The sequence below is a fragment of the Triticum aestivum genome, chromosome 7D (assembly GCF_018294505.1).
Source record: "Triticum aestivum cultivar Chinese Spring chromosome 7D, IWGSC CS RefSeq v2.1, whole genome shotgun sequence".
In the NCBI taxonomy this organism is placed as follows: domain Eukaryota; kingdom Viridiplantae; phylum Streptophyta; class Magnoliopsida; order Poales; family Poaceae; genus Triticum; species Triticum aestivum.
In genome coordinates this window covers 26,554,560-26,626,009 of record NC_057814.1, presented here as the reverse complement: position 1 = coordinate 26,626,009, position 71,450 = coordinate 26,554,560, and the positions used below count along the sequence as shown (strand labels likewise).

The 71,450-nt window shown below is 45.0% G+C and overlaps 3 protein-coding genes and 1 long non-coding RNA gene across 6 annotated transcripts; 3 read left to right on the top strand and 1 right to left on the bottom strand.

The window, feature by feature from the left end:
- Positions 1–23,439: 23,439 nt before the first annotated feature.
- Positions 23,440–31,661, top strand: LOC123164980 (probable transcriptional regulator SLK2). The gene is made up of 10 exons (XM_044582607.1): positions 23,440–23,779; positions 26,021–26,840; positions 26,919–27,047; positions 27,520–27,568; positions 28,151–28,365; positions 28,492–28,560; positions 29,195–29,295; positions 29,402–29,495; positions 29,632–29,701; positions 30,225–31,661. Exons 1-10 carry the CDS (start codon positions 23,463–23,465, stop codon positions 31,340–31,342), a joined length of 2,982 nt encoding a protein of 993 aa, XP_044438542.1. The 5' UTR covers positions 23,440–23,462; the 3' UTR covers positions 31,343–31,661.
- Positions 31,662–32,738: 1,077 nt separating this feature from the next.
- On the top strand, positions 32,739–34,637 carry LOC123164979 (uncharacterized). 2 transcript variants are annotated; one of them, XM_044582606.1, is made up of 4 exons: positions 32,739–33,072; positions 33,783–33,898; positions 34,000–34,121; positions 34,224–34,637. In XM_044582606.1, the coding sequence occupies exons 1-4, from the start codon at positions 32,988–32,990 to the stop codon at positions 34,480–34,482; spliced, it is 582 nt and encodes a 193-aa protein (XP_044438541.1). In that variant the 5' UTR covers positions 32,739–32,987; the 3' UTR covers positions 34,483–34,637. The 2 variants fall into 2 exon arrangements, with proteins under 2 accessions (XP_044438541.1, XP_044438540.1); XM_044582605.1 differs by having other exon boundaries at positions 34,221–34,637.
- Positions 34,638–35,937: 1,300 nt separating this feature from the next.
- On the bottom strand, positions 35,938–38,234 carry LOC123164977 (E3 ubiquitin-protein ligase BIG BROTHER). The gene is made up of 8 exons (XM_044582603.1): positions 38,105–38,234; positions 37,632–37,794; positions 37,326–37,533; positions 37,169–37,233; positions 37,000–37,071; positions 36,703–36,833; positions 36,442–36,553; positions 35,938–36,330 (listed from the first exon to the last, which is right to left on the bottom strand). The coding sequence occupies exons 2-8, from the start codon at positions 37,755–37,757 to the stop codon at positions 36,289–36,291; spliced, it is 756 nt and encodes a 251-aa protein (XP_044438538.1). The 5' UTR covers positions 37,758–37,794; positions 38,105–38,234; the 3' UTR covers positions 35,938–36,288.
- Positions 36,174–43,719, top strand: LOC123164978 (uncharacterized). Of its 2 annotated transcripts, none has more exons than XR_006482729.1 (3): positions 36,174–36,411; positions 36,497–37,785; positions 41,877–43,719. It is a non-coding gene; the product is annotated as an uncharacterized lncRNA (long non-coding RNA). The 2 variants fall into 2 exon arrangements; XR_006482730.1 differs by lacking the exon at positions 41,877–43,719 and adding an exon at positions 37,990–40,718.
- Positions 43,720–71,450: the final 27,731 nt, after the last annotated feature.

The window sequence follows — 71,450 nt, the reverse complement described above, 5'->3', positions numbered from 1 at the left end:
GTCATCCGTAAATGGGTGGCTATTACGGCGGCTTACGGGTTCATGGAAAAGTGTGTCAAGTAACTTGATAGCTCAAGATTGGGATTTGCTCCTCCGACGATGGAGAGATATTCTCGGGCCCTCTCGGTATTACGGAATCCATCATCGTCTGGCCAGACACAGTGTGATTTGATCACTTGGATGCTGGAACACGGAAACGAGAAAAGAGAACAAAACCGGTAACGAGGTAACTAGCATAGTGGACAAGTTGTTGATCCACGAGAATGCCAACATGTCTCACCTCGGGTATTTGTAACATATCGCGAAGCAACAGGAATAGCACACGGCAACTGGAGGTTCACTCGAATATTCATTCGTGTGGGTATAGGGGTCAATATGGGTGTCCACGGCTCCGATGTTGATCATTGATCGGAAGGGGTTCTAGGTCATGTCTATACTTCACCGAACCTATAGGGTCACACGCTTAAGGGTCATCTATCTGCTGAATACTAGACAGGGAGTCTGAGAGAAAATCACCGAAAAAGTTTCGGACAGCGGAATCGTACCGCAGAGAGAGGTCACCGGATGAGTTTCGGTGAAACCGAAAAAGTTGTTTCGGGGTATGCCATTAAGTCAAAATGGTTTTGGCACATGCCTGATAATTCTTGGAGGGTTCCAGAATCATTCTGGAAACTTTTTGGAATTTTCAGAAATAAAAACCGAAAATGTTTCGGAGCTGCCGGTACCGCTTTGGCTGTTTTTCACAGATGAAATTCACTAATCTGAAATTGTTTCAGAACGAATCCAAAATCATTTTAGTGGGTACTAGAATTATTCTAAGACCCACAGAAATATTTTCGGATTTAGTGGACGCGAAAAATTGTCTTCATGAATAGTGAAAACGCATTCTTGTTTGCTTTTCGCAGATGAAAATCACTAAACCGAAATTGTTTCGGAACGCGTTGAAAATTATTTTAGTGGGTACTGGAAATGTTCTGAGCCCACATAAATATTTTCAGTTCGAACGGACGCTGAAAAATGTCGTCATGAATAGTGAAAGTGGTTTTTTGCTTGGCTTCTTGGAGAAGCCACCTTGAGGGCCTTTTTGGTATTTCCCCCCTTGGCTTCTTGGAGAAGCCACCCTTGGGCTTGGCCTATAAATAGGGGTGGAGGGTGCTGCCTAAAGGATCATCCCTTCTCACATACAAGTGCCATGCAATGATCTGGCTTCTCTATCCCTCCCCGCGAAATAGTTTCGTAGAGCCGAAAGGCTGTCTGGGTTCCGGCAGGAACTAGTTCTGGACGGCGAAGCCCTGCCGGATAGATGACACCGTATGTGTGCAACTCTGTAGAGAGATCGTAGTTTTGATCTTAGTTCGTGAGTGCCTCCCGAAGGGCTGTCCATGTGACCGTCCGAGTTTCGAAGGTCCTCCCGAAGGGCTGTCCGAGTGACCGTTCGAGTTTCGAAGGTCCTCCCGAAGGGCTGTCCGCGACACCGTCCGGGGGGCTGTTCGACCGCCTCCCGGAGGGCTGTTTGAGGAGCAGATGAGGGTATACATCCTCGCGGTTGGGAGGTTGTAAATCCTAGCTGCGGGGATCTGCACCGCCGATCGTCATCGACTCTACTTCCCGCTGCGCTACGAGTCGGTAACGAAAAAGATCAAACCATGTATGCAGTCTCCATAGTGGTCCTGGGCTGGTGCGTAGGTCGGAAATTTTTTGTTTTCTGCTGCGTTACCCAACAGTGGCATCAAGAGCCGTGCTATGCGTAGATGCAGGTTCCGATCTAGAATACATGGAGATGTATGGGTATTGCATAATATAATTAGGTAGTAGATGAGATCTATTGCTGAAAATTATTTATGCGGGTGACAGATGAAATCTGTTACCCGACGTTCTTGTTGCTTCCCTAGAATTTGCATTTGCTCAATCTCGAGACAGCATGGTGGAATTTGACAAAGTTCTGGCAATCCGTGATCCTGATTGATCATGGAAGTGCTATCAGTTCTTTGGGTTCTGCCATAGTCAAAAGAAAGATGAAATTCGCAGATGAAAGGGCATTGCAGATATGATCTGCACGGGGGTCATGCGTATGACGAAGTTTAGTATGGGGCTCGAGATTTAATTATCTCGTGTTTCATACACCCTGAGATGTTAATCTAGCAACTTGAATAATCATACTTGATGATAAAACGTTGGTAGCTGCGGTTTAAGTCAAAACCTTAGAAGCCACGTAAAATAAAATTTTGCACAAACCGATTAGAGGCGTCTAACTTGGTTTTCAGGATGTGCATGTGATGTGGTATAGCAGTGCTCATACTAATTCGATTATGTATGAGATGACTATATGATGTAATTTGATTAACATGACCTGCGTGTCATGATTCGGCATGATGGCTGGAGCCATATGATTGCACTTTAATGACCTGCGTGTCAACCTTGTTGTAATGCATTATTTTGTTAGCTATAGAGATAGCAATATTATCTGGTGCATCAACAAGGTGGTGGCAATCTTCGCGAAGGTGAACACCGACGCGAATGCCGAAGATGAAGAAATGAAATACTTCTCCGTCAGAAAGGGCTATACCATATCATGCTATTATGAATTGCCTGAGATGTTTATCCCTTATGATGCACCCTTCTTGATTGCGCGGTAGTCGCTTTTTATTAGGGTGATCTCTCACTTAAAATATCAAAGTAGTTAGTGTTCACCCAAGTGTAGCACCGTCTGAAATTCGTATATTTTCGGGGTGCGCCATGTACACATGAGCACGAACGAATCGAGAGGAATGAGGCGGGTGAGGTCAGACCTCGCAGCAAGATCACTTGCTTGTCTTTGACGTTCAGGCAGGAGAGTCCTGAGCTCGGAACACGCCCATCGAAAGATGAACAAGAATCACATAGAGATGTGATCGGCAAGTTGGCCTACCGATTGAAATTTGTGTCATCAGTGATGAACCCGTCAATGGCATCGAATAGAAATATGGATCTTGAATCACTCTAAATCAATTATGAGAGATATTGATTTGAGTGGGAGCGCACTGTTGAATTAACATGTTTAATTCTCAGTGCAATTAATTATGAACACTGTCTAAGTGTTTCTTGCATAATAGTTGTAGAATAATGGCTCGCATTTTCACCTTCCCTATTAAAATTGAATAGCTGTTAAATATCTGGTTAAAACTTTACGATTGGTAACGTAATATGAGGATTGTCCTCAAAAGTGCCGAGAAGGACTTTGTCCTATCACATGCTTTCCGTATCCTCCCGCTAATGCTATGGATCATGTGACTCTCGTCCTTCGATCGAAAAGCTAGAATTCTGTTACGGTCAAGTGGAATATGTTTGCTTCCATGAAACCCAAACTTCGAAAGTTGGGATAGTTATATGATATTCATGGAACTGAAAATTATTTTCAGATACAAACAAAGCAATGTTTGTTTGCAAGTATTAGTAAAAGTGTTTACTATGCATTTGACTGTTGGGAAAGGGATCCAGAAGAACGCCTGTCATATAATGAAAGGTGAATAAAACAACAACTTAAAGAGAAAGGAAGTGTCCAAAGGGTGTTAGTATGACTTACACGCCTAGGAAGTCCTGGGCTAATGCCACTCTTAAGTTGGGTGCTTCTTCTGAGAGTAGGAGAAATACTAAAAGTTAAACTGCTAGAAGTATAAAGGCAAAAGGAAAGAAGACTGGAATATCCAGCTCATGTATGAATGTCATACAAGTTTTTGATGTATAGAAGGCTGGTCAAAGATATAGTTCTTGCGAATTATGGTTAAACATGTTAATCACTAATTCTTGGGTATTGTGAGTTCATCACAAAATGCCCGCTCGATTGCATTCTGTTGCAACTCGATGTAAGAACTATTATGGCCTGAAAGACTAGCTAGAAATGAGGTTAAGGTATACACAGGGAACATAGTAAATGTTACTATACCTTCCATTGGTGTATTGCCGTCTGTATTTATTTTCATAATTCATTTAGAGTTTTACAAACTCTATCCCATTGCATAAGGTATCTTGCAAGAAGGTTGTTCATAAGAGAACTTTTTATGTTCGATGTTATGAATAACACAAGGGCCATACTTTCATTATGAATGAGATGTATGTTATGAATATTGATAATAATACAATACCTCTGGGTTTACTTTCATAATTCATTTTAGAGTTTCATACACTCTGGCCCATTGCACAATGTTTGTTGCAAAAGAGTTGTTCATAAAAACAACAATTGTTGTTAAGTATTATGAATAACATGAAGGGCCATACTTCCATCATCGATGGGACGTATGTTATGAATATTGATGGTAATATGATACATCCATAACACTGACGCTAAATGTCGCAAGACTAAAAGAATACCACACAAGTGTGGCACTACATTTGGTCACATTGGAGAAACCCGCATGGAAAATTCCATTATGATGGATTTTGAAGTCTTTTTGATTTTGAATCATCTGGCACTTGCAACTTTCCTCCGAAAAGTGAACTGACTAAAATACCGTTCACAGGCCATAAGGAACGAACAACAAACTTATTAGTGATCATACATTTGATGTGTGTAGTCCGATAAGTGTTGTTAGTGGTGGATTTATTTATCTTCAGAAATGACTCAAGTAGATATATGGAGATTTACTTGATGAGACGTAAGTCTGGATCTTTTGAAATCATTCGAAAGGTTCTCAAAAATGAAGTAGAAGTTATTGTAACAAGAAAATTATGTTTCTGCAATTTGATTGCACAAAGGAATATTTGAGTTACATGTTTAGCGAATGTCTGATGAGTTGTGAAAGGGGTTTCATAAACTTGCACCTCCCGGAACACCACTGCAAGTGGAAAGTCCGTGGAGATGTAATCAAACCATTTATGACATGGTAAGGTCAAAGATGACATAAATAAATTTGCCATTATCCCTTTTAAAGTGATGCTTTAGAGACTCCGGCTTTTACACTGAAAAGAGCTACATCGGGTCTGTTGAAATGAAGCCATGGTATGGTACGGCCAACCATGTTATATCTTTTCTTAACATTTGGAATATGGGGCTTGTGTAAAAGGTTACAAACCTATTCCAAATCAGACAAGTGCTACTTTGTAGGTTATACCAAAATGTTGGGTATTCCTCCCTCACTATACCGAGGCAAATAGTTTTGCCGCGAAACGGTGTGCTTTTAAAGAGAATGGTTCTTTCAAAAAGGTGAGTGGGAGAATAGTGCAACTCGACGAGATAAACAGTATCTACATCATCAGATCAAAGGAAAGAGACCTTGGAAGTAATTCCAGAGTTTCCTACTGCGTCTGATACGGAAGTCTCTACAATAAAATGTATGAACTTCGGTCGAACTTGCAGCTGAACCACGTAGGCAAGGCTCGTGCAAACCTCTCAGGTGCGCAAACGAGATATTGTTGTTAGACAACATTATACCTACGATACACAAGGAAGCGTTGATGGACCCTGACTCCGGAATTGGCTAAATGCCAATACAACCCGAGTTAGTTTCCATATAAGTGATTCAAGATTAAAACCTTGATACACCTTTCGGAAGACTTAGAGTCTAACGAATATTTATGGAACTTAAAACTAATACGGATAAAATGTTTTATCCATAAAGCTCGACTTGTTGAAATAACAAGTTCAAGAGTTGACTACGATGAGGTTGTTTTCATCGTAGTGATGCTTAAAGTCGGTTCGGGTTGAACTAGCAATTAATACATATTTCAATCATGAGATATGAAACATGGATGATAAAAGGATTTCCATCTGATGGAAATGAAAACTAGGACTTGTATATGATACAGTCCAAAGTAATTTGTCGATCCAGAGGATGCTAGTAGGTATGCAAACTTCAGAGTTCCAGCAATAGGACAGAAGAGAGCAAAATGGAGTTGGAATCTTCGTGTTTTCATGAAATGGTCAAAGGGGTTTTGACTTCATCAATGGGTAACGAAGATGCTTGTAATTCAAGAAAGTAAGTGGGAGCGTAATAATATTTCTAAAAACCTTATGTGCTTGGCACATAGGTAATTGGAAATAAATTTCTTGACACAAATTAGGACTTCATTTGAAAATAGTTTTTCGATGAAGTGCTTAGGCTAAATAGCCTCAATATTAGGCATGATGATCTATGGAGATAGATTTACCTAATGGGGCTAAGCAATGAATACATATTGACAAGATGCTAAAACCTTTTAGCATTTAAAACGCCAAGGAGTGATTCTTGCCAAAGTCACATGGAAAGAGTTTTTGCAAGACTCGGTGTCCCAAAACACTGATGAGTAAAATACATGATGCAGATTCCACACACTTTTGTGTTTGGATTAATCATGTATTCCATGGTATGTAAAACAACCAGATATGTCCGATACTCCCAAGGTGTTGCGAGTATGGATACCAAAGTGATCAAATTACTGATCATGGGACAACAGTGAAAGATGTCACAGAGTACTACAGTAAGTACTGATTGTAGGGTAACGTAGCGGAAATTCAAAATTTTCTACGCATCACCAAGATCAATCTATGGAGTAATCTAGCAACGAGGGGAAGGGGAGTGCATCTACATACCCTTGTAGATCGCGATGCGGAAGCGTTGCAAGAACGCGGATGAAGGAGTCGTACTCGTAGCGATTCAGATCGCGGTTGATTCCGATCTAAGCGCCGAACCACGGCGCCTCCGCGTTCAACACACGTGCAGCCCGGTGACGTCTCCCACGCCTTGATCCAGCAAGGAGAGAGGGAGAGGTTGGGGAAGACTCCGTCCAGCAGCAGCACGACGGCGTGGTGGTGGTGGAGGAGCGCGGTACTCCAGCAGGGCTTCGCCAAGCACTACGAGAGACGAGGAGGGAGGGAGGTAGGGCTGCGCCAAGAGGGAGAGCAAATCATGTGTTGGGCAGCCCCCATACCTCAAATATATATAGGGGAAGAGGAGGGGCTGCGCCCCCACCTAGGGTTCCCTCCCCAGGGGTGGCGGCAGCCCCAGATCCCATCTGGGTGGCGGCCAAGGGGGAAGAGAGGGGGGCGCACCTAGGGTGGGCCTTAGGGCCCATCTGCTCCTAGGGTTTGCCCCCTCTCCTCTTGAGGGCGCCTTGGGCCTTGGTGGGAGGCGCCCCAGCCCACCTAGGGGCTGGTCCCTTCCCACTATTGGCCCACGTAGGCCTCTGGGGCTGGTGGCCCCACCTGGTGGACCCCCGGGACCCTCCCGGTGGTCCCGGTACGTTACCGATAGCACCCGAAACTTTTCCGGTGACCAAAACAGGACTTCCCATATATAAATCTTTACCTCCGGACCATTCCGGAACTCCTCGTGACGTCCGGGATCTCATCCGGGAATCCAAACAACATTCGGTAACCACGTATATCTATTCCCTATAACCCTAGCGTCATCGAACCTTAAGTGTGTAGACCCTACGGGTTCGGGAACCATGCAGACATGACCGAGACGTTCTCCGACCAATAACCAACAGCGGGATCTGGATACCCATGTTGGCTCCCACATGTTCCACGATGATCTCATCGGATGAACCACGATGTCGGGGATTCAATCAATCCCGTATACAATTCCCTTTGTCAATCGGTATGTTACTTGCCCGAGATTCGATCGTCGGTATCCCGATACCTTGTTCAATCTCGTTACCGGCAAGTTTCTTTACTCGTTCTGTAACACATCATCCCGTGATCAACTCCTTGGTCACATTGTGCACATTATGATGATTTCCTACCGAGTGGGCCCAGAGATCCTCTCCGTTTACACGGAGTGACAAATCCCAGTCTCGATTCGTGCCAGCCCAACAGACACTTTCGGAGATACGTGTAGTGCACCTTTATAGCCACCCAGTTACGTTGTGACGTTTGGTACACCCAAAGCATTCCTACGGTATCCGGGAGTTGCACAATCTCATGGTCTAAGGAAATGATACTTGACATTAGAAAAGCTCTTAGCAAACGAACTACACGATCTTGTGCTAGGCTTAGGATTGGGTCTTGTCCATCACATCATTCTCCTAATGATGTGATCCCATTATCAACGACATCCAATGTCCATGGTCAGGAAACCGTAACCATCTATTGATCAACGAGCTAGTCAACTAGAGGCTTACTAGGGACATGGTGTTGTCTATGTATCCACACATGTATCTGAGTTTCCTATCAATACAATTCTAGCATGGATAATAAACGATTATCATGAACAAGGAAATATAATAATAACCAATTTATTATTGCCTCTAGGGCATATTTCCAACAGTCTCCCACTTGCACTAGAGTCAATAATCTAGTTCACATCACCATGTGATTAACACTCACAGGTCACATCACCATGTGACCAACATCCAAAGAGTTTACTAGAGTCAACAATCTAGTTCACATCACTATGTGATTAACACTCAATGAGTTCTGGTTTGATCATGTTATGCTTGTGAGAGAGGTTATTAGTCAACGGGTCTGAACCTTTCAGATCCGTGTGTGCTTTACGAATATCTATGTCATCTTGTGGATGCTACCACGCGCTACTTGGAGCCATTTCAAATAACCGCTCTACTATACGAATCCGGTTTACTACTCAGAGTCATCCGGATTAGTGTCAAAGTTCGCATCGACGTAACCCTTTATGATGAACTCCTTTTCACCTCCATAATCGAGAAAATTCCTTAGTCCACTAGATACTAAGGATAAGTTCGACCGCTGTCATGTGATCCATTCCCGGATCACTATTGTACCCCTTGACCAACTCATGGCAAGGCACACTTCATGTACGGTACACAGCATAGCATACTGTAGAGCCTACGTCTAAAGCATAGGGGACGACCTTCGTCCTTTCTCTCTCTTCTATTATGGTCAGGTCTTGAGTCTTACTCAATACTCACACCTTGTAACACAGCCAAGAACTCCTTCTTTGCTGATCTATTTTGAACTCTTTCAAAATGATGTCAAGGTGTGCGTTCTTTGAAAGTATCATCAGGCGTCTTGATCTATCTCTATAGATCTTGATGCCCAATATGTAAGCAGCTTTATCTAGGTCTTCCTTTGAAAAACTCCTTTCAAACAACCCTTTATGCTTTCCAGAAATTTTACATCATTTCGGATCAACAATATGTCATTCACATATACTTATCAGAAATGTTGTAGCGCTCCCACTCACTTTATTGTAAATACAAGTTTCTAACAAACTTTGTATAAACCCAAAAACTTTGACCACTCCATCAAAGTGTATATTCTGACTCCGAGATGCTTGCTCTAATCCATGGAAGGATCGCTGGAGCTAGCATACCTTTTAGCATCCTTAGGATCGACAAAACCTTTCTGATCGTATCACATACAACCTTTCCTTACGAAAACTAGTAAGGAAAATTGTTTTGACATCCATCTGCTAGATTTCATAAATGCTAACATGATTTCGACGGATTTAAGCATCGCTACGGATGAGAAAATCTCATCGTAGTCAACTCCTTGAACTTGTGGAAATACTCTTAGCCACAAGCCGAGCTTCATAGACGGTAACATTACCGTCCACGTCCGTCTTCTTCTTAAAGATCCATTTATCTCGGATTTAATGGCTTCTAACCATTTGTCGGAATATGGGCCCACCATCGCTTCTCCACAGCTCGTAGGTTCAGTATTGTCCAACAACATGATATCTCAGACAGGATCACGTACCACTCTGAAGTAGCACGCATCCTCGTCGTCCTACGAGGTTTGGTAGTGACTTGATCCGAAGTTTCATGATCACTATCATAAGCTTCCACTTCAATTGGTGTAGGTGCCACAGGAACAACTTCCTGTGCCCTGCTACACACTAGTCGAAGTGACGGTTCAATAACCTTATCAAGTCTCCACCATCCTCCCACTCAATTTTCGAGAGAAATTTTTCCTCGAGAAAAGACCCTGTTACTAGAAGCAATTACTTTTGCTTCCAGATCTGAAATAGGAGGTATACCCAACTGTTTTTGGGTATTCTACGAAGATGCATTTATCCTCTTTGGGTTCGAGCTTATCAGCCTGAAACTTTTCCACATAAGCTTCGCAGCCCCAAACTTTTAAGAAACGACAACTTAGGTTTCTCTAAACGGTGTCGTCTCAACGGAATTGCGTGGTGCCCCTTTTAAAGTGAATGCGGTTGTCTCTAATGCCTAACCCATAAACGATAGTGGTAATTCGATAAGAGACATCATGGTATGCACCATATCCTATAGGGTGCAGTTATGATGTTCGGACACACCATCACACTGTGATGTTCCAGGCGGTATTAATTGTGAAACACTTTCCAAAATGTCTTAATTGTGTGCCAAACTTGTAACTCAGATACTCATCTCTATGATCATATCACAGACATTTTATCCTCTTGTCACGACGATCTTCAACTTCACTCTGAAATTACTTGAACCTTTCAATAATTCAGACTTGTGTTTCATCAAGTAAATACACTCAGCATCTACTCAAACCATCTGTGAAGTAAGAACATAACGATATCCACTGCATGCCTCAGCACTCATTGGACTGCATACGTCAAAATGTATTACTTCCAACAAGTTGCTCTCTTGTTCCATTTTACTGAAAACGAGGCCTTTCAGTCATCTTGCCCATGTGGTATGATTTGCATGTCTCAAGTGATTCAAAATCAAGTGAGTCCAAACGATCCATCTGCATGGAGTTTCCTCATGCATATATACCAATAGACATGGTTCGCATGTCTCAATCTTTTCAAAAACGAGTGAGTCCAAAGATCCATCTACATGGAGCTTCTTCATGCGTTTTATACCAACATGACTCAAGTGGCAGTGCCACAAGTATGTGGTACTATCATTACTATCTTATATCTTTTGGCATGAACATGTGTATCACTACGATCGAGATTCATTTTAGGTGCAAGACCATTGAAGGTATTATTCAAATAAACAGAGTAACCATTATTCTCCTTAAATGAATAACCGTATTGCGATAAACATAATCCAATCATGCTCAACGCAAACACCAAATCTCGATGGTAGAGGGAGCATGCGATGCTTGATCACATCAACCTTGGAAACACTTCCAACACATATCGTCATCTCACCTTTAGCTAGTCTCCGTTTATTCCGCAGCTTTTATTTCGAGTTACTAACACTTAGCAACCGAACCGGTATCTAATACCCTGGTGCTGCTGGGAGTACTAGTAAAGTACACATTCATATAACGTATATCCAATATACTTCTGTCGACCTTGCCTGCCTTCTCATCTACCAAGTATCTAGGGTAGTTCCGCTTCAGTGACCGTTCCCCTCATTACAGAAGCACTTAGTCTCGGGTTTGGGTTCAACCTTGGGATTCTTCACTAGAGCAGCAAATGATTTGCTGTTTCATGAAGTATCCCTTTTGCCCTTGCCCTTCTTAAACTAGTGGTTTTACTAACCATCAACAATTGATGCTCCTTCTTGATTTCTACTCTCGCGGTGTCAAACATCGCGAATAGCTCAAGGATCATCATAACTATCCCTGATATGTTATAGTTCATCACGAAGCTCTACTAGCTTGGTGGCAGTGACTATGGAGAACTATCACTATCTCATCTGGGAGATTAACTCCCACTCGATTCAAGCGATTGTGGCACTCAGACAATCTGAGCACATGCTCAACGATTGAGCTTTTCTCCCTTAGTTTGCAGGCTTAAGAAACTTGTCAGAGGTCTCATACCTCTTGACGTGGGCACTAGTCTGAAATCCCAATTTCAGTCTTCGGAACATCTCATATGTTCTGCGACGTTTCAAAACCGTCTTTGGTGCCACAATTCTAAACCATTAGCATTACGCACTGAACTATCACGTAGTCATCAAAACGTGTATGTCAGATGTTCCGCAACATCTACAGACGACACTGAGGTTCAGCACACCGAGCGATGCATTAAGGACATAAGCCTTCTGTGCAGCAATGAGGACAATCCTCAGTTTACGGACCCAGTCCGCATAATTGCTACTACCAACTTTCAACTAAATTTTCTCTAGGAACATATCTTAAACAGTAGAACTAAAGCGTATGACATAATTTGCAAAGACCTTTTGACTATGTTCATGATAATGAAGTTCATCTGATTATTTAATGAACTCCCACTCAGATAGACATCCCTCTAGTCATCTAAGTGACACATGATCCGAGTCAAACTAGGCCGTGTCCGATCATCACGTGAGAGGGACTAGTCATCATCGGTGAACATCTCCATGTTGATCGTATCTTCTATACGACTCATGCTCGACCTTTCGGTCTCTTGTGTTCCGAGGCCATGTCTGTACATGCTAGGCTCGTCAAGTCAACCTAAGTGTTTTGCATGTGTTCCGAGGCCATGTCTGTACATGCTAGGCTCGTCAACACCCGTTGTATTTGAACGTTAGAATCTATCACACCCGATCATCACGTGGTGCTTCGAAACAACGAACCTTCGCAACGGTGCACAGTTAGGGGGAACACGTCTCTTGAAATTTTAGTGAGGGATCATCTTACTTACTACCGTCGTTCTAAGCAAATAAGATGCATAACATGATAAACATCACATGCAATCAAATAGTGACATGATATGGCCAATATCATTTTGCTCCTTTGATCTCCATCTTCGGGGCACCATGATCATCTTTGTCACCGGCATGACACCATGATCTCCATCATCATGATCTCCATCATTGTGTCTTCATGAAGTTGTCACGCCAACGATTACTTCTACTTCTATGGCTGACGCGCTTAGCAATAAAGTAAAGTAATTTACATGGCGTTATTCAATGACACGCGGGTCATACAAAAAATAAAGACAACTCCTATGGCTCCTGTCGGTTGTCATACTCATCGACATGCAAGTCGTGATTCCTATTACAAGAATATGATCAATCTCATACATCACATATATCATTCATCACATCTTCTGGCCATATCACATCACATAGCACATGCTGCAAAAACAAGTTAGACGTCCTCTAATTGTTGTTGCAAGTTTTTACGTGGCTTGTATAGGTTTCTAGCAAGAATGTTTCTTACCTACGTAAAACCACAACGTGATATGCCAATTTCTATTTACCCTTCATAAGGACCCTTTTCATCGAATCCGTTCCGACTAAAGTGGGAGAGACAGACACCCGCTAGCCACCTTATGCAACTAGTGCATGTCAGTCGGTGGAACCTGTCTCACGTAAGCATACGTGTAAGGTCGGTCCGGGCCGCTTCATCCCACAATGCCGCCGAAACAAGATAAGACTAGTAGCGTTAAGAAGAATTGGCAACATCTACGCCCACAACTACTTTGTGTTCTACTCGTGCATAGAAACTACGCATAGACCTAGCTCATGATGCCACTGTAGGGTAACGTAGCGGAAATTCAAAATTTTCTACGCATCACCAAGATCAATCTATGGAGTAATCTAGCAACGAGGGGAAGGGGAGTGCATCTACATGCCCTTGTAGATCGCGATGCGGAAGCGTTGCAAGAACGCGGATGAAGGAGTCGTACTCGTAGCGATTCAGATCGCGGTTGATTCCGATCTAAGCGCCGAACCACGGCGCCTCCGCGTTCAACACACGTGCAACCCGGTGACGTCTCCCACGCCTTGATCTAGCAAGGAGAGAGGGAGAGGTTGGGGAAGACTCCGTCCAGCAGCAGCACGACGGCGTGGTGGTGGTGGAGGAGCGCGGTACTCCAGCAGGGCTTCGCCAAGCACTACGAGAGACGAGGAGGGAGGGAGGTAGGGCTGCGCCAAGAGGGAGAGCAAATCATGTGTTGGGCAGCCCCCATACCTCAAATATATATGGGGGAAGAGGAGGGGCTGCGCCCCCACCTAGGGTTCCCTCCCCAGGGGTGGCGGCAGCCCCAGATCCCATCTGGGTGGCGGCCAAGGGGGAAGAGAGGGGGGCGCACCTAGGGTGGGCCTTAGGGCCCATCTGCTCCTAGGGTTTGCCCCCTCTCCTCTTGAGGGCGCCTTGGGCCTTGGTGGGAGGCGCCCCAGCCCACCTAGGGGCTGGTCCCTTCCCACTATTGGCCCACGTAGGCCTCTGGGGCTGGTGGCCCCACCTGGTGGACCCCCGGGACCCTCCCGGTGGTCCCGGTACGTTACCGATAGCACCCGAAACTTTTCCGGTGACCAAAACAGGACTTCCCATATATAAATCTTTACCTCCGGACCATTCCGGAACTCCTCGTGACGTCCGGGATCTCATCCGGGACTCCAAACAACATTCGGTAACCATGTATATCTATTCCCTATAACCCTAGCGTCATCGAACCTTAAGTGTGTAGACCCTACGGGTTCGGGAACCATGCAGACATGACCGAGACGTTCTCCGACCAATAACCAACAGCGGGATCTGGATACCCATGTTGGCTCCCACATGTTCCACGATGATCTCATCGGATGAACCACGATGTCGGGGATTCAATCAATCCCGTATACAATTCCCTTTGTCAATCGGTATGTTACTTGCCCGAGATTCGATCGTCGGTATCCCGATACCTTGTTCAATCTCGTTACCGGCAAGTCTCTTTACTCGTTCTGTAACACATCATCCCGTGATCAACTCCTTGGTCACATTGTGCACATTATGATGATTTCCTATCGAGTGGGCCCAGAGATACCTCTCCGTTTACACGGAGTGACAAATCCCAGTCTCGATTCGTGCCAGCCCAACAGACACTTTCGGAGATACCTGTAGTGCACCTTTATAGCCACCCAGTTACGTTGTGACGTTTGGTACACCCAAAGCATTCCTACGGTATCCGGGAGTTGCACAATCTCATGGTCTAAGGAAATGATACTTGACATTAGAAAAGCTCTTAGCAAACGAACTACACGATCTTGTGCTAGGCTTAGGATTGGGTCTTGTCCATCACATCATTCTCCTAATGATGTGATCCCATTATCAACGACATCCAATGTCCATGGTCAGGAAACCGTAACCATCTATTGATCAACGAGCTAGTCAACTAGAGGCTTACTAGGGACATGGTGTTGTCTATGTATCCACACATGTATCTGAGTTTCCTATCAATACAATTCTAGCATGGATAATAAACGATTATCATGAACAAGGAAATATAATAATAACCAATTTATTATTGCCTCTAGGGCATATTTCCAACACTGATTGACATGGTTTTCTCCAAGCTAGAGGACTATGATGAAGAGTTCGTCTGTGAAAATGTTAATCACTGCGATAAACAGTGTTCATCTTTCTCCATGTCGATTTTATTAAATTAAGGTTTGTGTAAACCAATGTGTTGGCACAGTTAATTGGAATTTCGTTTCAAACTATTTACGTTGTTGGCGGAATTCTATAATACCAAGGCTAAGTATAGGTTACGCTTAGAGCGACACAAGATAGATTTGAAATCTATAGTAGAACCCAATCATGATTCTTAGTAATAAGTTTCCAAGATGGCTGTGTGAAATGTTGAGCACTACTTATTTTTGTATCTGCCTAATCTCAAGTCATGAGGAATCCAGGTTTTCGAAAGTGTCTGTATTCACATGTAAACATAAAGATCCATTAGTCAACATCTATATGTAATGATAATGAACTTCTTTTTTTTTTTTTTTTTTTTTTTTTAGTTTTTTGTTGTGAATAATGTTGTTGTGGGGAGGACATGACAAACGAAGTACAACATGCGAACGTGGAGAGTCGTCAGATCCGTTTGGACATCAGGCTATACCACAAGCGAAGCATATTTACACCGGTGTGCCACAGGTGTGAAGTGCATTAGCATAAGCTAGATTATTGACTCTAGTGCAAGTGGGAGTCTGTAGGAGATATGCCCTAGAGGCAATAATAAATGATATTATTTATCTCCGAGTTCATAATTATGTTTATGTTCCATGCTATAACTGCAATGATTCTCGAGTCTGCAATATCCACGAGGCTCGGAGGAAGACTCATATGCACGTGTGGAATAATAAACGGTAAGAAGTATTCCTAGTCTGGCCTCTAAGACTAGCTCAAGTGTTGCATGATGGTTCTGTTTTCCTGATCATGGGCATGTCTATGCCAGCAATTTTGAGGGCACAATGTTAAGAGAACATTTGTGTTGAATCGACCCGGATTGATGTTATGCTAAGAGATTCATTCGTCACAAGTTAATGGTGCATAACACAGAGATGGTTAACGTTTGCATGATTCCTTAGACCATGAGAGTATCGAGTTTCTTCATGCTTGCTTCATGAACTTTGGGGTTTGTTAAACGTCATCCGTAAATGGGTGGCTATTACGGCGGCTTACGGGTTCATGGAAAAGTGTGTCAAGTAACTTGATAGCTCAAGATTGGGATTTGCTCCTCCGACGATGGAGAGATATTCTCGGGCCCTCTCGGTATTACGGTATCCATCATCGTCTGGCCAGACCCAGTGTGATTTGATCACTTGGATGCCGGAACACGGAAATGAGAAAAGAGAACAAAACCGGTAACGAGGTAACTAGCATAGTGGACAAGTTGTTGATCCACGAGAATGCCAACATGTCTCACCTCGGGTATTTGTAACATATCGCGAAGCAACAGGAATAGCACACGGCAACTGGAGGTTCACTCGAATATTCATTCGTGTGGGTATAGGGGTCAATATGGGTGTCCACGGCTCCGATGTTGATCATTGATCGGAAGGGGTTCTAGGTCATGTCTATACTTCACCGAACCTATAGGGTCACACGCTTAAGGGTCATCTATCTGCTGAATACTAGACAGGGAGTCTGAGAGAAAATCACCGAAAAAGTTTCGGACACCGAAAAGTTTCGGACAGCGGAATCGTACCGCAGAGAGAGGTCACCGGATGAGTTTCGGTGAAACCAAAAAATTTGTTTCGGGGTATGCCATTAAGTCAAAATGGTTTCGGCACATGCCTGATAATTCTTGGAGGGTGCCAGAATCATTCTGGAAACTTTTTGGAATTTTCAGAAATAAAAACCGAAAATGTTTCGGAGCTGCCGGTACCGCTTTGGCTGTTTTTCGCAGATGAAATTCACTAATCTGAAATTGTTTCAGAACGAATCCAAAATCATTTTAGTGGGTACTAGAATTATTCTAAGACCCACAGAAATATTTTCGGATTTAGTGGACGCGAAAAATTGTCTTCATGAATAGTGAAAACGCATTCTTGTTTGCTTTTCGCAGATGAAAATCACTAAACCGAAATTGTTTCGGAACGCGTTGAAAATTATTTTAGTGGGTACTGGAAATGTTCTGAGCCCACATAAATATTTTCAGCTCGAACGGACGCTGAAAAATGTCGTCATGAATAGTGAAAGTGGTTTTTTGCTTGGCTTCTTGGAGAAGCCACCTTGAGGGCCTTTTTGGTATTTCCCCCCTTGGCTTCTTGGAGAAGCCACCCTTGGGCTTGGCCTATAAATAGGGGTGGAGGGGGCTGCCTAAAGGATCATCCCTTCTCACATACAAGTGCCATGCAATGATCTGGCTTCTCTCTCCCTCCCCGCGAAATAGTTTCGTAGAGCCGAAAGGCTGTCTGGGTTCCGGCAGGAACTAGTTCTGGACGGCGAAGCCCTGCCGGATAGATGACACCGTATGTGTGCAACTCTGTAGAGAGATCGTAGTTTCGGTCTTAGTTCGTGAGTGCCTCCCGAAGGGCTGTCCATGTGACCGTCCGAGTTTCGAAGGTCCTCCCGAAGGGCTGTCCGAGTGACCGTTCGAGTTTTGAAGGTCCTCCCGAAGGGCTGTCTGCGACACCGTCCGGGGAGCTGTTCGACCGCCTCCCGGAGGGCTGTCTGAGGAGCAGATGAGGGTATACATCCTCGCGGTTGGGAGGTTGTAAATCCTAGCTGCGGGGATCTGCACCGCCGATCGTCATCGACTCTACTTCCCGCTGCGCTACGAGTCGGTAACGAAAAAGATCAAACCATGTATGCAGTCTCCATAGTGGTCCTGGGCTGGTGCGTAGGTCGGAAATTTTTTGTTTTCTGCTGCGTTACCCAACATATCCCCATTTTGTGGACTGTGTCCTGATGTATCAGATTAACGCTACTGCCGCCGTCCATGAGGACTTGGGTGAGATGGTATCCGTCGATTATTCGGTCTAGCACCAGGGCAGCCAATCCTCCGTGTCGGATACTAGTCGGGTGATCCCTGCGATCAAAAGTGATCGGGCAGGCCGACCAAGGGTTGAACTTAGGGGTGACGGTCTCTACGGCGCATATGTCTCGGAGTGCGTGTTTGCTCCTCCTTTTTGTTACCTGAATCATGTTCACTGTTTTGACCACTGGTGGGAATTTTTTCTGCCCCCAGTGTTTTGCTGGCGAGGCTCATCCTCGTCTTCACTTGGTGTCTCCCTCCTCTTGTGTTCGGCGTTTCGCTTGCCGGCCTGCTTGAAGACCCAGCATTCTCTGTGGGTGTGATTTGCAGGTTTATCGGAGGTGCCATGAATCTGACATAATTTGTCTAGAATCTTGTTTAGGCTGGACGGTCCATCTCTGTTGCCTTTGAAAGGCTTTTTCCGTTGACCGGGTCGAGAGCCCCTAAATCCGGCGTTTACAGCCGTGTTGTCTGGGTTGTCTTCGTTATTTCGACGCTTGCTTTTACTGCGTCGTGGTTTTCCATTGCCATCCCTGACTTCAGATGTGCCTGGGTCGCTGGTGCTACTACGGGCCAGCCAGCTATCTTCGCTCGCGCAAAAGCGGGTCATGAGGCTTGTTAGGGCTGCCATTGTCCTCAGTTTTTTCTTGGCCGAGGTGTCTGGCGAGCCATTCGTCTCGGACGCTGTGTTTGAAAGCTGCCAAGGCTTCGGCGTCCGGGCAGTCGACGATTTGATTCTTCTTAGTGAGAAATCTATTCCAAAGCTTTCGGGCTGACTCTCTGGGCTGTTGAATTATATGACTTAAATCGTCTGCATCCAGAGGTCGGACATAGGTCCCTTGAAAGTTAGCCCTAAAAGCATCCTCAAGCTCCTTCCAACTTCCAATTGAATTTTCGGGGAGGCTCTTCAGCCAGTGCCGAGCTGGTCCTTTCAACTTGAGGGGCAAGTATTTGATGGCGTGGAGATCGTCTCCGCGAGCCATATGGATATGGAGGATGAAGTCCTCAATCCAGACCCCAGGGTCTGTCGTTCCGTCGTACGCCTCTATGTTCATGGGTTTGAATCCCTCTGGAAATTCGTGATCCAGCACCTCATCAGTGAAGCATAGGGGGTGCGCGACACCCCTATATTTGGATGTGTTATGGCGTTCTGACGGTTGTAGTGTTCGATTTTGATTCTGCGCTGGAGCGTGCTTCCTAGATCCGTAGATGGATCTGGTCATGTCGGCTTTTTGATGCAAGTCCTCACGTGAATCGTGTGCTGACTTATGTGCGGCCTCGTTAGCCGCCCTATCGCGGCCACGAGGTGGTTGATCCGACCGGTCGGCCGTTTTATTTTTCGTCTAGGTAGGCTCTAAGGCCTCATCATCGAATTCAGGCAACAGCTTGCGCTTTGGATAGCTATTTGTGTGGCGACTGCCACCATACTTTTCTTCAGTGTCGAGCACTTTGTTCCATCTACTGTTGAGCGTATTCTGCGCGGCCTTAAGCCTTTGCTTCTGCTTCTTCAGACTCCTCGCGGTGGCAATAAGCCTTCTATGGAGGTTCTCTTGTTCCAAGTGCTTTTCCGGGATGATGTGTGCATCGTCGTCCGGACTGTTTTCCTCGCCGGAGAGAGGTTGATGAGCTTTATCCTCGGCGTCGCCGTGATCGGACAGCAGCTCCGTACTATGTTCGCTGTCCGCTGGTTCATCCTGCTCTGTCGCTGGGTCCGTGTGGTCGTTGTTTCCTCTGGAGTCGACCGGGGTATTATTTTTTCTTGCGCTGTTATCGCTGTTTTTGCCGAGGCGGGATTTGGAGCGGCGCCTACGCCGTCGCTTTGGTTGCTTCTCGAGGGAACTATCCCTCGCTGCATCCTTCCGTTCCTCGTCATTGTTTTCTTTGGGTGTATCCACCATATATATATCGTGTGATGAAGTGGCTGTCCAGCGCCCTGTGGGCGGTGGTTCCCGTTCTTCTCCTGCATCGTCGTCCATACCGTCGATGTCTTCGGAGTCGAAATCGAGCATGTTGGTTAAGTCATCGACAGTGGCTATTAAGTGGGTGGTGGGTGGGGAACGAATTTTTTCGTCGTCCGCCTCCCACTCGAGCCAGACATAGTTCGGCCAAGGGCCTCCTGACAAGGAGAGAGACTTTAATGAATTTAGCACATCGCCAAAGGGCGAGTGCTGAAAGATATCCGCGGAGGTAAACTCCATGATCGGCGCCCAATCAGATTCGATAGGCATGGACACAGGCGGTTCGGGGCCTGTGGCCGGGGACGAATCCGAGGATCCGGCGACACAGGTCTCATAGGAGGTGAAGTCAGTATTCGGCTCTATCGCCACTGAGTGTGTGGCCTCCGAGGCAGGGTCCATCCACCCGTCCTCGGACGGCGCAATCGACTCCGGATCTAGGGCCGGAGTAGCCACAGGTGTGATCTCCCGAACACCGTCCAACAGCAGAGCTAAGTCGTGCTCGTCATGACTGTGCGGCGCACCTGACATGGGCTCGAATCCGTGAAAGATCAAGTCTCCGCGGATGTCGGCAGTGTAGTTTAAATTTCCAAACGTGACCTGACGGCCAGGGGCGTAGCTCTCGATCTGCTCCAGATGGCCAAGCGAGTTGGCTCGCAGTACGAAGCCACCGAATACGAAGATCTGTCCAGGGAGGAAAACCTCACCCTGGATCGCATCGTTGCCGATGATCGAAGGAGCCATCAAGCCTTTATCGCGACAGCACAGTGGAACTCTCAATGAAAGCACCAATGTCGGCGTCAAAACCGACGGATCTCGGGTAGGGGGTCCCGAACTGTGCGTCTAAGGCGGATGGTAACAGGAGGCGGGGGACACGATGTTTACCCATGTTAGGGCCCTCTCGATGGAGGTAATACCCTACTTCCTGCTTGATTGATCTTGATGATATGAGTATTACAAGAGTTGATCTACCACGAGATCGTAGAGGCTAAACCCTAGAAGCTAGCCTATGGTATGATTGTTGTTGTCCTACGGACTAAACCCTCCGGTTTATATAGACACCGGAGGGGGCTAGGGTTACACAGAGTCGGTTACAAGGGAGGAGATCTACATATCCGTATTGCCAAGCTTGCCTTCCACGCCAAGGAGAGTCCCATCCGGACACGGGACGAAGTCTTCAATCTTGTATCTTCATAGTCCAACAGTCCGGCTAAAGTATATAGTCCGGCTGTCCGAGGACCCCCTAATCCAGGACTCCCTCAAACACCCACCAGGTTGGCGATGTATTCCATGGGGACTACATTCGTAAAATACACAACAACTGGTGATGGGGTGGATTATAAAAGGAAAGGAAAATCTGTAATGCTTAGCCACCCATGCCAAATCAACGAGTCATCTTGATCCCTACTCGGTCAGGAGACAGATGGAAGACCGTGATGGCTAGGGCTAGGGTTAGGGTTAGGATGGCCTCGTAGCGTTTTGAAAGCGATTGAAGCGATGATGAAAAAAAATGAAGTGAAGGGGAATGTACTGATCTAGGTAAGACAACCTCGAAGAAAAATGTGTTGACAATGAATCATTCGGCCACAACTAGCTACACCATCATCTCAAAGCAGGAACATTTTACGCTAACCATGCGCCAATTTTTAGGCATTTTCCACGAAGTTGTCAGTGAGAGATTTTTGTTCCCCGCAACAGATAAACATGTACAACTGCCGTCAATCAATTGGGACATTGTTTTTTTGAAAACTAGAAAAATGTCGAAGTAGTCCTCCACCACAGATAAAAGCACTAGAATGTATGCAAAATAATAATAATACAATCTTCAGGTGGAGACACAACCAACAAATATGTAATACACATCAAAGGTCACCGAACCGTCTATGGATGAATGTGCCCACCCTAGAGCAAGAATGGGGCCCCACGTCGATCACCATGGGATATTCTTATCCCAACCATCCCACGGTGCCATTTAATCATGGGTAGCACACAATTTGAGAAATACTCTCAACGGCGGACCCTATTTTAGCAAACTTGTTGACACAGTACGTCCTTCCCTTTTAGGAATCCTCCTCCAAACTAAAAAGAAAGGCCAATCCTTCAAGCCCGCAATGAGTGCCACAGGGGGTGTGTTTGTAAAATACACAACTTAGCTGGTAATGGGGTGTATTGCAAAACGAAAGGCAAATCGGTAATGTTTGGTCAGTCAAGCCAAATCAACGAGTAATCTCGGTCGGTCTCAACCGCTCCATCATGAGATTAATGCAAGATCCATGACGGCCAGGGTTAGGGTTAGGACGATGTGTTAGCGTTTCGAAGGCGTTTGAAGCGACGATGACAATTAATGAAGTGAACGGGAATGTACCGGCCACGGCCAAGACGATATCGGAGACTCATGTGTTGGGACAAAACATTCGACCGCGAGGAGGACGCGGCGAGGGCCACCATTACAACTCGCTCTCCGAGCCCATGAGTTTCTTGACTAACCATGCACAAATTCGCAGGCATTTCCGTGAAGTCGTGGGTGAAATATTTCTGTTCCGCGCAACATATAAGCATGTTCAATGCCCATCAATCAACCAAGACATTTTTCTATAACCAAGGCATTGTTTTTCTAATAGAGAAAACTAATGCAATTTTTTTGAATTGAACTAAGCCATTGTTTTGGTTTGATAAGACCTCGCCGTGGTGTTCTTTGTTGTTGTTGTTGGTACCAAAGCACCTACCAATCCTATGATTACGTCTCCTCCCTCCCCAAACATGTGAGCCACAATAATCAGCCAAAGCGAGCCCTACGATGGTCGGCCCAGCCTAACCTAGCACACGATAATTATCACGTTATTAAGCACCCAAAAATAATAATAAATCGTACGATACTAGTCCAAACTCAAACAGCCTGCTCCTCCCCCCCGCCGGCCCCACCCTCCCCCTCCCCCCTCGCAAAGCAACCGCTCCAGAAAAGCAAGCGCCCCGACCCGCGTGCGCGTAGCGAATTCGCTCCCGGGCAAATGATGTGCGGCAGTCGGCCCGAGAAGGAAAAAGGGCAGAAAGCTACACGCACCCGTCACGTTTCACCCACGCGCACGCTGACACGCGGGCCCGAGAAGCTTCCCGGCCCGCAGGTCAGTTAACCGAGCCAGCGTGCACGTAGCCCTGCTCCCAGCCGAAAAGAAACACCCCGTTTATTTCGCGCACCAGCTCGCAGCCAGCCGTAAAGCGACCCACGCCGCTGACGCGTGGGCCTGCGGGTTCTCACGGGCCCACGGCGCGCGACCCGCGTGCGCTCGCGCTCGCGGCTTTCCGCTCGGAGCACACGGTCGCGTCGCACCCACCCACCGCCCACGCCGCTGACGGCGCGGCCCCGCCTGGCCCGCGTGCCGCGCGGTGTGCGCCGGCCCGCGTGCGCGCAGCGCGGGCCGACCTCCGCGCTCCCGGTCGCGCGTCCCCACCACCCGGCCAATCGCGGGCGTCCACGTGGGGGATTCCACCGTTGGATCCGGATCGGAGGGCTGGGATGGCGCGGGTGGGCCCCGCGCGAACCGTCGATGGCGGTCACCACGGCCCGGCCCCGGTCGCCCCCTCCGGGAATCTATTTAACCCGGCCGCCCTCGCCCGCCCGCCGGCGACGCCGCCGCCCGCACGCTGCCACCAGAAGCGGAGGAGAAGAAATAAGAACCACTGTAGAATAAAAAGGGGAGGACAAACGCCAGAAAGAATAATATCGCGAGCACGAGGCCAACGAGGAGGGAGGGAGGAGAGCGGCGGCAGCGTCGCCGAGGAGGAAGAACAGCGACCGGCCACGACCGCGCCGCCGGCGAGCGAGCTCCCGAGGTGAGGATTTCTCCGCACCGCACTCCGTTGGTGGTATCTGCGCTGCTGGTAGTAGTAGTAGATTGGTTCCACTCATGGCCCGGCCGCTTCGAGGGGATTTGCCTCCGCGTTCTTGATGCGGGGGCGATTCTCCGCCGTGGAGACGGCCCCGGCCACCCCAATGCGGCGGCGCCGGGAATTTGGGGGCGGAAAAATCCCCTTCTTGCGCTAGGAAAGGTGTAGAGCCCACCAAAAGCGAGAGCTGAAAAGAGCGTCGAATTTCTCCGAGCCCACAAATTCTCTGGATCTTGGAGGAGCACTGCCTCTGTTGTTGCTTGAGTTGTTGGGGAGGCCGTGAATGCCTGGAGCTCTCAAACAAAGTTTTGCCTTCTCTTCCTTTACCTGTTTTGGTCGGTAGTATCATCGGTTTGCCTGCAGCTTTTGTACTACGAGCTGGGGGTGGAGTTAGCTAGGGGTGAGCTCTGTCATGGCGCAATGCCGCTCCGTGCTAGTTAGGTTTATCTGCTTGTGATTTCTTGGGTTGAGTCTGCGCCTTGTGATTCGATTCTGCTGAGGATGAACCGGCCGATTTCGAGAAGGAAAGAAACCGGTTTTGGGGGAACCAACAGGGCTAAATAATCAATCACCTCTAAGAAAGCCGCGGCAGAAGTTAACGCGCAGTATCCAAATTGTGTTATTGCAGAACACTTGCTCCCCCCTTCTACGAGTCTTCGAATTCCCCTGTGACTGATGACCACCTTAAAAAAGGGCACACTCTTGCCTGTATTGAAGTATATAATTCGTCTCCTTTTTGTACTAGTTTTCCTTTTTTATTTCTTGGTGAGGTAGTTCTTATTCCCATTACTTTGACCTTGTCTCCAGTTTCTTAGGTTAGGCGGTCTATCTGCTGTGCCCTGTTTCAGTTAGGTTTTAAAGCAGTTTTTGTTTATTCAGGGTTTCTTGTAATTAAATAGTCCAAACGAAGTGGCGGGTGATGATGCAAGGTTGTATTTTTTCTTCTAACTGAATTAGGTGGGTTTGTGTACCTGTGATTTTCTTTTACGTTAGATTAGAGGGAGCCATGCCACTGACACGTGGGCCCATGGGTTCTCCCTCGGTCGGTCCATGGTACGCGAGCTCCCATAGGTTCCTCCCCTCGGAGCACACGGTGGCTCCGGGCCCACCCACCCTTGGCACCTGGGCCCTGCCCGGTGCGGTGTGCGCCGTCCCACGTGCGGCGATTTTGAGAAAGAAATAAACCAATTTTGGGGAACCAACAGGGGAAAATAATCAATCACCTCTAAGAAAGCCGCGGCAGAAGTTAACACTCAGTATCCAAATTGTGTTGTCGCAGAACATTTGCCTCCCTTCAACAAATCTTCTAATCCCCCCGTGACTGATGACCACCTTAAAAACTGACACACACTCGTTTCTGCATTGAAGGATACAAGTTGTCTCCTTTTTGTATTTGTTTTTTTTCTTAGGGAGTTAAATCTTTTTATTCATTACATTGACCTTCTCTTCCAGTTTCTGAGGTTAGGCAGTCTATCTGCTGTGTCCTGTTTTAGTTAGGTTTTGAAGCAGTTTTTGTTTGTCATCAGGGTTTCTTGTTTTAGTCTGTAGTTAAATATCCAAACAAAGTGGCAGGTGATCATGCAAGATTGTATTTTCTTCTAATTGAACCAGGTGTGTTTGTGTTCTTGTGATTTTCTCTTACCTTAGCTTGTTTACTGTTTGGTTTGTGATATCTTGCAAGCTCGCATGAGACTGTACATCGCTGAACTTTTCTCACTACCAGCTCCCTTTGTCTTGTGTTTTCCTTTTGCCAGGGTGAATAGAAAGCAACTCTCTTTGCTGTTAGGAACTTGATCATGGGAGCGTGTAGTTGCAATTTGCATTGATTGTATTATGTGCTAGTTAGTAATTCAAATGAAATATCCTGTCTCAGTCAACTTCTCTTGCTCTGTTTCCTCTCTACTTGTGTTATTTATGGCTTCTTTTATGTCGGCCATATAACCTGTATTCCTTTTGGAAGTTAAAGTCAATGTATTTCATCTCTTAGATCGGATTAACACTTGCCTTTTGATGATGGCTATTTTTATCATTGATGTCCTCCTAATTTTGAGACTTAGAAGTTAGTAACTTAGAATTATGCATCCTGGACTGTTGGTTCATAAGCTCATTGGCTGAGAAATTTCTTGGTGACTGTTTTCTTGATTTGCTTGCATTGCTTCAAAATATACTGATAATTACATTTTGCAGTTTCCAGCGAAAGTATCCGAAGATCCTTGCTAGTTTCCAGGGAAGTTCTACTCCATTAAGCAAGATTCTTCAAGGTGATGGTTCAGTCTCAACCCTGCTGACCTCCATGTCCGGGGCCCCACGCTCCAACCTTGGACTTGTTCCCAGGGACATGAATGGTAGCCTTCCAGTTAGTACTACAAATTCCTCTGGGCCAAGCATTGGTGTTAGCTCTTTGGTGACTGATGGCAACTCATCACTTTCTGGAGGTGCCCAGTTTCAGCAAAGTACGAGCATGAATGCTGATTCATTCATGCGCCTTCCTGCCTCTCCGATGTCGTTTTCGTCCAATAACATTTCTGGCTCTTCAGTCATTGATGGCTCCATCATGCAGCAAAGTCCACCCCAAGAGCAGATGCAGAAGCGGAGAGCATCTAGTGTAACATCACAACCTGTGATTGATGCTGCCGCCGCATTTCATGCTCAAAAGAAGCCAAGAGTTGATATTCGGCAAGATGATATCTTGCAACAACAGTTGATTCAACAGCTGCTCCAAGGTCAGAGTTCTCTTCATCTCCAGGGCCAACACAACCCACAGCTTCAAGCCTTGATCCGGCAGCACAAACTGGCACAAATTCAGCAACAACAGCAGCATCAGTTATCGCAACAATTTCCTCAGCATCAACATTCTCAAGTTGGCATACCTCGGCAGCCACAGTTGAGGCCGCCGCTAGCACAGCCTGGAATTCAGCTAGCTGGACCTGTTAGGACTCCTGTTGAGAGTGGGCTTTGTTCTCGAAGGTTAATGCAGTATTTGTATCACAAGCGTTACCGGCCAGATGTGAGTTTCTGCATTTTCATACATTTATTACAAGGTGCACAGCAATGGAAGTACAATTTACTCAAAATTGTCTTGTAGAATAATCCCATAACATACTGGAGGAAGCTCATTGATGAATATTTTGCACCACGATCAAGAGAGAGATGGTGTGTGACATCATATGAAAAGCCAGGGAATACCTCAGCTGCTATTCCACAGACATCCCCGGTTAGTAAAAATTTCATATCTGAAATTATTTTGAATAGATGTTTAAATAGTACTCCCTCTGTAAACTAATATAAGAGCGTTTAGATCACTACTTTAGTATTCTAAATGCTCTTATATTAGTTTACGGAGGGAGTACCATACAACATCTTTCACAAGTTCTGCTAGGATTATTCAACACTGTTTATTATCAATTACCTTTGATGGCAGTGAGAAACATAATTTGTATGTGTAGCCTCTTGAGGAAATATTTGTTATGTTAACCTGCACTAGTTATTTTAATTGAAAGTTTGAAACCATCCTGCAATGGCTATTTTAATTGTATATATCTATTTTGTGTAATAAACCCACTGATAGCTGATAAAGCTGATTCTTTAGTCTGCTCTGCATGCATGGTCGATATCCAGGGTACTTATTCCTTTGATGTTGTATAAGATCTATGAAATTTCACACTCCTATTCTTCCCTTGTTACAGGGTACATGGCGTTGTGATATTTGTAATACGCATTCGGGGAAAGGATATGGTAAAATGTTATATCCTTGGTTGTTTGCACATTTCCCTTCAAGATTGCTCACTGAGTATGAATGCTCATTTGTTTGTGCTTATTCTGTTATTCCTCTATTTGCCAAGTTCAATATTTTTGTACATGTCTTGTGCTTTACAGAAGACAATCAACAGTATTACTTTCTAAGGAATCCATTAAGCATCAAGAGTGCAAATAAATGTAGCTTTACAGAATTCTAAGGAAGCCATTAAGCATCAAGAGTGCAAATAAAAGTATCTTATGAATTTGTTAACTCTCTGGAGCAGTACAGAATACCTTATCATAAGAAATAGTGTGTTACTGTCATGAATGAAGAATAGCCTCATAGTGTTGGCATTTTGTTTCTTCCACAACAAAGCCTTCTTTGTGTTATCATACGCTTTGCCCCTCCTGTTTTTTAGATGAACACCTTGACTGTCTGTTTTTGGGGCTCTTTCTGTGTTGCCTCTTCATTGTGCAATTCTCATAAATAAGATTTTAAGTTTTCCTCTGCAATGTAATATCAATATGTATTATTTTTGAGCTCACCCAGTTTCCCCCTTTCTCTTATCTATCATACAGAGGCTACCTCTGAAATACTTCCTAGACTCTGTCAAATTAGATTTGACCACGGTGTTAAGGATGAATATCTATTCCTTGACATGCCGAACGAGTTCCGATTGCCCAACGGACTGCTGCTCCTGGAGCATACTAAAGTTGTTCAGAAGAGCATCTACGACCACCAACATGTCACACACGAGGGACAGCTAAGAATAATATTCACTCCAGAACTAAAGGTATGTTCCTAGTTGTAATACCTAGCCCATACCATAGCACCTTTCGGGTGTCCTTTCTTGAACATTTGTGGATTTGTGGTTATCTCGAAATGTGAATCATTCTTATGTGCTGAATTGCATATGCAGATTATGTCCTGGGAGTTTTGTTCACGGAAACACGACGAGTATGTCACTCGCAAGTTTCTAACAGAGCAGGTAAAGCTCTTAGACCAGTATGGGATTCTTGTTCCATCTCCTATTTGATTAACCTTTTGGTTGAGAGGCAGCATATGGTTGAGCTGTTGCCGACATAGACACAGTTTGATTTGATGCCTGGCATCTTGTAGTTTTGTGTTTATGACTAAAATCTAATGGGCATTGCTGCTCCTAGGTGATTGGGGTGTGAAAAGACCAGATCCCTCCCACGGTTACTATGTTTATCACCCATTTGCTTAACTGTTTGCTGATAGCTGCAGGCAGAAACACCAAAGACGATAAATTATACTCCACCTTTAGAGTAGGCCAATAATTCATTGCAATCCTCATGTTTGCCATAGCACCTTTCAAAATCACTTGCTACAAGTGGGGACATCTCTCCACCGTCTCTGCCATCTTGTTTTGTGGTTCTAAATCACTATGATTATTTTACGGTTTTGCAATTTGAAAGCTTCCTGTCTTTTTCATAATTTTTTCTTCCAAATGGATTTATTTTTTACTAAGTAGGAAGTGGTAAAGCACGGGCATTCAACCAGTCCACATAATTATAAATCTTAATCTGTGGCTTTGTGTGATCGCTTTAACTTTGGTACCCTTCTATACATTTCTTATGCACATGCTTTTGTTTTTTCAGGTTACACATATGCTTCGTGCTACCCAGAGTTATCAAGCTACTGTCACAAAAAATGGACCTGCTGGCCTATCGAACGATGAGGCACAAAAGGCTTGCAACGAGTTAGTAAAACTAAAGTCACAAAAATATGTAGTTGATTCTCTCTAGAGTTGAATTTCTGATATTCTAATGACTAAATGTAAATTCTTTTTTGTGTGAAATTTATAGTTTTGCGTCAGCATCACGACAACTAGCGAAAAATATAGATCACCACAGCCTAAATGAGCATGGTCTTTCTAAAAGATATGTTCGCTGTTTGCAGGTAACTGGAGTTCCCTAAGTAGCATTTACCTTTCTATTTGCTCAACATTTTGTAGTCTTGATATTCTCCGCGCATTATATGGATTTATCTGTATATGTGCATTATAGCATGTTGATTGCTTATGTCCTCTTGGCAGATATCAGAGGTGGTGAATCACATGAAGGATCTAATTGAGTTCAGCCACAAGAACAAGCTCGGCCCTATAGGTAGGAGCATGCACATACACCAATCGTCTTTAGTACCTATTAGGTGCTATATTTAGTTTCCATAGAACCGTTTTGACCAGTGATTCTCATGAACATGGTAGAACTACGCATAGCATTTTGGTTTCTTACAAAAGGTTAAGCCATAATGCATGTTGTATTGTATTACCGAAATATAAGACGTTTTTGTAGGCTAGGCTAGTTTAGCCTACTTTATATTTTGTTACGGAGGTAGTACTTCATAAGAAACATCTACATGACTAGAAACTACGTTCAAACTCCAGCTGAGCCAAAAACCCAGCGATGTAATGCAACTTCTGAACTAGTGAGAGATGTGGACTTTGAGCTTTAGGGCTTCAAACAGTGCGGAGCTAAACATCGTATGCCACCTTTAGGGCTTCATCATATTTGCTGCTGATAACAGCAAATCATAACAACTGAAACATTTGTGACCATAGTGACCTTGCTTTGCCCATTGATCCGTGAGATAGTTTAAATGTTTAATATTTTGCCTGTTCATCTGCAGAGGGCCTGAAGAACTATCCCAAGCAAACTGCTGGACCAAAGCTCACGGTGCAGAATTTGCATGACAAGGCGGTCAAAATAGAAATGAGCCCCCATGTGAATAACGAGGTTCCAGGTGTTGGAGCAATTAGTAATAATCCGCAGAATCCTGCAGCACAAAGCAATTACCAACATATGCTGAGAAGCTCAAGTGCAAATCAGGGTTTGCTTCAGCAGGAGGCATCACAGAATGCCGCGGCAATGAACAGTTACCAGAATATGTTTAGAAGCACAAGCGCAAATCAGGGTTTGCTCCAGCAGGAGGCATCTCAGAATGCTGCTGCGCTAAATAATTACCAGAATATGCTTAGAGGCTCGAGCCCGAATCAAAGTTTACTTCAGCAGGAGGCATCGAGTATCTTCAAAGGTCCTACAGCAGTGCACAGTGGCATTCAGCTGGAAGCATCTAGGTCGTTCCGTGCCGCTCAGCTTGGGCAATTCCAGCATCCGATGTCGTTCCAGCAAGGTATGCCCCAGCACCAGCATAACAATTTCCAAGGCCTGGGCGCTAGTCCACAATTCCAGCAGCATGTGATCAATCAGCTGCTGCAAGAAGCCAAGAATACCAATAGCCGCACTCTTGCTCATCAGCATCAACAGCAGCAGCAGCAACACCATCAGCAGCAGCAGCAGCAGCAGCAACACCATCAACAGCAGCAGCAGCAGCAGCAGCAACATCAACAGCAGCAGCAGCAGCAGCAACATCATCAGCAGCAGTCTCCTAGCACTCCCAATGCAAATGGTGGTCTCGCATCCGGAGCCGTGGTCACCAACAGCGCTGCTAGCGCAGAGCAGGCACAGCACATGAATAACGGCACAGCAAAGGGCGCCGCTCCGATGGGTATGACGGGGCCTAGTAATCTGATCAACAGCGGAGCTGGCATGGTCCAGCGAAGCAGCAGTTTCAAGTCCGTGAGCAGCAACCCGGCCGCTTCTGGCGGCAATGCGGTGGCGACCCCAAAGGCGGAGTCTGTGCACGACATGGACGACCTGGAACATCTCATCTCCCACGAGCTCGTGGAGAGCGGGCTGTTCATGGGGGAGCAGCCGGGGGACGGCGGCTTCTCGTGGAACATCTGACATCATCGTCAACTAATGTCTAGAGCTGTGTTTGATGGTGATATCGTCGTAGATTATTAAAAGTTTTCCCTCTTTTTTCGAGCTCGTGTTCGCCGCCTGGAACAGTCTCTGGTGATCATAGATTGATGAACCTTCAGTTATGTGAGAGTGAGTTGGTTTGGATAGCAGTGCAACCCAGTGTTATTAACTAGTATGGAATGACATGCTGTGGTGTGGTTGTCATTTGTGCTGCTATCTTCTTACCAGTGTTTGGCCTGCCATCTGTTCTTAAACCCATCATATATCCATGAGAGGTGTAGCAACTAGTATTGCAGAACTACAGTAGTAGCAGGCAGGCACACTCATGACCATGGCATGAGAACCTTGATAATATTTAAGCTTGTGAAGCATCAGGACAAATTGTGCATGCCAAAAATCAGTGAGGACAGTATATATTTTTCCAACTAAAAGCTGATGTGTTTCTTCTTCTGCCCCTTTTCTTTTTTGAAAATGAAAAGACTTTTATTGCTTTTTTTTCTTCTTCTTTTGTGATTTGTGATATGGCATGCTAGGAGGAAGCCCAAAAGACTTCATATTTGCAGATAGGACAGGTCTGTTCACAAATGAAAAAAAAAGTATGTGAAATAATCTTTGCTGGAGTTTACTGTGAAAATAAATTTTAGTTATATATGATGTTATAGTTCGCTGTGAAAATGAAAAATATATTATGTTTGAACTCTTATGACTTGGCTCTAGTTGATTATCCATTTCTCTAAAACACTAGAAAATCCCATCATCGTGGAGAATAAACTTGTCTCCCGATATTAATCAAATCAGCACGGCGCACTACAAATCTACAATGCAAGTACCTAGACGATGAGCGTGAGCGGACATGTCATGTGGACCACCCCTGTTGCACTCCCACGTCGCAACTCCGCCTCCGACACTCTTTCACCTCTTGAAGATACATATCATTTCTTGGAGTACTGATTTCATATTTTCCTCTTTTTGGAATAGAAGAGGCGAGAAAAATATCAGGGGAGAGGGGGCAAGGCGGATTCGCCTGGATGCCATTTCCATATATTTTCCCCCCTGCCTTTGGTTGATGTGTCTATTGCTTCCCAACTTCTTCTTTTCTTGACTACATAACAAAAATCATGAATAATAGAAAAATGTCAAAATCAAAAGCCGTGAATTCACAAAATATCACGTATCTATTTGTTTTATCCTTTGATGATTTTTTGAGGGGTTCTATCCTTTCATTTTTTTTTGAGAACTTTTTATCCTTTGATGATTGAAGAAATATAGAGAGGTCATAGCTTGTTGGGCCTGAATTTACCCGGCCGTGTCCAGCAAGGCCCGCAATAGGCGCACATAGACATGGGCTCCCAGTAGCCAGGCCACACGGACGCGAGCTGCCTCAAAAAGAAAAAAGAAAAAAGACGCGAGCTGCCTCGTCCTCTTCTTCCCCGGCCCCCAAATCTCACACAGCGCCGGCCACCCCGCCGGAATCCGGCTCCACCAGTCGCCCCCCTCCAAGCCGCGGTTCACTCGCCGATCCATCGCCTTCTTTCGTGCGCGGGGCGGCCGGGGGCCCGGCTGCTCTGTCCGGTGACGCCGGCGGCTGGAGCGGGAGACGGCAGCGGAGGTCGCCGGGGACAGGGGGATGGAGGCCGCCGTACTGGACCCCCTCGGTGGCCAAGCGCGAGCTGCGGAGCGCTGGGAGGCGCCGGCGTCGACCGTGCACCATGGTAAGAGGATGCCGTGCTGCGGCCGGTACATTGTTTAGTCCCACATCGCCGGTTTACTGGCGTTTTCCGCCGTTTTATAAGGCTCGACATGATAATTATATCACTCACAAGTTTCTAACAGAACCAGGTAGAGTTCTTAGGCCAGCGCGCGTGCATCCTGTTTCATTTCATATCCGATTAACCTCTAGTTGAAAGGCTGCAGTCCTCTCTCATGGTCATTTTATTTTTCATCCATATGACATAAATCTAGTGGGCATTGCTTATCCTGGTTAATTTGGGGTGTGAAACAACCAGTCCTCTCTCATGGTTATTTTGTTTTTCATCCATTTGCTGATCTATGCATTGAACTAAATTACAGATAGCTGCAGAAGCTGCAGATGCAGAACACTGAAGCCGATTAAATTGTAGGCCATAATTCCTCATGTTTGTCGCAACACCTCCTTCTTTTAAACTCATTTGCCGACGAGTGGGACCATCTCTCCACGGTCTCGACCACCCTTTTCTGTGGCAGTGCCCTAGCCTTGTTCTGATGTAGTATCACAAGATTTTGCAACCCTCTCTCTGTCTATCTTTTGTTGACGCTCTTATATTATGGGACGGAAGGAGTATGTTACTTGGATACAGTTTCTAACAATGTAGATTCTGTTTGAACTTGAATGCTAGCATTCCATATGATCACAGCTAATTGTTTTCCACCAATTTCGATTCAGGCAATGGTGAAGATGCTGCTGCAGATGATGACTCCTGGTGTGAGGCTTCAGATTCTCCAGGACATGATTCCAGCTTACACAGAGAATGGACCCACAGGCAGGACCAGTTTCATAAGGTACATGATTATTTCGTCTTCAATGGTTATTGATTAATCATGAACCGTGAATTTGTGTGATGTCCAAAAAGTTTGAAGCAAGGCTTTTGGTTTCTTTGTAGATGGGCTATAGGGATGGTATAACAGAAGGGCAGAAAGATGTTGCCCAAGAGGGGTTCAACCTTGGGCATAGGCAATCTGCGCATGTTGGATACAAGTGGGGTCTTGTTCGGGGGGTTACTAGGTAAATTGCATTTCTGGACGCACAAATAACAGTTTTCTTGTATAGAGTTCCTCTTGTGTCATTCTCAGTTATTATGTTTTCCATTTGTTGTCCTTCAAGCAGTGCATTTGCTAGTCTTCCCGACAGTCTAAAAGAAAAGTTGCTGCTCGACGGCCAGCGTAGAGGAAAACTTGAAGGTTTGCACAACTCCGTGCAAGAAATTTCAGCACAGGGTGCTCTGCAGCTGTTTCACGAGAGTACTCTTAAGGATAATCTTCGACCAGAGGAAAGCAAGCTCCAAACAATTACAAAGGACCTTCTACTGTTTTTGCACGAATGCCCTGATGTTCATGTTAGTGAAGAGTTGAAACGAGTTCCATAAGCAAGGTCATACATGAAATTGCAGGCACCACTGATTTCGAAGTCAGGTAGAATCACTTAGACCGAGTCTTCTGAAGGATGTAATTGTAATCATATCTTTCTTTATGGTGTCACCCTTTCTTTGCTATAATCATATCTTTCTTCCTGAGTTTTGCATCTTCCTGTTATTCCTTTACCATGCTCTGGTTTACTTGAGCATTCCTGAGTATTGGTATTCTATTGATTTGATCCATTGTGATGTTCTTGGGACAGTCTGGATACTTGTTACGCTCAGTGCAGACATCACTAGATATTTTATTTTTGCTAGTTTAAGTTTTGAAACATTCTGGCATTTTGTAATGCTGACAATGCGGTATCTACAGTTAAGAATGCAAATGCAGCAGTACATATTTGATGAAACCTCTCACCTCGTTTGTTTTTCATATCAAATTAAGGAGCAATTACCCCAAAAAAAATTTCTGTTTGATTACACTTGGTTGAAAGGCTGCATATGGTTCTTTAGCTGTTTACTACATATACACAGTGTGCTTGGTTTCCTGGCATTTTCTACATATATTGCTGATCCTTGGCAGTTGGGGTGTGTAACAACCAATCCCCCTCTCGTTGTTATTTTGTTTATCATCCATTTGCTGATCTGTGCACTGAACTGAAGTTACAGATAGATTCAGTCTTCAGATGCAGAACACCAAAGCTGATTAAATTGTAGGCCATAATTCATTGCAGTCCTCATGTTTGCCGTAGCACCTCCTTTCAAAGTCACTCGCTGACAAGTGGGCCCATCTCTCCATGATCCCCACCGTCTTTTTTTTCTGTGGTTCTAAAAATGTAGCTTATTGTAGTTTTGCCATAGCAACCCTGCTTTGCCCAGTTGATCTGTGATTAACCTTTGGTTAATATGCCAAGTCAAACTGGATTTTCATGGAGCATGTGACAGACTGTGTTATCGTCGACCTAAGTTTGACTCCAATGGCGGAGTCTGTGCACGGCATGGACGATCTCGACCATCTCATCACCCATGAAGTCTCAGAGAGCGGGCCGTTAGTGCCTGGAACATGTGACAAACCACATTAGCGCCAACCTAAGTTTGACTACTCCGAGAGTTATGATTGATGGGAAATCGCCATGAGATTATCACAAGTTATTCTTTTTCTTTCCCATATCTTTTTTCGCTGTCTGGAACATTCTGGTGATCGTATATCGATGAAATCTCCGGTTACCTGAGAGAGTGAGTTGGCTTGGATAGCAGTTCAACACCATATTATTAACTTAACCTACAATGACATGCTGTGGTTGTTATTTGTGCTGCTGGAACAGTCTCTGCTTATCTTAGACTGATGAAACATTCAGATATCTTTGTTATGATCATGTTTGACTTGAGTTGCCTGTCATCATAAGTAGTATCATATCCAAGAGAGGTGTACCATCACAGCACCCAATAGCAGGTACAAACATGACAAGGACAGGAAAAGGTTGATGTATATATATAAGCTTCTGAACCATCAGGACACTTGCACATGCCAAAAATTACAGTGGGGTAGACACCCTTTGGGACAGTGAACTTAAACTAAAAATCTGTTTTTTTTCCTTTTCTTTACCTTTGACAGTGAAATCCAACTAAATATCTGCTTTTGAACTTAAACTAAAACTATGTTTTTTTTCTTCCTTTTCCTTCTTTTTGACAGTGAAATCCAACTAAATATCTGCTTTTTTTTCCTTCTTTTTTTGTACTGAATGAGTCGACGTGGCAAGCGAGCGGCGCGAAGACGTGTCACCGCCTTGCGAGCTTCAATTGGCTGCTGATGACATGCTAGGAGGGCCCAAACACTTCATACTTGCAAACTGGGCAGGTCTGTTTCACAAACAGTTGAGCACATATCAGCAACTGCACTTTTGCACAAAGCCATGACTTTTCTCTAACCTTCGGCAAAAGGTGAAAAAAGAAGCAATTTTTAACTCTCACCCTGTTGATCTTGAGCCAACTGCTAATGCAACTTGCATGGTAATTATGTTTGCAGGGCAAGGTTATGATGTTCTCCCGGTTTCTGAAAGCTGACAGGCACACAGTACAAGTGCTGCATCCATTGGTTGAAATAACAGAGAGATTCATCAGTGACAAAGAGAGATTTACTGCCAAAAGATTTAACTAATTTCCAGCAATACACTAGTGATTAATTATCATCAGTAAGGATTTCATATTTGATCGAGAAGGTTGTGGACTCACTCATCATGGTTTGTCTTCCTTGAGAAGAACCCTGATCCTGACCTGTACTTCCATGGCACCAAGTATGACAGGAGCTCATCAGATAAACCTCTGCTCTCATTCCCCACTGATTCCACCAGTTCCTGCCTTTCCTGGATTATTTTGCAGAAAAAAGGGACTGGAATAATCAGCAATCAAAATTTCTGACAAAACAACCAACCGCGGCGTGCTATTTATTGACAAAGAAATCTCGCGTTCCAAACGGGGCCTTTACAGGTAACAGAAAAAGAAACTGTGGGACATTCATTGAAGACAAACCTCATATGTCATGTTGTCCGGATCAACATCGTCGTCGGTGTCGTCGTTGTCATCATCATCCTGCCTAGCAGCCTGCAAACCGGCCTCAGAATTTTTAGTTTGATGCAAGCTGCAGATAACTAGCTTAACAAGCAAGCAACTACAAATATCGGTTCGTGTAATAAATCACCTCCTCTTCGTCGCCGCGATCATCATCGTCATCGGTGTCGGATGGGGAAGGCACACAGCTTATATCTGAATTTAAGCCACACAAGACACCAATATATCAGATGATGATCAGCAAACATCATGTGCCTTGGCTGAACTGAATCAAAAGCATCGCGTACCGTCTTGTTCGTCGTTGTTGGGAGGCGTGTTCACATCCAGATCCTCCATCTCCTGCAGCATCCTGGCGTATTTGAGGTCGGCCGCGATCTGTTCATCTGAAGTTCCTGAGGTTTCTGCTGCTGTGCCTCTGCTGCTCTCTCCATGACAGCAATGCATGCTCCAAGATGCACCAGGGGCCCCTGTGCCGAAGGATTGGTGCAGGCCCTCCTAAGAAAACAAATCTGAACTGTTACTTTTGAAAAAAAAAGGTTTCAGTTGACCAAAGAATTTTCCTTGAAAAGTGCAGATGCTAATATGAAGCGTACCTGGTGTTGAAGGACATCACCGATCACATACTCGAGGAAGTCATCGTGGTTCGCATCGTCGCCGGCGGTGCTGCTGTAGTGCACGGTGATCCTCCGGAAGGCGCCAGGCGGCCCGACGGTGGCCATGGCCGCCGGCGTCAGGCAGCAACCACCGGTTAGTTACCTACAACAACCTCCAGTGTTAGTTGGGATCAAAGATAGTTTCTGATTAAGAAGCAGGTTCATTCCAACCTCCTTGATGGAGCATGACAATTCTGCTTCCAAAAAAGGAAAGAAAAAGAATTCTCTGTCTCTTTCTTTAGAACAAGCAAAAGAAGTAGCAGTAATAATTTACGAGGAGGATTTTTTTGTTTGGAAGATCGACAAAGGCGCGGAGCGGAATCGAAGCGCAGAGCTCCGTTGCGATGAAGAGGAGAAAAGGGGGGAAGGAGGAAGAATCATGAACAGGAGGATTGATTGGAAGAGATGCTTACTTTTTCTCCGTTTCTTCAGAGCCTGATGATGATCTCCCTTTCCTGCTCTTCTCCTCTCTTCTCTTCTCTTCTCCCAGCTGAGCTCTCACCTTCTCAAGGTTGGATGGTTGGGTGCTTTGTTAATGAGGGTGGGTGGTTGGTTAGCTCCCTCCAAAGTGCTTACTTATATATACGCGGACCGCCTGCTCTCGCCGTCTCTGTTTTTTCTAGAAAAAAGAGCTGTAGAGGAGGCCCCGCCCGGTATACAAATTTAAGAACAAATTATAAATATATGCGCGGGAAATGTACAAAATGTGTAGAGGGAGAAAGAGACTAGGCCTAAAGATAATCCTCCTGTCTCTGTTCACTGCATGCCCCAACTGAACTAACTGTTGATGAGCTTTCATCTCAGATTTTATGATCTGCCTTTATTTTCTTCCTCCTTCCTTTCTTTTTACCTTTACATATGTTAACCACATTATTTTTTACCTGTACATATGCACTAGGAACTCCTGGTATTTCCCATCAATGAAAAAACTAGTTATAGATTAACACATGTATTAGGTCAGAAAGAGATCTGACTTAGGCCTGAAGATATCCTGTCCCTATCCTTCACAGGTGGCAAGCAAAAGGTTCACTGCATACTCCAACTGAACTAAATTATAGTGTTCAACTCAGGATTGTCTTGTTGATCAGTTGTTATGTGTGATAATTGTGCTTAAGGTTATACCAGTTCCAGTTGTGAACAGCTGCATGATCACAACTGGCTTGTCCTGACCTCACCTCGATGACTTGGCACAGCTGCGTCATCAGGCGGGTCGTCGACGTTGCTGTTCGTTGCAGCACCGGCGTCGACTCCAAAGTCTCCTCTCCTGACCGTAATGATCATCATCCACCACATGTTGCTTGATTTTGAGGCTTTATTATTTGTTTAGTTTAGCGGTAGTTGTGGCTCCTGTGGTTGTTAACTAGACGCGTCACATGGGGCTGAATTCAGACAGAGATTTTATGCTCTTGGGATCATAATAAAAACCGCCTGTAGCTTCCTTGAAATTGCAAAATATTACTGGCAATAATGCAGACATCCCTCTGAATCTAGGAGCATGTTCATGGACCTGCATCTAACAGCATATTTTATCCTCTTGTATGAGACAGTATAGAACAACACCGTAATATACGGTTCCTAATTAGTACATGATTAGTTAGCTCCATCCAGGCCATGTGCAAACACACTTGGTTAAGAAGTTTGCTATGTTCAATGCTGATCTGCCACTGGGTGCTACAAGTGTGTGAAGAATCTTGACAGGTTCAAACCAGACACTGACATGATAATTAACACACATGATTAGGTAGCTATCCCTTTCGTGGCCCCTCCCTCGCCCAATCAGCACCGGTCTTATGTGACTAAGAGCACCGACCACGCAACCGATTTCGACATCTCGTGTCAAAGAAATCTTTGCGGGACAGATTTTCTGAGTAGTGTTGATCTCAACTTCTCAAGTGTCGACACCGGAAGATTGGGTGCCAAGAAAAATGGCAAGGACTTGGGGCTCAGGGTCAACAGTTAAGTAATGGTGATGAGTGTTGGAGGATGCCAATCTGATTCAGCTTTGCGCCTAATACAAGTGGAAGGAGGCAAGATGTGTGAGATCATAGCTAACTGCTGATGTGCATAGCCTGGTATTATATGGGCAGTGAGGATGTCAAGCTGATTCAGCTTCTTGTGTTCCTAGTTCAAGCTGAGAGAAAGCATGCAAGATCTGTGAGATCATGGGTAATGGCTGATGTATATACTACTATCATGAGGATGTCAAGCTGATTCAGCTTCTTGTGTTCCTAATTCAAGGTCTTTTTAGTGGTTTTCCAAATTCAAGTTGAGAGAAGCAAGATCTATGAGATCATAGCTGATGACTGATGTATGTGGCCTACGATTATAAATGTGGACAGTAAGATGTCATTCTCCTCTCATAAAAACCAGTGGCCTCCAAGTCTTCCCCTTATCCCCTTTGTCCTCAACTTACCATCAACACAGCCTATCTGATCTGGATCGATCTGCTTTTAAATGGCAGGTAATTAAGTAGACAACATTATCCCAGTGTTTATAGAGGAAGAAAAGAACTTCTCTTAGTGGCAGAGGCAAAAATGAAAAGTAAATCTTGAAGTACGGAGATTCATTCGAGGAAAGTCGGACCCTGAAGTACGAGCGCGACGTGCCACATCGAGCGCCTTGCGATTCGATGGCTCGATTCGTCATGTGAAAATGACTTGGATGGAATTTGTTCTTTGCAGTCACTTTTGCCTATCTATCTATCCATCCATCCATCTATCTGAATCCTCAGCATTGACCAGCGTGCTGCTCCAGCTGGTTCTGGACTGTGCCCTGTCTGTGTACAGTCAGTTCATTTTCAGTTGCTTATCATGCCGGCCTTGTTTTCAGGTGTCGATTTCGCCATTTTGAGGATGAAATGAAATGCACCTTTCTTGGGATGAACTTATCTTTGCTTGCGATCTTCCTGGTGGTCCAGATTCATCCAGCAGCTCGGCTCGTCTGCTTTCTTCTTCCTCTCGCTCCTTGTTGTCTCCGCTCGTCGTTTTCGATCGCGTCGTCCCCGTGCCCGGATCAGGTGCACCATGTGACATTATCGGCCACAGTGAACGCCTCCTAGCCAAACCAAGTGTGTGTGTGGCTAACAAAGATCGCCGCCCAGGCCTAGATCTCGACATCCCGTGTCGATTTCGACGTCGAGCAAATCTCCGTGGCCGTCTCATGAGAATGAGAAGATTGGCTGGGTGCCAAGAAAAGGCCGAAGACTTGGGGCCTAGGGTCAACTGACAGCAGTGTCATCTCTTCGGTGTTTTTCCTCTTCTTTTGAAATGGTCATATCTTCAGCAGCGGTCATTAAAACGCAGGTCCCTCACACCGGCCATTTTGAATTGAACAGATGCCAACAAATAATCCCATCATGGCCCTTTTCTGGTAACAAAGTAAAAAAAAAGGATACACTTGTGTATTACCGTCACCCGTCGGAGATTGTGAGTGTGGCAAGTTACATCGATCAAGTCACTTTTGCTTGTCTGAACTGTGAAAATGACCTTGGATGAACCCTCTGCATTGACCAGTGTGCTCCTGAATATGGACCGTGTACTGTCCGTGCACACTCAGTTTTAACCGTTCGAGGATGAAAAACCTTCCTTGGCATGCATCCCTGCCTGGTGGTCTTCCTTCTTCTTCCTCTCGCTCTTGTCTCCGCCGTCGTTTCCGTGTCCGGATCAGGTGTACCATCTCCCAACTGGCTCCAGCGAGCGCCCCCTAACCATGTGTGGCACCGGCCACGCCAGATCTCGACATCCTACGTCGATCTCGACGTCGAGCAAATCTCTGTGGCCGTCTCATGAGAATGAGAAGATTGGTTGGGTGCCAAGAAAAGGCCGAATAATTGGGGTCCAGGGTCAACCAACCGAGTGATGGAGCATGCCAGGTTGATTCATTCAGCTCATTGTGGCGTGTCCCTAGTTCATTCAGGTTGACAGGGACAAGACGTTGCAGGGCTACTATTTCGTGTCAGTTGGTGGAGATAATTACCATTTGTAGCTTTGTACGCCCATAATTAGGCAGGGCTCCTGCCCAGTCACCTAGAGAAAGTAGCACACGGGGAGAGTTTTGTCCTTAAATTTTGATATATCTACCTTTTTTTGGAGCTGGGTTTTAGCTAAACTTGGCTCTGTTTTCAGGACATGAGATTGGAACTTGCTCGGGTTGATCTATAACTTGGCTCTTTTCTCTATTTTTCAGGACACTGAACACCCTGCTCCTAGTTCTGGACCGTGCCCTGTCTGTGCACAATCAAGTTTATGTTCTTCTTTCTTTTGAGGTACAGTCAAGTTTATGTTCAGTTATTTATCATGACAGTCTTCTCAGGAGGTGCCGATTTAAGGTGAAAATGAGCTGAATGGAACTTGTTCCTCACGGGTCACTTCTGCCTATCTATCTATCTATCTACTCCTTCCGTTTCAAATTAGATGACCCAACTTTATACTAACTTTAGTACAGAGTTGGATCATCTATTTTGGAACGGAGGGAGTATCTATCTATCTATCTGAATCCTCAGCATGTAGCTCGTCTTCTTTCTTCCTCCTCTCGGCGCTCCGCCGTCGTTTTCGCGTCGTCCTCGTGTCCGGATCAGGTGTTCCACCTCCCAACTGGCTCCAGTGAACTCCCCATGTGTGTGTGTTTGTGTGGCTAAGAAAGATCACCGTCCACGCTAGGTCCGGACGTCTTGAGCAAAGTCTTTGTGGCCGTCTGTTGGGGAGATTGGTTGGGTGCCTGCCAAGGAAAAGGCCAAAGACTCTTGGGGTCCAGGTACAACCAACTGAGTGACGAGCTGATTGGATTGATTCAGCTCATTGTGGTGTGTCCCTAATTCATTATTAATTTTGAGAGGAACAAAACGTTGTACTGCTGTTTCGTGTCAGGTGTTGGAGATAACTACCGTTTGCGTCTGCCATGTGACGATAATCAGGTACTACTCCTGCCCTGCCCACTCACCTGGAGAAAACAGTCCATTGTTTGCCTATTTTGAGCTGGTTTTAGGATAACTTGGCTCTGTTTTGCAGGACATGAGATGGTAACTTTCTCAGGTTGATCTATCTATCTAGTAGTATATGTCTCAGATCTCGAATTATTAGTACTAGTTGTTTATTCACTGCCTGTCTCAACTCATCACTCCCAACAGTTGACCAGAGTCCTTCCAGAGTGTCCTGGCTGAACATGCCTTCACACCGTAGGCAGACCAGACAGCGACGGCTTTTGATGTCTAGACATATACTAATTATGTACTGCAGATTACAGAACCCTTTCCTCATCAGCCCAAGTTACATGTGCAGTTGAGTGTACGGCTCAAGCATATGTGATGGCTGATGTATGTGTGTGGCCTACTAATTATGTACAGCGAGAAAAACAGTTCTTCCGCGTGGCACCTCACATCACCGTTGCTCGAGGTCGAGGTTGAGTGCGTTGAAAATAGAAATAATCGCCGGAGCTTTAGCAAAGTGCACAAAAATTACCCTTTGCGTGGCTAAGAAGGGAAAGATCACCGGCCACGCTGAGTCTTTGTGGCCGGCCGTCTTTGGAGAAGATTGCGTGCCACGGGAGAGGCCAAGGATTTGGGGTCAAGTCAAGCAACCGAGCAGTGGATGACGCCAAGCTGATTCAGCCCATTGTGTTCTTATATTAATTCAGGTTGACACATTCCCCCCTACTTTTTTTGTGTTAGTTGGTGGGGATAGATAATTACAGTCTCAAGTAAGTCGGATTCCTACGTGATGTGAAAATCACCCGAATGGAATTTCTTCTTCTTCCCAGCCTTATTCTCCTTAACTTCCTATTTTTAGATGCCAAGTGGATGGCATTATCCCAGCGTGGTCGTACATAAATCAAGTTGAGGACACGGGATGCCAGCTTCTATGTTTGATATATGCTGACTCAGGTTTGAAATATTTTTCAGGAGTCTCCCTACAGCTACTCTAATCCAGTTCTAATCTGGTCTCAGGAGATACGGCTGTCCAATCCACGGAAAATGCTTAGTGGGACCGACATGTCAACTCGGTGGGACCGATGTAATTAGGGTTAGGGCATAACGTAATCTCGGTGAGACCGATTACACAAACTCGGTGAGACCGATTTTGGTAATAGCCAAACAGAGAGTTGGTCAGGCAAACTCGGTGGGACCGATTCGCTCATCTCGGTTGGACCGAAACGTTACGAAAAGGAAACAGAGAGTTTGCATTGCAATCTCGGTGGGACCGATCGCTCATCTCGGCTTGACCGAAACGTTACGAAGGGAAACAGTGAGTTTGCAATCTCATCTCGGTGAGACCGAGATCCCTATCGGTGAGACCGAATTGATTAGGGTTTCTGGCAGTGGCTATGTCAATTGAACTCGGTGGCTCCGGATGGAAAGATTCGGTGGGGCCGAGTTGGACTTTTTGGTTTAGGACATATGTGGATATGAGAAAGTAGTGGAGGGTTTTGGAGCATATCACTAAGCATTTTGAGCAAGATCCTCATTAAGCAACAACTTATCCCTTCTTAATAGTATTGGCTTTTCCTATAGACTCAATGTGATCTTGGATCACTAAAATAGAAAATGTAGAGTCTTGTGCTTTGAGCTTGAGCCAATCCTTTGTACTTAGCATTTTGAAGGGTCCACTTTCTAATCCATGCCATGCCAAACATTAAGCTTTCCTGAAATATTTATCTTGGAATAGCATTAGCTCAATGAGCTATATGTTGTTAGGAATTACCAAAACCATCCAAGGATAGTTGCACTTTTAACAGTCAGTTAATGTTCGGTTTAACCATTCGATGATGAAATGCACCTTTCGTGCGATGCGTCTTTGTCTGCATTCGCCTGGTGGTCACTCCAGATTCATCTGGCAGCTCGCCTTCTTTCTTCTTCCTCTCCATGCTCCTGTACTGTTTCTGCCGTCGTTTTTCGCGTCATCCGGATCAGGCATGCCATCTCCCAACTGCCCCCGTAACCATGTGCGGCTAAGAGAGATCACCGGCCACGCTAGATCTCGACATCTTTGTGGCCGTTTCACGAGGAGAGGAGATTAATTGGGTGCCAAGGAAAGGCCAAAACCAACCAACCGAATGATGGAGGGCCCTCAGCTCATTGTGTCCCTAATTCATTCAGGTTGACGTTGGGCTGCTGTTTTGTGTCAGTTGGTGGAGATAATTACCATTTGTTGTGGTTTGTAGTACATACAACCATAACTACGCAGGGCTCCTGCCAAGTTAGTCACCTAGAAAAAAATAGCCAACAGAGAATCCATTTGTTGTTCTTCCCAGCCTTCTTCTCCTTAGCTTCCTGATATATATCTGCCTGTTCAGAGCTGGTTTTAGCTTAACTTGGCTCTGTTTTTAGATGCCAAGTGGACTGCATTATCCAGTTTAGCTTGGCTCTATTTTTAGCTTAACTTGGTTCCGTTCCCAGCATGGTTGTACATAAATCAAGTTCAGGACATGGGATGACAGCTTCTATGTTTGATATATGATGACTCAGATTGATATATTCTTTAGGAGTCCCCCTCCAGCTACTCTAATCTAGTTCCAATCTGGTCTCAGTAGATACTGCTGTCCAATCCACGGAAAACGCGCACCTGGTTGGCATCTCTTCAGTGGTCATCAAACACAGGGCCCTCCCTCGCACCGGCCATTTTGCAATAAGTGCCAACAGATAATCCAATTGCAACTTAAAAAAAACAATCCTTTTGTTACCTTTTCCTAACAAAGAAGGCAAAAAGAGATACACTTGATTCCAGTGGCGCGAGCAGAAGTAACAATTCCAGATCACCACAAGTAGGGAAACACACTTTTGCACTATGTGGCCTACTATTATGGACAGTGAGATGTCATTCTCTCAAATATAAAACCAGGATGTTCTAATTAAGTCTGATCCGGTTTTTACCAAGCCCTTCTGAATGGCAAGTTAGTAGATAATAACAGCATCCCAGTATATGTAGAGGCAGAACAGAACTTCTCTTAGTTACACAAGCAAAATAGTAGTACTAAATCATATCCTGAAGCAGGTAAATACACTTTAGAGGTATCGTCGACGTCACTCGTCGGAGCAGGTCGCATCGAGTGTCTTATGATTCAACAGTTGGATTCCTAACTGTGAAAACGACCTGAATGGGAGGAATTGTTCTCCACGGTCATTTACCCATCTATCTGAATCCTCAACTTTGACCAGCGTGCTCCTGGTGCTGGACTCAGTGGACAGTGCCCTCTACCGTTCTGAATATATCTTCCTTACCATTCCCGCGCTAGTTCTTCGGCATGGTAGTACAAATAGATAACTGAGGCTGAGGTTGAGTGCGCTGGGGAAGAAAGACACGGCTGCCAAAGTTATAGCAGGTTTAGTACTTTCAGGACACGGTTTGGCTTTCTATCTGCCTGTTTGGACAAGGTTTTAGCTGCTCTGTTCTTCAGGACACGAGATGGTAACTTCCTCATCGAGCATACTTCGGAAAATGAACCCCTAATTGCATGAATACAAAAGCCATCACTTTCAAATTCAAATTTCGTAGCAAAGGTGGGAACAAAGTTATGGCTGTGTGCATCACTTGATGCAGAGGCCCAGGGTAATTCTCCTTTTTGAAAAAATTGATGGCAACAAAGCTAGTGGAAGCACTATTCATAGGAGAGAAGCCCGCCCCACGGGAACACACGAACAATCAGTGGCCTACGGCAAAAGGACCATGATTTAGCCCAGTGAAGCCAGTGTGAGAGAGATCCCATACCCGCGCATGATTCACTCGCTAGGGCTATGCCTCACTAGCTCCTCACCTCAAGTGAGCCGTAGGGTGGGCTGGCCCAATAACATGGAACCTTACATCGGTCTTGACCTGTTTGGTCAGGTTCCATGCGGTTTTTTTCCTTTGCTTGTGTTTTTTCTTTACGGTTTTCATTGGTTTCTCTATCATTTTTTTCTTTCTACTTTTATCCCTTTTCTCTGTCTTTTCATTTGTTTGTTTTTCCACTTCTTTTCATTTTTTCTTTATTTTTCAATACATGTCTACTTTTTTACATGCGTTTTAAAATTTTCATATACACATGTAATTTTTTTATGCATGTTTAATATTTTTCAAATACATGATGAAGATTTTTTTGAATACATCTTAAAAGGTTTCCAAATACTTGTTGAACATTTTTCAATGGTATGATTTTTAAAAAAAATTACGAGCACATTATCTAAACATTTTTTCATAATGTCACAAACATATTTTCTAATTGTGTGAACATTTTTTTAAGAATTTCATAAACATTTTATGAATGGTATGATACATTTTCTTACATTATGCAAACATTTAATTTACACTTTATAATCGTTTTTAAAAACATTACAACATTTCTTCTAAAATGCTTGAACATTTTTTTAAACGCAAGACACATTTTCTTACGGAACAGACATATTTAATAATATTTTTGACACTGCATTAACATTATTAAATTCATGATGAACATTTTAACTTTTCTATAATTTAAATATGTTTTGAAATATATGTATTTAAAATATTTTTAAAATATAAAGAAAAGTGAAAAAATAAAAGAAAACGAATGAATGGGAAGCAATGAAGAAGGAACGAAGGAGAAATAAAAGAAAATAACAAACAAAGCTACTGGTCCGGCCGAATAGGAGCGACACGAGGCGTCCGTGCAGCGAGACAAAGGTGGCTGCCTATATCTTGCATTCAGCGAGAGGAGAGGAAGTCTCGCTGAAGGCTTGCTCTATATTGGATCGGGCCATCGTGCTGCTGACAATAGGCCGAAGGCCATATTCGAAGTTTTTTACTTTTAAGTTTTCTTTTACTTTATTTATATTTCCAGATATGATATTTAAAAAAAATACTTTACATTTAACAATGTTAATATAGCATTTAAAAAAACTAATGTGTATAATAAAAATATTTCTCATGTATATAAAAATGTATAGAAATAAATACAACATAAAATATGTATAGAGAAAAATGTAGACCATGTATTTAAAAGATGTTCATTTGAAAATAAAATGTTGAACATGTGTTCAAAAAATGTTGAACTGATATATATATATGAAGGCATAATGCACAAGTGTGTAAATTTTCATGACAAAATTTGTTGAAATGAGGGCTGCGAAAAAAACAAATCTAGGGCTTTTTAACACATGATGTTATTCATCCTCCTAGACCATGATTTTGTCTTTTTTATACAGGTCGCATTTCAACGTATTTCATCCTGAAATTTTACACACATACACCTCAAATCCTTATTTACTTGTACAAAATCCAAAAATCCGGCCTCCATGAAGGCCGAGATCCAAAACGCCCTTTTCACCGGGACTGCTATATCTAAACATATAGTACTTAAATACCATTAGATACTACCTCCTTTCTGGCTTAGAAGGCTCAAGTGTATCCCTATGTTCATGATTTAACCAATGTAATACAAGTTTTATATCACAAAAATTACATCATTAGAAACTACAAATGTTCTATTTTCTAATGGTATACTTTTCAAAGCCAAATTGTAAGTATATGTAGATAAAGATAGTCGCTCTCTACTTTCTCATTAAATATGATTGTTTTTTTATACAAGACTAAGATAGGTAGCACTACTTCTATGATACTCCCTCCGTTCCTAAATATAAGTCTTTCTAGTGGTTCCACTAGATGGACTACATACGGAGCAAATTGAATGAATCTATACTTAAAATACATCTATATACATCCGTAGTGGAATCTCTATAAAGACTTATATTTAGGAACGAAGGGAGTACTTTGCACTATGAAATTAGTAACATAGAGTAGGGTCATATGCATGACACTAGCCTAAATTACTTCCCACTATGACAAGACTAAGCAACCAATCTTCTGAGGAATCGTGCCCCTTGCCCGGTCAAGATACGTGAGTGCTGATTTGTATGTCAACTTGTTATTTGCACTGCGCAGATCTCACACATGTAATTTAATGCATTCTACTCCCTCTGTAAATTAATATAAGAGCGTTTAGATCACTACATTAGTGATCTAAATGCTCTTATATTAGTTTACAGAGGGAGTACATAGTATACGTCAGGACCGCCAAGTCAGTCTTCCATCTTCATTTCTGTCAACTGGATTTCTTTGCTTCAAATCTCTGACTATGGCGTTCCATGTTTTCTTTTGGAGTGAATAGCATACAGCCATCATATTTCGTCTAGTGTTCCAAAAATCACCACATTGTTTTACTACCACAAGAAGCTACCAACCCTGGCATGTATCCATGTGGCTCACTAGATTCAGACATGTATGATTGATTTCCAATGAAATCTCAATTTTGAATCGAAATACAAAATGCAACATACATTGTGTAAAAATCAGTAAGTCACCATATGACTTATTGTTGTCGGTACATTTGGTACAACCGACTTAGTGAGTTCCTTTCCACAAAGATTACTCCTACAATGATGGTTATCCATGTTTGTCTGTCATACACAGTGATTACTCCTGCAATGACGATACATGTAATCATCTAAACGACGGAGTTTAAATGAAGGATTTGGGTAAAACCAAGATACCGCTCGTTACTACAACTTGAGCACCTTCACTCATACATTTTGGTACACTATGTTGTCTATATCCAAAATATATTGGAGAAATTCATTGTGGACAAGTCTTATACATCCATAACTCTCATGGTGGTTCATTCTCTAGACGTAGAGAAAGATCTATTTAGACCAAGAGATGATGGAAATGAAATATTGGGACTCAACGTTCCTTAATGTCATTGGATCCACCAAACACAATTGGTTGGTACTCAAGAATATCTTTCAATATCTCCAAGGCATCAAACATCTTGTCCTGGTTTTTCAGTTTCACAGAAATGTGAACACCGATATCATTGGATACATCGATCAGATCCCACTATATCAGATCGTAGACAAGCTTAGTGTTCCTACTAGGTGTGGTAGCCCTCTCATGAAGAGTCTTCGAGACAGACCTCATGGCTACATCCACCAACCATTATCTCAAGGATAATGTTTCTTGTGTTGCCCGGATGCAAACAGGTTACATAATAAGCAATATCGCTATATTGCATATCTTGCAAGTCAAATCATGCGACTGATTTGTTCACCAGGTCTCTACCAACTTCTATGTTCTAGAAATGTGTTCATGGAATTGGTATATAACGACTTCGAAATATGCAAGAATCAGGGGGAGTATCTTCCTGAATTGTTCCTGTTGAAAGCATCATATTATACTCTTTTTCCCTTCATGAGTTTACTTTATAGGTTCTCATAAAGGTTTTTAATGAGGTAATATCAACACAAGACCATATGTCATATTTTCTGTTTTCCCCACCGGGGTTTTTAAGAAAGTATATTAGACATATTTATTGTCCTCTAAACTCTATGGGTTTTTCTCATATTGAGTTACACAGACAATAATCATTATATGTTGCGGCATTTTCTCCTTATTTTTCCTACTGGGTTTGAAGGAGTTTTGGCAACATATCAAACACCTCTATCCTCATTTTTTCCCACAGGGTTTTTGGAGGAGACTTTATCAAGATGACGTCTGCTCACAAGATCAAGCATTGATTAGGGGGAGTGTTACAATTAATTAACCATGTGTTAATTATGGGATTAATCCCTGCTTGTACTAACCGCAGGCCGTTGTAAAACTGCCGCGTCGGTTCCCGCCGAACAGGCACCTCCTCTGAACAGATACCTTTTCCAGTGGTGTCCTTTCCCTTGTATAAATAGCAGATGGCATCTAATAAAGATGAGAGTTGATTCATTCAAAACAATATTTGCATGTCAACTTGTTACCTGCACTGTGCAGATCTTAACATGCAACTTAATGCATTCTACAGAGCATACCTCGGCACCGCTTAAGTCAGTTTTCCATCTTCCTTTCTGTTGACTGGATTGTTTTGGTTCGAATCTCAGTAGGGGTTGTGATTGCGGTGTTCTCATTCTTGGAGAATCAACGGGCATGAACACCGTTCAAATTTCTAAATGATAAGTGCCACACATGTAGCTTGAAGTAACATCACCCTGACGTTTTTTTACAACTAAAATTACCATAAAAAACAAACCTCCTAAAAAAACTGAAACTTGCCATCCAAACAGAAAGTTACCGTGCTTCACAACTAAACTTGCCATCCTCGGATAACTAAACTTGCCATGAAAAAATGCCAGAGCGGAATTGCTTCATGCCACACGTGTCACACTCATCAGGGTCCTTAAATTTTAGGCATTCCGTAGTAAGTCTGTCGTCCATTTTAACCCAATAGTCACTATGTATTTATAGTTCAGTCTAATTATGATTGTTACTCCCCCATTTTTATTTACTCTACATATATTTTTGCGTCTAATTTACTCTACATATTAGCATGGATGTTTGGAAGTAAAATGGTAGGCCCATGTCCGAGGTGAGGCGAAGTCTCGTCAAGGATTTGTTCCAATCTGATTATTAAGTGTTTCGTCCACGGAGATCCAAGCCAAACTGGAAGTCAAAACCGTGCCCGGTCAAGATATACGTTGTAGTACCGCAGTTCTCGACATGCGACTAGATGCACTAATCTTACTTGTAACGTGCATGAAACTATATGAATGTCAACTTGTAATGTGCATGAAACTATACGAATTAATCTTACTTGTACGCATTAATTTCACTACATAGTACTCCCTCTGTTCAGAATTACTCGTTCAAAAAATAAATGTATCTAGATGTATTTTAGTTGTAGATACATTTATTTTTATGACAAGTAATTCCAAACGGAGGGAGTAGTATATATACGAATGTCAACTTGTTACGTGCATGAAACTATGTGAGGCATTGTAGCTAGTACATACTGATACCATGTGATAGATATACGTATGATCTTGGGCCGTGCCCATAAATAACCCTGCCCTCTCCTACTTGGTACTCACACCAGGTTAAGTCGATCTCCTCCATTTTATTTATTTATCGTTGGAAGTACTTTCTTTCCTAATGGCTTCAGCCGGCCTCGCTCTCAAGGCGACCGCCATCGGTGCCGTCCTTACCATGCTGGCCATACCTTCATCGGGCAGCTATCCGTTGCCGGGGCCGGAACCACCATCACCGGCTCCGGAAATGGCGAACTGGCCCGAGCCGACACCGCCACTGCCAGCGCCAGGGCCGTCGCCGTCGCCGTCGTCGGGGGCACCATGCATGGCCGACTGTTACTTGGATAATACGTGCATATCCGAGTGCTCAGGCTCCATCAACCTGATCTGCACCGTTTGCCAGTTGATGGAGGGTCCTCACTGCGGCGAGTGTATGAACGCCGAGTTCGACAGGTGCACAGCCAGCTGCACCGGCGGCGGCTGTGACTACTGCGGCGACGCCGCCAGCATTGCATGCGCCACCGCCTGTTCCTTCGCTGAATGCAACTCGTGTAGGCAGGGGCGTCGCGAGGCGTGCATGGCCAAGTGCGGCCGGCCGGCCGATTACCTGCTTTCGCTCATGGCCATCACCGTCGCCATCGCCGTCGCCGTCATGGTAGATAGCCTGTGCATTTATTGCATGGTGAACTGTTTGGATCGTGATCGCAACCCGAGACTTTGTAGGTTCTCCTATAAATTTATATTGGCCACGGACACGAACGTTTGGTCTATGGGGACATATGTCCCCGGTATCCTCTTCGTCAATAAGTGCCTCGCGATGTGTAGGTAAAGTAGCGTTTTCTGCCTATACGGTGTGGGTTCAGAGTTGGAAAGTGGCATATACATATTCAAAACAGTGCTGTACGAGCAGTCAGACAGGAGAGCACAGGATCTGGAAATAGTATCCTGGCACGTTTTCCATCTGCCAGCTTAAATGTTGTGCTGCTGGGACACGCAAACTGTTTGCACGCCATTTGCCTTTGTCAGATCAGTTGGACAAATTAGCTGTGTAGCCAGGCTTGTGTTTTCGCGTGCGTTTCAGACAATGATAAACCTTCGGTCACTGTTTCGAATTATTACAAAAGGCAAATAGTGAAAATGGCGTGCTAAACTATCGTATAATTGGGTACGAAGGTAATTACATGAGGAAAAAGATTATTAATTACATTTTCATGGTAAGGAGACATAAATATATTTCGTTAACATAAAAGATTAAATTTATTTGTTGTGCTTTGCTAAATTTGTCAGAAACGTTTAGTGTATAGAATTAAATTTATTTCGTTAACATAAAAAATTATTAATAAATTCCATAATTTTTCAGAAACGTTTAGTGTATAGAATTAACTTTTTGTAGCAGTAACAAATTGGAAGGAGCGGATGATTAGTTGTGTTAACATATAATGTAATCCTAAGGGGTTAGATCTGTAGCAGTAACAAAATGGAAGGGGGGTAAATTCGGGTGGTTGGTTGGTCATCATTTATTTGCAGTGGCATTGTTGGGTAAAGGTATGCGAACCAATATTCGCAGCTAAGGCCAACTCCACCGCGCGACCCAAACGGACGTTTGTTTCATCCGCTTTTCGTCCGTTTGGGTGGCAATGGGTTGTGTCCGCCCGGATTTGTGGATGCGCCGGCCGTGCATCCAACGCACGACCACATTTCGGCCGCATCCTGTCCGCATACTTTTTTTTCTCTTAAACACATATCTTTTATTTTCATCATTGATTTTTGATACATGTAAGCACATCACCAAATTTTGACTAGAATAGGAAGACCAAAGAAAACAAAAATCACAAGAAGACATTTTAGAAGATAACCAACTTTCATAATTGCTCCCGTAAATTGCATTAGTGCTTGCTCGATGCATTCATTGTTTATCTGCAGAAGCTCGATCTTGCATGCTTCTTTCTTATTCGAGTCTAAAGAAGTAGACGTTGCTTCCTCGCATCTAGTCTCATCTCTAGCCTCCATTCTAGCTAAAAGTGCATGGACTAATTTGCGCTCTATCAATATATTGATGTATTCTTCTTCCCAATACCAAAAGTTGCATTCATTCTACACAATAAAAATTGAAGTTAGCACAACTAGTCAAATCCGAGAGCACAACCGATGCTAAAGTAGCACATACCCCATCGTTTGAGCACTTGATGAACACCCATCCGAGATGTTCCGGCGTTGTAGACACGCGGCGCAAGACCTTCCTTGGGCAGTCGTCGCACTTAATGAGTGGCAACGGTGTGCCAGCGAGCCTTTGGGCTAGCACCGAGCCCGGCCTCTGGCCATTCGTGTATCTGCCGGCGAGCCGCCGACGGTGTAGATCCGAGCGGCTAGAGGAGGAGTCAGTACCTGCATGCGGTATTGCGGCATTGCGGCATTGCTGGGACCTTCTGGACCGGTGCCCGGCCAGTCCATGACATGGTGCAGCCACCCGCAGCCGGGCGAGCTCAAGTCCGCCCGAATCCGCTCCAAATCTGACCGCCGATAGCGCAAATCAGGTGGTTGTGGTCGGGTAGGTCGGGGCGTCAAGGGAACGGGGGCTGCGACAAGGGTTGGGGTGAGCGGTCGGCCGAGCTGCACAACGGCAATGGCGGCGGCGGCGAGGGACAAGAGTGGCGGGGGTGCGGCTAGAGCAGGGAGGGGGGGGGGGGGTTAGGGTTAGAAAAAGAATCAAGCAAGCATGTCGAGAATGTTGGAGATGATGTAACTAAAGTTTCATGCATAAAGGTAACTATATATAACGAGATGAAGTTGTAAGCAAAGGCTTTAGTATAGTATATTGAAACAAATACAGGATGGGCTGAAGAAGATTCGGGAATATACATTGTCCACATGGTGCTGACAATGGATGGAAATATTGGTGTGCCAAGTTTGGGTAGTTATCTTTGAGGATGGTGTTGAATTCAGAAGATGTAGGGATGTGTGAAACATATGATGAAGTTCCAGCAGAACGTTGTTGAGGGTCCGAAACCGTCGTTTTTTCTTTGGAAGGAAGAATTGGTTTCTTTGATGACGATGCGTTGGCATCAGGCTTTATGTCCCAAACAGAGCGCATGTAACATATCTGGCTATGGTGACGGATCTGAAAACAAGTTGGATATTAGTGCATTAATATTTGATCTGCTTCCATTGTATAGATTGGCCTTCTGCAGCAAAAAATACCTCCAGCACCTTTTTTGTGGCTCCTTTATCTGCAAAATAGATCAATCAACAATCCTATTAGGGGCTACATTTTTCATGCAGAGAAATAACTATAGTTTTCCCAATACTGCAGTACTAAAATCACATTTATTAGGGGCAACCAGACAGCTCACTGTAAATAAAACTAACATAATCTCAAATACTGAAGTACTCTCGAAGAACTTAGAACATAGTATGCTATCAAACGGGTCCAAACTGACTCACACAGATAGACTAACTGAAGACACTGACATGCCATCACTCTGTTTTCTTGTCCTTCAACTTGTTGATGCGCTCTGAGTGACGAATGCCCATACGGATGTAGGTCTCCGCTTCAATCGGCATGGTCCTGTCTCCGAGCTGCGGGATCCCTGGACCCACAATCTGCACGTCCGCCGGCTGCTCCTGGACAACATCATCCTGCTCCTTACGTGTCGGGACAGACTTGCAGGAGCGCTCCAGCTTATGAATCTAGGGTCCAGCACCCACGACTTGGGGAAGCTGGAGAGAGAGGTACCGCCGCGTTGGGGGAATATGGCTCTAGGGTTCTTGGAGCAGTGCGCCGCGTTGGGGGGAATTGGGTGGAAGTGTGCTTGGTCTGGTGGGTAGGTAAGTGAATCGATAAAAAATAGCTTCTCCGATGGGTGGAAGTGTGCTTGGCATGGGGATGTACAGTAAATCTAAATCTTGACAGCAAGTCTGTGTAGTTAATCTAAATCTTGGTCTTTTTTTTTTAATTCAAACACGTCTCTATTTATTCATGAAAGGCAGGAATTTCTGCCGAGATAATATGAAGAATACAATCTGGAGGTGCTTGCATCCAAATTTTGCTAAGATTATTTGTTACCCCCTCCTTGGCCAACCCGTGCGCAGCGCCGTTCGCCGTTCTCCTTACCCAAGTCACCTTCCATCTTTCTCTGTTTGCGAGCATAGCCTTCACATCCTTGATCATTGGACCCAACACAGATAGATCCTCTTCCCCACTCTGAAGTTTGCGAGCCACTTCTTGACAATCCATCTCGATATGTAAGCTAGATATGTTAAACATTTCTGCGAGTTCTACCGCCCGTTTGCATGCTAGCAGCTCCATTTTCTGTGGATCCCCTCCCTGCGGGTGATAATTGCATGCAGCTCCTAGGAAAGCTCCTTCCTCGTTCCTGAAGACCACGCCCACTGCCCCTTTCTCCCCATTCTTCATGCTCGCCCCGTCAACATTAGCCTTGACCCATCCTGCTTCCGGAGTGTTCCACCGCTGCGGTCGAACCACAGCAGGAACTTTGCTCGCCTTGCCATGGACTGTCTGCCATTCCTCCATGAGCCTTCGCACCATTGCTGCTATATCTGCCGCCTCTTCTATCTTCTTTCCCTCCCGAGTATTATTCCGAGCCATCCATAAGGCGTATAGGCTCTGCACCATGATCGCTCTCTCATCTTCTGTCGCTTCCACAAACCAGCTCAGAAGCCAGTGAGCTAATGCACTCTGAGAGTAGATCGTCTCCGGCGGGATCGCCACCGGCACTCCCAGTTCCGAGTGCATGATTTTCCAGAACTTTGCGGAATGAGGGCATCTCCAAAAACGGTGCAAGTTCGTTTCCTCTCTTCCACAGGCCACACAAAATACACCTGGTTTAATCCTTCTTCGATGAAGTTCCGATCCTACAGCAAGTCCATTCCGTAAAAGCCTCCATGTATGAACCTTGACTCTGCCCGGAGCCACCGTGTCCCATAAGTTCATCCAGGCTTTATGGTTCACCACCGACGAAGATGAGCCCGACGAGCCCCTTCTAGCCCTCTTCTTCTCCATACATAGATGGTAAGCCGACCTGACTGTAAAGACACCGTTCTTCGTATAGTTCCACGCAAGATAGTCTTGTACCATCGGCCCTCCCACTGGTATTTGTATTATCTTGGAAGCTTCTTCTGGCGGAAACATATTTTGCACCTTTACTTGATCCCAACCAGTGCTGGACTCATTTAGTAAGTGCATTACCTTCGTCATCCCAGGAACAAAAACCTGGCCCAGTGGCTTCAGGCTTCCTTTGCGAGGGATCCAATTGTCATGGTGAATACCAACTTGGGAGCCATCACCAATGCGCCACACCAGCCCCTCCAAAAGAAGATCTCGGCCATGCAATATGCTTCTAAACGTGAGGGAACCCCCACCGGGGCAAGTTGCATTACGAATGGATCCTTCCGAGTAATACCTCGCCTTAAGCACCCTTGCACATAAAGAATTAGGCTCCTACAACAATCTTCAAGCTTGTTTAGCCAACAAAGCTTGATTAAACGCTTCTGGGTCCCTAAACCCCAATCCTCCTTCACGTTTTCCGGTGCACATTTTGTCCCAGGCAATCCAATGTACTCTTTTTTCACCATTTGCTTCTCCCCACCAGAAGTTTGAAGATATAGAAGACAGGTTCCCGCACATTTTCTTTGTGAGTTGAAAACAGCTCATAGTGAAAGTAGGAGTAGATTGCAGCCCCGATTTAATAAGCACCTCCCTAGCCATCTTAGATAGTCCTTGGCCCTTCCAACCTGAAACTTTCCCCTTTGCACTCTCCTTGACGTACTTAAAAGTCCCATCTTTTGATTTTCCCACCACTGTTGGAAGACCCAGATACCTCTCACTTAGAGCCTCTGAAGAAATACCGATCGCTTGTTTGAGCACTGCTTTATCCCCATCTTCAGAGCCCTTCCCAAAAAATATGGGAGATTTCTCCAAGTTAACTCTTTGTCCCGAGGCCTCCTCATAATCCTGCAAAATGGCCCGCAAGCATAGAAAATCATCTTGAGACCCTTCCAGGAAGACAATACTATCATCAGCAAAAAGAAGGTGAGTAACCGTGGGGCTAGTGCTCCCAAACGATACACCCTTAATCTTCCTCTCCTCTTGGGCATGCTTTATCAAACCTAAAAAACCTTCAACACGAAATAAAAACAGATATGGTGACAGTGGATCACCCTGTCTACACTAGTAGAAAACTGGGCTTTGGTCACAGGGCAATATTCACATTAGTCCCGGTTCAGTCACGAACCGGGACTAATGTGAGCATTGGTCCCGGTTCGTGCGGCCAGGGGCCTGCCGGGCCTCGTGGGGGCATTGGTCCTGGTTCGTCCGGCCCCTTTGGTCCCGGTTGGTGGGACAAACCGGGACCAATGGGCCTCGCTCCTGGCCCACCACCATTGGTCCCGGTTGGTGGCTTGAACCGGGACCAGAGGCTCACCCTTTAGTCCTGGTTCATACCACAAACCTGGACTAAAGGGCTGGTCCTAGTTGCGGTCAGTGTTTAGTCCCACCTCGCCAACCGAAGGGCGCTCACACCAGTTTATAAGCCCGTCCCTCTCTGCCTTGTTGAGCTCCTCTCAAAGTGAAAATAGATGCCCTTATACAGGGAATTTGACCTAAATTCACAGTAAATTTCTTTGAATTTCATAGAAATTTATTATGAATTTAGGTTGAATTTTCTCTATAGGCGCATCTATGTTCATTTTTTTATAGTAACTAAAATAAATAAACCTTAATAAATTAAATAAAAATAGCAGCAGTAAAATAAATAAAAATAGCAGCAGTAAAATAAATAAAAATAAAATAATTAAAGTAAAATACATAAGTAATTAGAAATAAAATAAATAAGTTTTTTGTTGTAAGTAGAAACAAAACAAAATAAATAAAGCAAAAGAGAAAAAAACAGAGAAAAAAATTATGCCACCTACTGGGCCACCACGGCCTGAATATGACTAGAAACCCATCCATGGGCCAGGATTCATGCCCGCAGAAGGCCCAGTAGGCCCCACAGGCAAAGAGAACGGTTAGGCCCGAAAGCCTGCAGTTGAGAGGAGCTCGAGAGGGTGGGCGCAGCAGCGCTTATAAACCACTCTCGAGCTCTCTCAAGTAGCGAGGTGGGACTAAACTTTTGACGCGGGGCAGCACAAGGCCTTTGGTCCCGGTTGGTGCCACCAACCGGGACTAAAGGGGGCATTGGTCCCGGTTCGTGGCACCAACCGGGACCAAAGGCCTTTAGTCCCGGTTGGTGCCACGAACCGGGACCAATGGGTTGCCTATATATACCCCATCGCCACAGCAGAGCACTCCACAGTGCTCTGTTTTTTCTGGCCGGCGAGGGGAGGGCATTTGGGTGCTCTAGCTCACCTCCTATGCACATGAGGTGTTCGATGAAATGTCTGAGCCACACTAGTTAATCTTTCTCCTCTCGAAACTCGACCTCCGAGCTCCATTTTCCCCGAGATTTGTCTAGGTTTAGCGGTCCGTCACGTCCCGTCCCCGTCTTCACCGCCGTCGATCGCCCGCGCCGATCTCGTCGCCAGCACCACCGTGGTGAGCCTCTTGTTCTTATCTTCTTTCTGAAAGAAAAAAATTCTTACTTTAGATAGATATTTGTCTAATTTTGTTACTTTTATTATTCCTTCTTCTTACATAGTGCGATGGTTTTGGTTTCCGCCCCCGTCGGCCCTCGTCCTGTCTATGATTCGGATGTGGTATATATTATGTTTTTATAACTATTTGGTTCATTTATTGTTTATGACAAATATGCCGACCAACGTGACATAGATTTTATTTATCTAGGAGGTGGTTGAACCGGAAATTCTAACCGACCCTATTGTCGAGAGGTTAAATTTAGTTGAAGAAGAAAACAATTACTTGAAGGAAAAAATATAAAAAAATTGAGGAGGAGAAGATGATATTGGAGTTGCATGTTGCGGATGTCGTCGATGATCACAAGATCAAGATGGATGCAATGCGCTTGAAGATTAGAAAGATTAGAAAATATGCCATTCATACCGAGGCTTGGTATCATTATGCCGTTGGATCAATTGTTACCTTGGTTGCGATTATGATCGCATTTGTTTTCGCATTGAAATGTTTTACATAGTTTCAATGTATGGTTTAATTAATTAGATGCTCTGGAGAGCTATATATATGTTGTTAGATGAGAACTATGTATGTACTTTGGTTTTAATGTGATGATGAACTTCTATTAATTTGGTCACTTAATTATCTATTCATGATGTTCTGTAATGGTTTTTGACACACTTAATTATATATAATGCACGCAGATGAACCGGCAATGGATGTACGGTGACAGACGCACCTCCGAGTACATTAAGGGCGTGCATGATTTTCTCGAAGTGGCTGAGGCAAACAAGCAGAATGGTTTTATGTGTTGTCCATGCCCTATATGTGGGAATACGAAGTCTTACTCTGACCGGAAAATCCTTCACACCCACCTGCTTTACAAGGGTTTCATGCCACACTATAATGTTTGGACGAGGCACGGAGAAATAGGGGTTATGATGGAAGACGGCGAAGAAGAAGAGGACGATGACAACTATGTGCCCCCTGAATACAGTGATGCTGCAACGGGGGAAGCTGCTGAAGATCAAGAGGAACCAGACGATGTGCCCAATGATGCTGCAAGGGGGGAAGCTACTGAAGATCAAGAGGAACCAGTGCCCGATGATGATGATCTCCGCCGGGTCATTGTCGATGCAAGGACGCAATGCGAAAGTCAAAAGGAGAAGCTGAAGTTCGATCGCATGTTAGAGGATCACAAAAAAGGGTTGTACCCCAATTGCGAAGATGGCAACACAAAGCTCGGTACCGTACTGGAATTGCTGCAGTGGAAGGCAGAGAATGCTGTGCCTGACAAAGGATTTGAGAAGCTATTGAAAATATTGAAGAAGAAGCTTCCAAAGGATAACGAATTGCCCGACAGTACATACGCAGCAAAGAAGGTCGTATGCCCTCTAGGATTGGAGGTGCAGAAGATACATGCATGCCCTAATGACTGCATCCTCTACCGCGGTGCGTACAAGGATCTGAACGCATGCCCGGTATGCGGTGCATTGCGGTATAAGATCAGACGAGATGACCCTGGTGATGTTGACGGCGAGCCCCCCAGGAAGAGGGTTCCTGCGAAGGTGATGTGGTATGCTCCTATAATACCACGGTTGAAACGTCTGTTCAGAAACGAAGAGCATGCCAAGTTGATGCGATGGCACAGTGAGGACCGTAAGAAAGACGGGAAGTTGAGAGCACCCGCTGACGGGTCGCAGTGGAGAAAAATCGAGAGAAAGTACTGGGCTGAGTTTGCAGCTGACCCAAGGAACGTATGGTTTGGTTTAAGCGCGGATGGCATTAATCCTTTCGGGGAGCAGAGCAGCAATCACAGCACCTGGCCTGTGACTCTATGTATGTATAACCTTCCTCCTTGGATGTGCATGAAGCGGAAGTTCATTATGATGCCAGTTCTCATCCAAGGCCCTAAGCAACCCGGCAACGACATTGATGTGTACCTAAGGCCATTAGTTGAAGAACTTTTACAGCTGTGGAATGGAAACGGTGTACGTACGTGGGATGAGCACAAACAGGAGGAATTTAACCTGCACGCGTTGCTGTTTGTAACCATCAACGATTGGCCCGCTCTCAGTAACCTTTCAGGACAGACAAACAAGGGATACCACGCATGCACGCACTGTTTAGATGACACTGAAAGTATATACCTGGACAAATGCAGGAAGAATGTGTACCTGGGCCATCGTCGATTTCTTCCGACCAACCATCAATGTCGAAAGAAAGGCAAGCATTTCAAAGGCGAGGCAGATCACCGGAAGAAGCCCGCCATGCGTACCGGTGATCACGTACTTGCTATGGTCAATGATTTACACGTAATCTTTGGAAAGGGTCCCGGCGAACTAGCTGTTCCGAATGACGCTGAGGGACACGCACCCATGTGGAAGAAGAAATCTATATTTTGGGACCTACCCTACTGGAAAGAGCTAGAGGTCCGCTCTTCAATCGACGTGATGCACGTGACGAAGAACCTTTGCGTGAACCTGCTAGGATTCTTGGGCGTGTATGGGAAGACAAAAGATACACCTGAGGCACGGGAGGACCTGCAACGTTTGCACGAAAAAGACGGCATGCCTCCGAAGCAGTATGAAGGTCCTGCCAGCTACGCTCTTACGAAAGAAGAGAAAGAAATCTTCTTTGAATGCCTGCTCAGTATGAAGGTCCCGACTGGCTTCTCGTCGAATATAAAGGGAATAATAAATATGCCAGAGAAAAAGTTCCAGAACCTAAAGTCTCATGACTGCCACGTGATTATGACGCAACTGCTTCCGGTTGCATTGAGGGGGCTTCTACCGGAAAACGTCCGATTAGCCATTGTGAAGCTATGTGCATTCCTCAATGCAATCTCTCAGAAGGTGATCGATCCAGAAATCATACCAAGGCTAAGGAGTGATGTGGCGCAATGTCTTGTCAGTTTCGAGCTGGTGTTCCCACCATCCTTCTTCAATATCATGACGCACGTCCTAGTTCATCTAGTCGACGAGATTGTCATTCTGGGGCCCGTATTTCTACACAATATGTTCCCCTTTGAGAGGTTCATGGGAGTCCTAAAGAAATATGTCCGTAACCGCGCTAGGCCAGAAGGAAGCATCTCCATGGGCCATCAAACAGAGGATGTCATTGGGTTTTGTGTTGACTTCATTCCTGGCCTTAAGAAGATAGGTCTCCCTAAATCGCGGTATGAGGGGAGACTGACTGGAAAAGGCACGCTTGGAGGGGACTCAATAATATGCAGGGACGGATATTCTTGGTCTCAAGCACACTACACAGTTCTACAGAACTCTACCTTGGTGACCCCGTATGTCGATGAACACAAGAACAGTCTGCGCTCCAAACACCCGGAGCAGTGTGACGACTGGATTACATGTGAACACATCAGGACTTTCAGCAGTTGGTTGGAAACACGTCTCAGAGGTGACACCACTGTTTGTGATGAGTTGTACTCGTTGTCCAGGGGACCATCTTCGACTGTATTGACTTACAAAGGATACGAGATAAATGGGAATACATTTTACACAATCGCCCAAGATCAAAAGAGCACCAACCAAAACAGCGGTGTCCGCTTTGATGCAGCAACCGAGAGGGGAAAGGACACATATTATGGTTACATAATGGACATATGGGAACTTGACTACGGACATGATTTTAAGGTCCCTTTGTTTAAGTGCAAATGGGTCAATCTGTAAGGAGGCGGGGTACAGGTAGACCCACAGTATGGAATGACAACAGTGGATCTGAACAATCTTGGGTACACTGACGAACCGTTCGTCCTAGCCAATGATGTCGCACAGGTTATCTATGTGAAGGACATGTCTACCAGACCGAGAAAAAGAAAAGATAAGGAAGCGAATACATCATACGATGAGCCAAAGCGCCACATAGTTCTCTCAGGAAAAAGGGACATTGTGGGAGTGGAGGGCAAGATAGACATGTCTGAAGATTATGAAAAGTTTCATGAAATTCCTCCCTTCAAACTCAAGGCTGACCCAAGCATCCTGATAAACGATGAAGATTATCCATGGTTACGGCGCAATAAGCAAATGACACAAGCGAAGAAGAAGTGAAGACTTTCTCCCGCAACTATTATGATGATACCATGCCAACTTTGTAACAGACGAGTATGATACCATTGTCCGTTTTGTACACGAAGTGCATCTAGTTTTTGCCATAACCCTCTCAACTTTCTTGCACATGCTATGTGGATGAAATGATGATACCATGCCAACTTTCAACCTTTTCAGAATTCATTTGAAATGCTTTTCAATTTTAGGGTCTTATAGCTCAAAATAATTAGTAATGCATGAAAAATAACAAATGAAGTCAGAAAGGGTTGAAAATTGATGATGTGGCTTTGAATGGTGCATTTTGAACACACAAAAAGTCTGGAGTTCAAATAAGTTCAAAAAAAATGAAATCCCTTTGTAACAGACGAGTTTCCGTTCGAAACCCTGATACTTCGGAAGAGATTGTCCATTTTGTACACGGAGTGCATCCAGTTTTTGCCGTAACCCTCTCAACTTTTCAGCACGTGCTATGTGGGTGAAATGATGACACCATGCCAACTTTCAACCTTTTCAGAGTTTATTTGTAGTGCTTTTCAATTTCAGGGTCATTTATAGCTCATGAACTAATAGCAAAAAGAATGAACTAAAAATAATCAATTAAAATATGCTGTTATGATCAACTAAAACAAAACTATAATATTCTTCAATAGCCAAAAGAATCAACTAAAAAGCTTTTATAAAACTCCAATAGCAAAAGGAATTTTCATAAAGAATGTTTTTGTTAGAAACTTTAATAGCAAAAAGCATTATCATAAAGTTTTTTTGTTAGAAACTAAAATAACAAAATCTGTTTTTGAATAGAATCATAAAACACAGTAATATTAAATAGCAGGAAAAAGAATCACTCCAAAATCTATTTTTATAGTAAAGTTAATCACAAACTAGTGATTCACACAAATTTCAAAGAATTCAAATTTAAACTATTCAAATTTGAAAACTAATGGCACTAACAGAAAGTTTATAATTTTTGTGACCTAAAAGCAAAAAGAATTAAAAAATAAACTTTAATAAAATAAATAAAAATAGCAACAGTAAGTATTTTGTTGTAAGTAGAAACAAAATAAAATAAATAACGCAACAAAGAAAAAAAAGTGCCACCTACTGGGCCACCACGGCCGGAATACGACTTGAAACCCGTCCATGGGCCAGGATTCAGGCCCGCAGAAGGCCCAGTAGGCCCCACAGGCAAAGAGAACGGTTAGGCCCGAAAGCCTGCAGTTGAGAGGAGCTCGAGAGGGTGGGCGCAGCAGCGCTTATAAACCACTCTCGAGCTCTCTCAACTAGCGAGGTGGGACTAAACTTTTGACGCGGGGCAGCACAAGGCCTTTGGTCCCGGTTGGTGCCACCAACCGGGACTAAAGGGGGGCATTGGTCCCGGTCGTGGCACCAACCGGGACCAATGCCCCCCTTTAGTCCCGGTTGGTGCCACGAACCGGGACCAAAGGCCGCCGCTTCCCGCCCTTTGGGCTGCTGAAAAGAGGCCATTGGTCCCGGTTGGTGGCACCAACTGGGACTAATGCCCACCTTTAGTCCCGGTTGGTGCCACGAACCGGGACTAAAGGCTTTGCTATATAAGTTCACACTTAGGAAATTTTCACTCTCACCTAGCAGTTGCCGCCCCGACGACGCCGACGACGCCGACGCCGCCAGGCTGCCCCGACGCCGCCCGCCGCCCCGACGCCGCCCGCCGCCCCCGCTGTCGCCGTCGCCGTCGCCCGTGCCCGTCGTCGCCGTCGCCGTTGCCCGTGCCCGTCGTCGCCGTCGCCGTTGCCCGCGCCCCTGCCCCGACGCGCGCCGCCCCGGCCCGTCCCCGTCGTCGTCGTCGCCCTGCCCCGCCCTTCGCCGCCGTCGCCCCCTACCCCGAGCGCGCGCCCACTGCCCCGTCGCCATCCTCGCCGCCGACCCCGCGGTCCTCCTCACCTTGGTCCGGCCGGCACCCTAGCATAATTTTTTCATATATATGCTTGTTTTTTTTCATATATATGCTTGTTTTTTTATATATATGATGATATATATGCTTGTTATCATAATTGTTTTTGTTCATATATATATATATGTAATGATTTTTTTATAGAATATGATGTTTTTTTCATAGATGATCACATATATGATGTATGCATGGATGTGGATGAAATATGATGTTCTTTTGTTCATAGAACATGATGAAATATGAACAATGCATTAGGCAAAACCTTTACTTTTTTTCGAAATTTTCTATTTGAACATTTTTTTATGAATGAGAGGAAAAAGGAAAATAAGAAGAGGAAGAAAGGAGAAGAAGAGGAGAAATAAATAAGAAGAGGAAAAAAGAAGAAAAAGAAGAGGAGAAGAAGAAAGGAATAGAAGAGAAGAAGAAAAAATAGAAAAAAATCTATTTTCTCTTCTTCTCTCCTCTATTCCTTTCTTCTTCTCCTTTTTTTTCTTCTTTTTTTTCTTCGATCTTCTCCTCTATTCCTTTTCTTCTTCTCCTCTTTTTATTTCTTCTTCGTTTTCTTATGTTTTACAGGTTTTTTGGTCGTCGTCGATATACCCCTCTCCCGATAACTTCAACACGAGGGGGGGTCGATATACCCCCTCCCCGATAATATTATTTTCCCATGTACGTATGTCGTCGTTGTCGATATAACCCCCTCCCGATAACTTCAACACGTGGGGGGGGGGTCGATATACCCCCTCCCCGATAACATTATTTTCCCATGTATGTATGTCATCGTTGTCGATATATATAACTCCCTCCCAGATAACTTCGACATGATGGACGGTCGATATTTATACCCCCTCTCGACCGTGATAACTTATACCACGGGAGCACCCCCCGGCCCTCTCGCTCGACCAAAACTCTCGAGGACACCCAAACCCTAGAAAAAAACGATGTCGGTCTCCTACCCCCTCCCGCCGCGCCCCTACCCTTGAAGCGTTGCCGAGGCCACCCCAAACCCGGAATAAGCTAGGTCTACGTTTGCACTAATATATCCACCTGCTGTCATGTTTGTGTAATAATTGCCATGTTGTAATATTTGCAGAAACAATGGAGCACGGACGAGACGAGCAAGCAGAAGAGGTGTTGGGGGACATAATCTTAGCCGGAGGTGATATCTTGTCGTATCTTAACGACAATGATGGTCTGGAAGAACAGGGTGAAGAAGCAGGCTACGGTGATCGAAGAGTGGAGGAGGAAAGACATGATTATGATGGCTCCGGTGACCCAATGCTGGTGCAAGAAGGAGCCCGTGGTGACGGCTCCGGTGACCGAACAGAGTCCGGCCAGGTAAATATATTAGTTAAGCCTGTGCTGACTAGCTAATTGATGCATTCATTGTTTTGGTATGTACACATATTAATTAACACTCGTCTTTCTTCTTTTTTCTAGCCCTCCGGATCGAGCACAACTTCGGTAAAGAGACGAGGCCCGAAGAGAAAGTTGCGCTCGGATGAAAGGTTTGAGATCACAGCAATCGCGCGCGACGGCCAACCGATTGAACCCATCTGGACAAAGGATGCATTTGCTGCTCAGTGCGGGGTTCTAGTTAGGGACAAGATCCCGATCAGCATCCACCAATGGTATAAGCCTAAGAAGGAAGACCCTGAGGTGTCTTATGTCAATGATATGCAGAAAGATGATCTTTGGACTGAGCTGAAGGCAAATTTCACCCTACCGCCAGAGGAGGATCCGGAGAAGCCAGTTAAAGAGCAATTAATCAAGTCTCATGCTCTTAAGAAGATGGCAGACCTATTCAGGAGGTGGAAGAATGAGCTGAAAACGTTTGTCGACAAAGAAGAGACACCAGAATTCATCGGCCGGTATGAGAAGATCAGAGATCACTGGCCCACATTTGTGGCCCACAAGACATCGGAAAAGAGTAAGAAGATGTCAGCGACAAACAAGATGAATGCTGCGAAGAAGAAGCTTCACCATCGCACGGGGTCAGGTGGCTACCTCAAAGCCCGGCCTAAGTGGGCCAAGGCTGAGAATGATCTGCTTGAAAAAGGGATCGAACCACAGACAATGAACTGGACAGACCGTTGCCGGACTTGGTTCTTCGGGGCTGGCGGAACCTTGGACCCTGTATCAGGGAGGTGCGTTTGGACGAACGAGCTTTTGAGAATACCAGTCAAGAAGATTCAGCAATATATCGATGCAGCGCAGGAAGGGACGTTCGTTCCAGACAGAGAGAACGACGAGCTCACAATGGCCCTCGGGAATCCTGAGCACCCTGGACGGACACGAGGCACGCCAGGCTCCGTTCCGTGGAAGGCTGGTTTTCCGGACGCAGGCGGTTACAAAAGCCAGGAGAGGAGGAAAAAAATGGAGCAGACCCAAATTCAGAAGCTGCACGAAAGGGTTCAAGCGCTAGAGGAACGAGACGGCAATCGACATGCCGAAACTACCCCCGAAGCTACCCCGCCATCTCAGCGGAGAAGCAGCGTGGCTTCCACCGAGCTGCTTCAGCCGGAGCATGTCTTGACGGCTCCTGCTAGCTACCCCGTGGATGCTATCACGGAGTCTCAACATTGCCACCTTATGGCGGAATGGCAGAACTTCAAAGTCAAGGCGGCTGTTGGCTCTGTTTTACCTCCTGAACCCGGCGCAACCTACCACTGCCGGCCGATTCCAGAAGGATATGCTAGGGTGATGGTGGATGAAATAACGGAGGGATTTGAGGACCTCCAGCTTGACCACCCTACCGGTGAAGGGGAGACTCGGCTGGGTTTAGCTCTGAAGACTCCGTGCCTATGGCGGAAGGAGCTCATTAACCTTCCGAACTGGACGCCTCCGGCGAGTAAGGGCACTCCGCCGCCGCCTCCTCCTCCGGCGAGTGATCAGGGCACTCAGCCTCCTTCTCCGGCGCGTGGCGGCACTCCGCCTCCTCCTCCGGCGAGTGGTCAGGGCACTCAGCCTCCTTCTCCGGCGCGTGGCGGCACTCCGCCTCCTTCTCCGCCTGCGCCGGCGTGCCAGAGCAGCCAGCCTCCTCCTTCTCCGCCTCGTCAGCAAGGGCGGAAGAGACCCGCCGCCGCTCCGGCTGCTCCGGCGCGTCGTAGTCCTTCTCCTCCGCCTCGTAAGCAAGGAAAGAAGACAGCCGCAGCCGCTCCGTCTGCTCTGCCGGCGTCTAGCAGTACAGCTGCCAGAGGCGGGAGGCAATACAGATTCGGTCCTTCTCTGAAGACTCCAGAGAAGTTACCATACGAGAGGACCGAGGAGGAGAACGCGAAGATCGTGCGAGCCGAAGTGAAGAACTTCTTTGAAGGGGTGAAAGCAAAGAAACATCCACCTCCGGAGGAGAAGGTAGATCCGGTGAAAGCGAAGCGCACTCTGGATGCCCTGACAAAACCACCAAAGTCTCCGCCGAAAGGCAACTATGAGCGCATTATTGCAAAGACATTTGTCGAAGCGGAGCGGTCGGGAAGTACTGTCAGTGATCAAAGGTTAAAAGAACGACGAGCTGGGAAAAAAATTGCCCAGCTCGGCGAACAAGCGAACCAATCGTGCCCCCCGCTCAAGGTGTCTAAAGACATCGTCGCTAATGATCCGAGGATGGTGGCCGGTTATAGCAATCTTGGAGATTACCTGCCCGACGATGTACATTATGAAATCATGGAGGTGGACGAACACAAATACCATTACGGGAAGCCTCTCGTCAAAGATGAAAGATCTCTAACAACGATGATGCGAAGATTACATGATTGGTACATGAAAACCTGCAGAGAGTCTGATGGGATGAATACTTTGACGCTGAGAGTTAAACCGGAGCATGACCTCGTTGGAATTGAACTGCTGAATGTTCCATTTGAGGAGTTCTTCCAGTTTTTCAATCAAAAGGCCCTCGATAAATCAACGATCACTTGCTACTGTCTGTAAGTAGTACTACTTCTGTCATTAAGTCTCTCTATATAGGTCAGCTCTTTCATTGCATGTATTTATAATTATCCTCACTATATTATGCAGATTGAAGATCGCCGAATTGAAGAAAAGACAAATCGGTGATATTGGGTTCATTAACACAAATCTCATAGATGCATATACGGTTGAAAAACATGCCAAAGAAGCCGAGGCCAACTTGCTACGATCGTTGGTATTAAATCAAAACAAAGATATAATACTCTTTCCTTACAACTTCAAGTGAGTGTTACTGTCTTGTGCATATTCGGTTTCCCTTATTAGTCCAGGTTATGGTAATGTAATTGATGACTTATGCATGCATGCGCAGCTTCCACTATATTCTCCTAGAGATTAAGCTTGAGCAGGGAGTAGTAACCGTCTTAGACTCGAGACGAAAAGATCCCCAGGACTATGCGGACATGACTCAAATGCTCGAGAAGTAAGTTAAATCGATCATTATCCACCATATCAGCAACTTTGTTCATTTCCTGATATCAAGTAATTGTTTTCTTTGTCTGGCAGGGTTTGGAGAAAATTCACCACAAAAGCTCCGGGACTGCCGAAGAAGCTGCAATTTAGACACCCGAAAGTAAGTACTATAGTAGCATGTTCCGCACATCTCCTAGTGATTCAAGCGCTAGTTTCATCAATACCATTTAGCATGCTTGCTTATCAGTTAGATTGACCTCTATTTCTTGTAAAGTGGTTGTGGCAGGAACAAGGGAATGATTTCTGTGGATACTACGTTTGCGAGTCTATCCGCCACACGACCTGTGAGCGGGGCTACTCTGACGAACAATATGAAGTGCGTAAGCAATAATATTCACAATTTTATTTTATTACCATCATTTGTGTCGAGTTTCATTTATTCATATATATATATGTATTGACCCCCTTCTTCAAATTAGATGTTTCGGATGCGGGATGAACTCCTAGCAGAAGATCGTATGCGAGCAATTCAAGAGGAATTGGCAGCATTCTTCCTTGACCACGTGATCGCTGAAAACGGAGAATACTATGTGGACCCTGTGTTCTTACAATTTAATTGGGAGATTATATTGTAAGAGATAATTATTGTATATATGTAGCCGGTAGTGTCAGATAGATATACGAGAACTTGTTGTTCGACCAATCTCTCGGAGAAGGAGAGGTGGTCGATATCACTTCTCTCTGTATGCATATGTTCATGACGATCTTCTGTTTCCTTCATTTGCTTACTAGCTAGCGTGTCTAGTTCTCTCCATACGTATATAGTACGTAGCGTCGACCAAGCACGGAGATAAGAGAGGACACTTCTCTCTATTAATTAGCTAGCTAACACAATATATGAAACACCTAAATTAACCCCCAAAACCCCCCAACCCCCCCCCCCCCTTAAAAAAACAAAAACCCCAGCCCCTGAAATGCTGACGCGTGGATGCCTATTGGTCCCGGTTGGTGACACCAACCGGGACAAAATGCCCTGCCTATTGGTCCCGGTTGGTGGCACCAACCGGGACCAAAGGCCCCCCTGCCTGGGCTGGCAGCAGCGGCCACATGAAGGACCTTCTGTCCCGGTTCGTGTAAAAACCGGGACTAAAGGGTTAGGGCTTTAATAACGACCCTTTAGTCCCGGTTCGAAAACCGGGACAAAAGGCCCTTACAAACAGGGGTAAAAGCCCCTTTTCCTACTGGTGCTAAGGCCTTTTGACGGAACAAAACTACTAGAAAAACCCCATTTAGCTTCACTGTAAATCTCGCAGTCCTCACACATCTCATGATCATCTCCCTCCAGTGAGCAGAGAAACCATATTTTTCCATTACTTGATCTAAATCTTGGTCTGGTGGGTGGAAGCGTAAGTACTACAATTAGTAAAAATAATTAACTTGGGTGGAAGTGCATACTGCAAGTCTGTGTAGTGATTCAGGGGACAGTGAAAAATGGACAGCACAAAACTGGACAGACGCGGCTTGTCAGGGACAGTTGCGGGGGAAGTGGCTGGGTAAATGCGTGTGGGACACACGGTGGAACAGGTCCAAAGGCATCTAATACAACTAGTGCTGGTAAAACGAAAGCAGGAATACAGAACTGAGACATGGAACTATACTAATAGACATGTGTGGATGACCGGTGAGATTCCGGGGACAGATGTCCTCAGGAACCATTGGGTATTTCCCTATTGGCCACCGTCAAAGACACACTGATATGTCCTAGATGTATAAGATTATATTATAGAATAAAGATTGTGGCTAGGTCTCAGTTGACTGAGACTTAACAAATCTCAATCAAGTGACATAACATATAAAAAAAGAAAAAAAAGAAAATTTTGCATGAATTTTTATGTAAGATCTCACAAATATAGCATCGACTAAAACATAACTAAGGACGCGTTCGGATTCCCTCCGCTCCGCGGCTCCGCGCCGGAGCGGAGTGGCAATCGTTATAAATCGCGGAGCT

Bases quoted from the DNA above. Each gene is read 5' to 3' on its own strand.
- LOC123164977 (XM_044582603.1), bottom strand. From the start codon at position 37,757: ATGGCCACCGTCGGGCCGCCTGGCGCCTTCCGGAGGATCACCGTGCAC. The intron at 37,234-37,325 runs GTACGCGATGCT...GCTTAAATTCAG, and splicing joins CAACAACGACGAACAAGACG to ATATAAGCTGTGTGCCTTCC. The intron at 36,834-36,999 runs GTTTGTCTTCAA...AAAATAATCCAG, and splicing joins CGGACAACATGACATATGAG to GAAAGGCAGGAACTGGTGGA.
- LOC123164980 (XM_044582607.1), top strand. From the start codon at position 23,463: ATGGCGCGGGTGGGCCCCGCGCGAACCGTCGATGGCGGTCACCACGGC. The intron at 27,048-27,519 runs GTTAGTAAAAAT...CCCTTGTTACAG, and splicing joins CTATTCCACAGACATCCCCG to GGTACATGGCGTTGTGATAT. The intron at 29,496-29,631 runs GTAACTGGAGTT...TCCTCTTGGCAG, and splicing joins GATATGTTCGCTGTTTGCAG to ATATCAGAGGTGGTGAATCA.
- LOC123164979 (XM_044582605.1), top strand. From the start codon at position 32,988: ATGGAGGCCGCCGTACTGGACCCCCTCGGTGGCCAAGCGCGAGCTGCG. The intron at 33,899-33,999 runs GTACATGATTAT...GTTTCTTTGTAG, and splicing joins GGCAGGACCAGTTTCATAAG to ATGGGCTATAGGGATGGTAT. The intron at 34,122-34,220 runs GTAAATTGCATT...TTGTCCTTCAAG, and splicing joins CTTGTTCGGGGGGTTACTAG to CAGTGCATTTGCTAGTCTTC.